The sequence below is a fragment of the Acomys minous genome (genome assembly GCF_964271855.1).
Source record: "Acomys minous genome assembly, chromosome: 9".
In the NCBI taxonomy this organism is placed as follows: domain Eukaryota; kingdom Metazoa; phylum Chordata; class Mammalia; order Rodentia; family Muridae; genus Acomys; species Acomys minous.
Genome location: NC_140490.1, coordinates 69,620,624 through 69,692,712, shown reverse-complemented (window position 1 = coordinate 69,692,712; position 72,089 = coordinate 69,620,624). Strand labels below are relative to the sequence as shown.

General features: G+C 40.2%; 3 protein-coding genes and 3 pseudogenes across 6 annotated transcripts; 2 read left to right on the top strand and 4 right to left on the bottom strand.

The window, feature by feature from the left end:
- Positions 1-4,653: 4,653 nt before the first annotated feature.
- LOC311605879 (putative vomeronasal receptor-like protein 4) lies at positions 4,654-5,565 on the bottom strand (the record flags this gene model as incomplete). Its single annotated transcript, XM_084796728.1, has 1 exon — positions 4,654-5,565. One exon carries the CDS (start codon positions 5,563-5,565, stop codon positions 4,654-4,656), a length of 912 nt encoding a protein of 303 aa, XP_084652854.1.
- Positions 5,566-13,283: 7,718 nt separating this feature from the next.
- On the top strand, positions 13,284-13,893 carry LOC311605878 (large ribosomal subunit protein eL18-like; annotated as a pseudogene). The gene has a single exon. The product of its transcript is annotated as a large ribosomal subunit protein eL18-like (transcript).
- Positions 13,894-17,848: 3,955 nt separating this feature from the next.
- Positions 17,849-18,794, bottom strand: LOC311606152 (putative vomeronasal receptor-like protein 4; the record flags this gene model as incomplete). Its single annotated transcript, XM_084797229.1, has 1 exon — positions 17,849-18,794. Exon 1 carries the CDS (start codon positions 18,785-18,787, stop codon positions 17,849-17,851), a length of 939 nt encoding a protein of 312 aa, XP_084653355.1. The 5' UTR covers positions 18,788-18,794.
- A 23,384-nt stretch (positions 18,795-42,178) lies between these two features.
- LOC311605877 (putative vomeronasal receptor-like protein 4) lies at positions 42,179-43,056 on the bottom strand (annotated as a pseudogene). The gene has a single exon. The product of its transcript is annotated as a putative vomeronasal receptor-like protein 4 (transcript).
- Positions 43,057-44,425: 1,369 nt separating this feature from the next.
- On the top strand, positions 44,426-56,405 carry LOC311605876 (ubiquitin-like FUBI-ribosomal protein eS30 fusion protein; annotated as a pseudogene). Its single transcript has 3 exons — positions 44,426-44,504; positions 53,011-53,074; positions 55,918-56,405. The product of its transcript is annotated as a ubiquitin-like FUBI-ribosomal protein eS30 fusion protein (transcript).
- Positions 56,406-67,233: 10,828 nt separating this feature from the next.
- On the bottom strand, positions 67,234-68,254 carry LOC311605875 (vomeronasal type-1 receptor 4-like; the record flags this gene model as incomplete). Its single annotated transcript, XM_084796727.1, has 1 exon — positions 67,234-68,254. Exon 1 carries the CDS (start codon positions 68,161-68,163, stop codon positions 67,234-67,236), a length of 930 nt encoding a protein of 309 aa, XP_084652853.1. The 5' UTR covers positions 68,164-68,254.
- Positions 68,255-72,089: the final 3,835 nt, after the last annotated feature.

The following is a 72,089-nucleotide window of genomic DNA, read 5'->3' as shown; positions in this document are numbered from 1 at the left end:
CATTGCAACAACCAGTTAGAAGAAGCCAGGCCAAAGTTCCTAATGCCCCCATGACTGCTTCAACCAATCTTTTCTGTGGTCAACTTGCCCCTACACCTATTACCCAACCACGAAACACGAAGGCTTGTAACTCCCTGCTTGCAGCTTTTCTTCCCAAATGCCTTCCAATAATATACTGTAAAACCCTTTTCTTTGCCAAAAACCTATTTTTAAAAAACTCCTCTCAATTGAGATTCAGGACTACACCCTTACATTTGTTGTGTCAGTGCGTTGGAGGTGTGGCCCAGGTTCAAACCTGCAATAAAGACTTCCTTGTGATTGCATTTGGACTTGTCTCTTGGGTGGTATGTGTGGGCAGTCTCTCAAAATTTGGGCGTAACAGTAACAAACCCTTTGCCTACAGTGGTGTCCTGCCTGGAAGACGTGCTAGGGCAATGGTGGCACAAAGCTCCTGGGACTAACCAACCAATAGCTGATTTAACTTAAGGCACCCATGGGATGAAAGCCATTCCCAACACTGCTTTGGTGACCAAGAACCTGAGACTAGATAGGCCAGGGACTTGGGTAAAATCAAACGATACCTATGAGAAAGGAAAAAAATGAAACTTGTTTCGGGGTTCTAGGGACTTTTTGTCTACTCTTGACCAAAGACTGGTCCTCCTTTATTCAGGGAAGTTAGTCCTCTTCCATGGAATCCAGCTTCCAGAGGGACAAACCTGAGGTTGTGAGGTAGGAAGGGGACACATTCTAGTCAGCTAGATCAGCTGAGTCAACCCCAGCTATCAGTGGGTGACAGATATCAAAAAAGGAGAAAAGCTATGTTGGTGGTGGTCCATGCCTGTATTTCCACACTAGGCATGGAGAGACAGGCAGATCTCTGTGAGTTCTAAGCCAGCCTGGCCCATAGAGGGAGTTTTGGGCCAGCCAGGACTGTTACATAAAGAAGTAAAAAACCAAAAGCAAACAAACAAAAAGCAAAATATGAAATAAAAGAAAAAAATGTAGTGATGAAAGGGCTCCTGATGATATATGGCTATGTTCTTAGATTGGTACCTCGTTCAGCAGACAAGCTTCCTCCTGCAGCTGATGGGAAGAAAGCCAGACATTACACAGTGAATGAGAGGCCTTGAAATGTTCAGCTCTTAAATAGGATGCCTCCATTGACCCCCACACCCTCAGACCTCAGGGAACCCCACAGAAGGGTTTATGAGCCAGAGTGGATGGAGGACAAGAAGAAAACAAGGCCGTCTAAATCAACATGAGCAAAGTGCACATGAACTCACAGAGACTGAGGCAGCAAGCGCAGGGACTGTGAGTGTCTGCACCAGGTCCTCTGTATGTATATTCTGGCTTCCAGTTTGTGTTTGTATAGGATGCCCGAGTGTGTGAAGGAATTGCTCTCTGATTCTTCTGCCTTAACTTGGGTTATTTTCTTTCTGTTTTGATAGTTCTTGTTTTATCTCATTATATTTTTAAGAGAATGAATGGATTAAAACCTAGCCACTATGGTAAAGGCTAACAACTGATCTGTCATTCATACTCAATTGCAAAGAGAAAATAATTTTCTTCAATAGGGTAACAGGACAGGCCTTGTTCAGGAGTAGCTCACCAACATATAATTGGATCACACAGTTTTTTATGTGCTTTTAGTTGGTTACAGCTTGGTGGCTTGTTTTTTTTTTTTCCTTTTTGGGACATTTAAAAAATTTTTGTTTTCCTGGTTTTAAATTATTATATCATCATGTTGATCATTTTTTGTAGGTAGGTAGGAATGTGAAAAGCATCTGAAACAATGTTGCAGATGAGAAAATATATACAAAATATATTTTAATAATAATAATAATAATAATAAACAACTTAAAAATAATTGTCTATGATCCAGCAAGGAGCTCAGCCCTCTGTTGTTTTTGTTATTTTGTTTAGTAAAACTGAAGTACCTTCCTTTTCTTTAAAATAGAACAAAAATAAGAGAGTTTAGAGCCTGTACTACTCTGATTAGGTTATTCTATAAAAGATAAGAAAATATCAGAGAACCATTCATGCAGCTTCCATCCAGGATGAGTTCTGTAAAAGAAAGTGGCCACTCACAAACAGATGTCATACTGGAGGTTCATTATGTCCTAAAAGCTGATCTCATATAACAAGGTGGCGCTTAGAGTAATAGACCCTGGCTGGGGTGATGGCTCAGTAGTTAAAATTCTATCCTTCTGAGTGTGGGAACCACCTCCCTTCAATGCCTGCTGGGGAGGCAGCTTGCCTGTTATTCCAGCCTCAGAAGCCAGGCACAGGCTCTCCATGAAGGGACTGGGGAGTAGGATGAGCCATTTGCTCTGCTCTGTGTCTGACTGAAAGACCCTGACTCAATAGGGTAGAAGATGGAGGATGATTCCTGACATCAGCGTCAGTCTCATGCATGCAGATGAACACAGATGTGCATGTGTGAAACCACACACACACACACACACACACACACACACACACACACACCACACACGAAGGACCCTAACTCAATAGGGTGAAAGATGAACTGTGATTCCTAACGTCAGCTTAAGTCTCATGCATGCAAACGAGCACAGATGTGCATGTGTGAAAACGCACGCACGCACACACACACACACACACACACACACACACACAGACTCAAAACCTATGCACATAGGAAACCTGGAAGTTGCTGACAGCAAAAGAATCAGTCCCAACAGCAGCAACAGAGTAAATCAACTCAGAGACAAGAGAAAAGGCCAAGCAAGCACAAGGCAGGATGGGCTTCCCTCACACACACTTTTTATTCTCAGCTGTTTCCTTTAGGGGCTACCCACAATCAGGGCGTGTCTTCCCACATCAATCAAGACAGAACACTTCTTCAGGTGAGGTTCCATATTCAGGCTATTGACATAGAATCTAAATATAATAGTGATCTTTAATCTCCATTACAAAACATTAAGAAGCTAGCTTAGCTTAGCAAACAGCAGTATTTCAGAGATCCACACCCTGGCCTATCTCTTGCTTTACTCTGCACAGTCTCGGCCCTTGGACCAGGGCAGGAGCACAGGCAGCCTTGACTCCCCTCCAGGCACAGTGCTCAGCTGCAGAGAGAGCAGTTCAACCCCACTCCCTGAGAGATCTTTTTTTGGGGGTGTCTGTTGATCCTGGGGAGGAACTAATGAACAGCTTTGGTGAACAGCCTTTCACTGTCCTGCATCCCTTCTGGAGTGGCACACACACAGCTCGGAGCAGACAGGAGCCTCCCAGAGAAAACTTCAATGTATAGTGCCTTGAGGATGCAATTTCCAGACTCTGGGTCCTCCTGCACAGGAGGCTATGGAGTTCTGGAAGCATCAACGTCCTGCTTCTTGGCAAGGCTGTGGCACCTTGGCTTCACCAAGCAGATGCCCAGTGTTCCTTCAGTGCCGTAGCTCCCTTGTCTGTGGGTCAACATGGCGTACCTGTGCAGCAACAAGGAACATGGAGTCTGGGATTCAGGGGGCAAGGAAGCTTAGCAAACACCTCAAAATTCAGTACAGGCCATAGCATGTAAATGAGAGACAAAGGCAGAAGCTCCAGTGTTAACAATCTGTCAGAGGGGAATGTACATATAAGTGTGCCAGTGAGGCCTCTCCAGGAGCATGGCCTCCAGACCTGCCATGACATCCTTTGAGAGAGCCTGTTCCCCAGTGTCCTGTCATATGACTTTAAGATCCCACCCGATATAACAGCATCGACACTAGTTTTTTTTTTTTTTTTTTTTTTTAGCAGTTTGGAACCCAGCATTGTCAAACAATAATTGACCAAATGTGCCTTGCTGTGGGGACTTCACTGGTCTCACTGTCATCCTCACTCAGCTCGGCAGGCTCAGCTCAGATAAGAGAGTCCTCCCCACCTCCACCAACCCTCTCTTGCTGGCATGCTCTGGCTTTGGGAGGGAAATTAAATACTAATTTCTGACAATGGCGTTACCTAAAGTATTTTCCCCAGTGCTAATGAGAAGCTAAAAGTCATGTGACAGGCATGGTGGAATGGGAGAATGGTAAGAATCAAGTGTCCACATACCCAAAGCACTGAAGTTCAGATTGTGTGGTGACAGACTTCTTACAAAAATGAAATGTATTTCCATAATGCTTAACATAATGTTGTGATACACTAGAACATTATGGCAATTGGCATTATAAAAATACATTTCATTTTTGTAAGAAGTCTGGTCCCTGTAGTTCCAACATTTCGGGTGCTGAGATGGTTGAAGATGAGTCTGTCCTATGTACTGACTGCTATGCTACATAGCAAATATTATGTCCCCTGTTGAAAGTTATTCTTATAAAACTGTGTTTGTTTCTCTTAGCTTATTTCTTAACCCAGCTATCACACAAAATTCGTTCTCCCCTACCTGGCAGGAAGCCCAGACCTATTCCCTCCCTGACTCAGCGATTGGCTGCATGTTACTCCATTGGCACAGGACTATTAGGGTGGCGAGTTTATACTACATTGAAACAGGAGACTCTCAGAGCAAGGCTTTCAACCCGATATAGAAGATACAGAAATCAGCATTTTAATTACACAATAACCTTATGCCAACAGCCCTCACCTCTAAAATTCATCTGAACAAAGCAGTTTACAGTGTACATACCTTTAGCACATAGATAATATAGAATACAATTTCTACACTTCTCTGTGAGCTTGCAAGATATTAGGAACACGGACATCTCTGCTGATCAGAACATAAGGGCTGAAACTAGCATAAGCAACTTCTAAAACTGTTTTAATACTTAGAAAGATTGAATCATGTGTCACTGTGAAACCTGTGTAGAAGGAGAAAATAAAATCCACCCAATAGAAGAAAAGGAAGCAGGCCATAAGCATGAGAACACTCCATGTAGCTCTGATTTCTGGAGAGGAATTGTTTGCAAACCTGGAGCTGTGAAGGTAGAGGACACGCTGGTGATGCTTATACAGATGGAGGGCCATGGACCCACTGCTCCAGCCCATCAGACTCTGAAAGATGGCATCACGAAGAGTCATGAAAGAGAGGAAAAGCCACTTGATGATATGTCTGGATGGCAGCATATAGCAATGGTTAATGTACATTCCAGTGACAGACTTGTTCAATTCAGCACCTGCTTTGATGTAGCAGAGCAAGTTGGAGCTTATGAGCAAATTAATAATCCAAAAGAGGAGGAGAAAGGGAAGAACTTGCCATGAGGTCTGTGGCTTGAGCTTTCTCCAAATGGTGGTCCTGGAACTGATGGTGAGTGCCTGGACCACACTGAGGAGACAGGTCGTGCAGATGGAGAGGCCCCGTGCCATCCTTGCCAGATAAACCACAGCTTTACAGCCGATATCTCCTAGGAAGCTGCTGGAATAAAACAGTATGGCTATGTCTCTGATCCCTGCGCTACAAATAATAATCACATTAGAAAATGCCAAGTGGATGAAAATAAGGTTGACGGGCTTTTTCTCAGCCCCCAAGGCAGACATGTACAGCTGTCTCACAAATACTAGGATATTTCCTACAATTCCAGGTCCAGCAAGAGAAAGAAAAATTATTGCCCGGGTTATGTGATTCCAGTTCATCTTCTCAAATACATGTAACACTAGGAAAAATGATCTGAGAAACACGTGTAATATTCTCTCTGCTTGTTCTGATAAAAGGATTGGTCTCAACTTTGTATTTGTTGATGTTCTTTTTGTTTTTGTTTTTTTCTGTTTGTCTTTTTTCATTACCAGTTCTAAATTAGTTTGGACATTTCACCAACAAATGTTAACATTGGTGCCTACCTTTCCCCAGGTATATGTATCCAGGGCTGATCTTTGCTCAACTACTATGCCTCATAGCACCTGCTTAGAGATTTATCACTTAAGCTAAGATATATGTCACCTGTGGACAGTGTCCTTTCCTTCACTGGGCAGTGAGCAGACCTCATCGACACTGGTTTTGGATGTAGATTGTAAGTATTAGCATAGCGCCTGCTCAAAAGTGTATAGGTTGCTCAATGAAACTGTTGGTTTTAAAAATGCACTTTAATCACGGAAATGAACTGAAAATGCAATTTGAAGAATTACTTGAATCGGGCTTTTTCGTGAAGATTGATTAAGCTCAGTATCCTGGAAAAGTCAATTCACATTGGTTGGCACGTTTGGTAAGTATTTTGCACTTCCTCCTTTGTACAATGACGTAAGCCTCTATGCTCCAACCAATTTAGTGATAGGCATGGGTTGTCCTTCAAAAACCTTACCAATAATGCTTTATTTTATCTTGAAATCCATCTGAATTTATCTGCTTATAATTTGGTACCTTTTCAGATGTATCTATGTGATCTCTGAAATGCCAACAGCAAACTCGATAACGATGAAATTCTCTTTGATTTCCAACAGTGTAATAACTTAGATGAAAAAGCTACACAAAGAGAGAGACAGACACACACAAAGAAAGAGAGAGAGACAAATGTGTCTATTCCAGGGTGATTTGGAGTATGTGTGTGTGTTATACATATATATTAAACTTTCTCAATCCTGATTCCTCCAGTATGTAAAAATAACAAAGAGAAATCTCTGTGAAACTGATCAAGTCAGGGTTTTCTTTCAGATATGGGTCAGAATGTAAGGGCCAAGTACAAGATAGTGAGAATGCAGTAAACTAGAGAAGGATAAACTGCAAAGGATGGTGCTTTGTAGCATCCAGGTGTATTATGGGGACTCAAGGAGCAGAGGCACATAGTGCTAGGACAGTGCCATGTGTCAAACATGCTCTAATAGCAACTGCTCTGTGATTTAGTGTCATGTCAGTTTCCCCCACAGTTCTCTGTAGTTGCACTGTGCTGTTATGCTTCTGTGCAGGGAAACTTTGAGAACTATAAAACCATAAGAAAGAAGGGCACAGTTCCCCATTCTATGAAGGCTAAAGGGCACCTATGTAAGATACAATTACGTAGAACCTTTCACTCCTGAGAGGATGAAACACAAACTGGTCAAACTACAGAGAAGCAAAGCTTCCCCACACTCAAGCTGAAATTTGAGCCCATGTCTCCTATACCTGCCTGGGCTGTGAGCAGCATCTCTGGTCCAGTGCAACACACACAGCTGCACTCGACTCCCTCATGGACACAGAAACAATTCTGCATGGCAGCTGGGAAAGGAGAGACAGCTTTCTCCCTGGATCTTGTCACCTTCCTCTTCCACAGCGACAGAGGAGCCCTGACCCTTCTCCTCAATCACCTCCCCTAACCTTCCTACCTCACAGCATCTCTGTCGAGGTGAAAGGCAGCTTCAGTCCACTGTGACATGAAGGAGCAGAGTCTGCAGGGCTCAGGGAGGGCGTCCTCACAGCACAGCCAGGCCCTGCTTATCATTCCTGAGCCCTGTGCTCACAGCAGCTGTCACTGGGACAGGATGACACCATCAGGAGTTTGGTTTCCCCAGGGGAAAAGGGCTCCTTCCGCAGGTCTCCATCCTGACACCAGCTCTGGGTCCCTGGTGGCCTGTCATTTGCTGAGCCACAAACTTTCTAGGCCTAACAACAGTGCCTGTGTGGTGACAAGGAAGGCTGGGAAGATGGACAACACCCTGCGTTTCCTGCATCCTGGGACTTCCCACTTCCTTTCACCCAGAAGCCAGGAACTGAATTGGGAGAAAGTTCTGAGAAACTGAAAAGTTTGCTTGCTGAACATTTCAAAGTTTAATTTTGACACTATGCCTGGAGAGCAGATCATGTGGTTAAGAATAACTGTTGCTCCTGTAGAGGATCCCCATTCGATTCCTGGCACATGATGTGGTTCAAAACATGGCGGTTCAAAAACATCTGTTAATCCAGGTGCAAAGCATCCAATGCCTTTTCATGACCACGGTGTGCTTCAAGCACACATTGCAAACATACATAAGTGCAAATAAAATGCATATAAAATAATCTAATTAAAAAAGTTTTAAACAAACAAAGAAACAAACAGAAAGCTCAGCAACACCATGAACAAAAGACAAAGACCAGAGTCTCACATTGCGGTGTCCAAGGCAGAGCAGAGGGGGACTTTTTAGAGGTTTGGTCTGTTTCTTTCTCTGAGTGCTGACTTTATGCAGTTGAGTCAGCTCCCATCCTGGCTGAGTTCTTCACTTCTCCTCTCAGCGAATAGAACAATTTTTGATGTTTGTTGTCAAACAGAGATTCAGTAGTCTCTTGAAGATCAGATTGCTCAGCGATTGCCCAGATCAACTAGGAAGGTTGTTTACCTCACTCTAAGGACCACACATCAGTTCTGAGTCTCTAACACCAGTTTGACAAAGGAAGTCTTTAGTTTTCATTTGCCGTTAGAACAGCAGTGGAGAGCCAGGGCGATCACACTGGACTCAGCATCCACACAGGCAGCCATGCAGTGCCACTTGGCTCACACTTCCTGACCTCGCCCCCCCCCCCTCCTTTCCCTGCCCAGGGCCCTATCCACTTCCGGGCATGAAGGAAGGCGTTGCAATGCTTGTATCGGAGAACTAGTATTCAGTAGACACTTTTTTCCAGCCACAAGAACACCTGTGCTTCTGTCAGCTGAGTTGGATAAGGGACAGGGGACGAAGAGAAGAGGGCTCCTAATCTTGCTCAGAGGCACTGTATGATGTCTTAACCCTTGTTTAATAGTTCATGCTCCTAAAATGAAGTGTCTTGTCCCCCTGCTGCATCAGCATGCATCTTACTGAAGACTCTCAGCCATGGCCTGCCTGGCCTGCCCTACAGATACATTTATGACTTTATTTTCTTCAACCTTAGGGGCAGCTGCGACTTAAGGGGCTCTCTCTAAAATCGTGTGTGTGTGTGTGTGTGTGTGTGTGTGTGTGTGTGTGTGTGTGTGTGTGTGTCACAATCACATTCTACAACATGTAGCTTCCCCCTATAGTCTTCAATCTTGATCAGAGAGTTTTGTTTGTTTTGTTTTGTTTGTTTTGCCCCTTGTGTTTGGTTCCATCCTAGGTGTCTTGTCTGTCCAGCCTCAGGTTCCTGACCATCCTGGCAGTGTCAGGCAGGAGCTCCCTCTCAAGTCATGGAGCCTGCATTCCTTCAAACCTGGCAGGTATTTTTAATACATCCACCTTAGAATTATTAGGAGATTTCTATTACTTTATTGCCATACCCATTACAGACAAAGGGGACGGGAAAGCTGCCAAGAGCATACCTAGTATTGTGCTACAGGCTAGGGACCACACTATGGCCAGTCCCAGGAAAGACAGCTGAGGCTGCAGATTCTGTCACACTGGTCCTTGTCACGGGTACAGGAGCTTCTCCTTGGGTGCTTCCCACAAGGAGAGCCTTCTCCCTGGAACAGAGCCATGCTCTCCACTACTCACCCTTCTTGGTTCCCTGGTCATCCTAAGACAAATCAACTCTTGTGCTTCTGAGGGAAAGTGACATATGCAAGTGAATCAAAGAACTATCAGGTTCTCTCACCACGACGGCTGTGGAGCAGACAAGCTCCTGCTGAGTTCTAGTAGGTGATGTTTGCTGTGCAGTATTTGTATCTCTGGAGTTTATAGAGTTCTAGGCTAACGCAAAAATATCAGGGAGATTTCAGTTTCCAAAGTTGTCACCATATCAAGGAGAAGCAAGCCCTCTGTGGAATCTCAATCCCTGACAAGCAACTTTCATTTCCACCCTTCCACAATTACTTCTTTTGTTATTGTTACTTTATTTACAAGTTAGCCAAGGCTTAATTATTTACTTTTACTTCATTGCTTCTATGCAAGTTTAAATATCTTGAATTATTTTCTCTGTGTTTCTATTCTATAGTGTCAGAATTGGGGGCTTCAGATGAAGAACGTCTGTGATCTGTTTTGAACTGCCTTTCACACCAGAAGAAATGGGATCCAGTTAATTATTTACATGTTGAGATTTCTAACTTTCCAAGCAGAATTTGTTGAAGAGACTCTTTTCCCCAAAGCATTTCTGGCCAGAGTTGTAGAGACCCGATGGCTGAGGGTGTGTGGGTTTGCATGTTGGTCCTCTACTTCATCTCCTTGGTATACACCTCTTGGCCCTTGTCACATTTCCATGCTGCTATTTCATCAAGTCTTTATATTATAGTTAGAAGATGCACATTGTAACTCCTCCAAAATGATTCTTTTTATTCAATATTATTTTGGACATTTGGTATCTTTTGTGTCTTCTTGCCAGTTTTAGAAATATTTTTCTCCTTCCATGAATGTCATTGGAATCTTGATGAAATTTGATTGGAATCTATATATCAGCTTTGGTAACATACCCATCCTTACAATATTAATATTTCCTGATATTTTTTGAGAGTTAACATTTGCATTTCTCCATGGTTCCTTCTGAATTCTATATTGTAGCTTTCTGATTTGGCCTGACATGACAGAAATTACGAAAAGCTTATATTGAATGTGTAGATTTTGTTAATATTGACCTGGGCATGAGGTATGTCTTAGTTAGGGTTATAGTTACCATGACCGAAAACAGGTTGTGAAGGAAAGGGTTTACTTTACTCACACTGTTAATCATTGAAAGCAGGGCAGAAACTCAAGCAGGGCAGGAAACTGCTAGCAGGAGCTGATGAGGAGGTCATGAAGGGCTGCTGCTTACTGGCCTGCTCATCATGGCTCAGTCTGCTTTCTTATAGATCCTAAGACCACCAACCCAGACATGATATTATCTATTATTAGCTGGACCCCCCATTGATTATTTTTAAAGGTCTTTTCTATGTGCTTAACAGATCCAAAGCCATATGATTGGCATTGTGGAGTGGGAACTGGGAAATATTTGCCCAGCATCCATCCAGGAAAATGTTTTTGCCAACTTGTAAATATGGATTTGAAAGATTTAGTAATCTATTTGATATTGTCATAAAATAGTTTGAAATTAAGTACTTGGTGAAAAGGTCTTTTTGAATCACAAGTCTTAGCTCAGGAAAATCCAAATATCATAGCACTGCCATCCTGATGAGGGATTCCTAGATGCTTCACAATGAAGTTAAGAAACAAAAAAAAAAAAACTACATATGGAAAGGACCATTTTTTAGTGTGGTGTTGCCTTATAACCCACTCCCAAAGAGTGATTCGTTCCTAGACACCTCCATTGAGTGCTTATGAAGAAGAGTCATCTGATGAGCTGATTCCATCCCAAATAAGCTTATACCTTCTCAATCCTGCCAAATGGGCATCTCACATCCAACACCTAGACCTCTGAGACTTAAACCATACTGCAATCGCAGAAGATGCCTAACACGCAACTGAATTCTAACATGTTTGTACTTATATATGCCTTCTTTATCTGGCCATGTAATCAACTCCTCAAATACTTTCCATCTAAAGAATTATCAGCCATTTACCCAGGATTTTAAGTTAAAAAAAATCTCTCTCATACTCAAGTCTTTGGTGAACATTATTGGGACTATCTTAAATGATTGGAAATCCAACCTAATCCTATCATATCTTTAACCACTACCACCTATATCCAAATTCCCACGTGTTCTATGCATAGAGATTGCTTGAACACATCCTGCATGAAGACATCCTGCTCTTGAATCTCTCTTGTCATGAGAGCCTGCTCTTGCATGGGGATTTTGAGTTTGAGTTGCCACAGTTTTCTGTCTGCCAAGCTACCCTTTCCCTAGGCTCATCCCAGTTGACTAGGTATAGCGAGAGCTGAAACAGTTGCCACTTGATGATGTAAGATGCTCTAAAGGCACTTTCCACTAAGGGCCTCTCACTGGCCTTGCTAATGCTGTCTCAGAAGCATGCAGTACTTCTGTTGCCTCTCCTTTCCTATTGCATTTGTAGCACAGTTTGAAGGCTCTCCTTGCCATACTCTGCTTATACTCAACTAGAATCTTGCACATTCATTCTTGTCTTGCATTAGCACAATTCTCTCACACTTTCCTCTAATATTTCTTTCTCCTGCCAATCATGGCCAGCTATAGCACCAAAGGGTGACTTTTAAAAGTTGCCATAAACTGTCATTCTTTTTTTAAAATATTATTTTATTAATTTATTCTTATTACATCTCAATGGTTATCCCATCCCTTGTGTCCTCTCATTCCTCCCTCCCTCCAATGTTCCCCTTACTCCCCTCCCCTATGACTGTGACTGAGGGGGACCACCTCTCCCTGTATATTCTCATAGGGTATCAAGTCTCTTCTTGGTAGCCTGCTATCCTTCCTCTGAGTGCCACCAGGCCTCCCCATCCAGGGGACGTGGTTAAACTGTCATTCTTGTACTGAAAGTTCTTCATAACCAAACCTACTCATGGTGTCTACTACTTGAATTTTTGTAGTATAGACCTGATCCACATCTCCTTATCTGTATGTATTCCTTCAGTCTGAAGTTAAGAGTGGGGCCAGGCATGGAGGTGCCCCCATTTAATCTCATCTCTAGGGAGGCAGAATTAGGCAGATCTCTGTAAGTTTGAGGCCAGCCTGGTCTGCAAAGTGAGTCCAGACCAACCAATCTACACAGAAAACCTCTCAAAAAAAAATCAATCAACCAACCAACCAACCAACCGAAACAAAACCTAAAACAACAACAACAACAACAACAACAACAACAACAACAACAAAACCAAAGAGAAGTTAAGAGTGTTCTCATGCAACATACCACACATTAGCTGACTGCTTTCATTAGGGTAAATGTCCCTATGTACAATGTTATAAAAAACATGAAGTATTTTCCATAGATACTACTTCAAAAGAAATCAAATGTCTGAATACACACTGACTCTTTTAATCAAAAAACCCTTGAATATATCCCAAATAAATGATAAATTAATGTGCAAAACAAAATTATATATTTTTATTCTTATTTTATTTTTAAATTAAAATATAACCATATTACTTTGCCCTTTTCTTCTCCAACTTCTCCTATGTACGAGCCCCTTGGGATCTCTGAAATCTGAGGCCTGTGGGTCCCTTTAAAAATTGTTCTGTGTATGCTTGTATAAAGCTGTGTGTTCTTATTTAAATAGATATAAGATGCTAAGATTACATAGTGTTACTGGTATGTATATTATTCCAGTGCATGGTATTGAAAATATAAAATATTAAGGTGCTCTGAGATATATACTGGGTGTACTGGTCCATGGCTTTAATTCCAGATTTTGGGATCCAGCAGAAGAGGCAGTCAAATCTCTGTGAGTTGGATCCCAGCCTGGTTTACATAGTGAGTTCCAGGATAGCCAGGATTATATAGTAAGACCTTCTCACAAAAAGTAAATCAAAATAAAATAAAACAAAATTAAATTAAGAATTAAAGAGAAAAATACTTTAGCAGAAACCTTTTCTGGACCTGGCCTAGCAGGAGGCACCATCATGGGTGTTGACCTTAGCCACAACAAGGACCAAACTGTTCAGAGCTAGGAGTCCAAGAGCCAGGACATCTGAGGCTGCTAGTCAAGCTGTACAGGTTACTGGCCAGAGGAACCAACTGCACCTTCAATCAGGTTGTGCTGAAAGAGTTATTGAGGACTTGCACTAACTTGCCACCTCTGTCCCTATCACACATGGTCCAAAGATGGAGATTCTCGGCTGAGAGAAGAAAACATCTGTGGCTGTGGGGATGGTCACAGATGATGTGAAGATTCTGGAAGTTCCCAAGTTAAAGGTGTGTGCACTACAGGTGAGCAGACAGCCAGAAGTTGCGTTCTCAAGCTAGCTGTAAGATCACCATCTTTGGTCAGTTGGCTGTGGATCTTCTAAGAGCCAAGGCATGCTGCTCCTCTCTGGTCCTTGGAAGGATGGGGAGGTGTACTCCCATTCTGGCAAGGCTACAGGAACCCCACACAGCAACATCAAACCCTATGTCCTCTCCAGGAGCTGGAAGTTCCAGTGTGCCAGAGGGAGGTGGCTACAAAACTACCTCTGGGTCTTACTATTTTTACAAAACTTTGTATATTGGGGAAATAAAAGATACTCTAGCTAATAAGCAGTGTGGGGCATGGCAGGGAGGGGGTGGTGGCTCTTAGTAGAAGTGGCCTCAGCTGTGGCAGTTTTCTGTAATGAGCAACATGGTTGAAAAAGAAAATCCTCAGCCCTTTTAACTTAGTGGCTGATTCAAGCATTGAACAGAGGCTCCCTGGATGCTGGAGACCAAGTCTTAAAAGACCAAACAAAACCTCTGGGGACTATCTTGTGGGCAGTCAGAAAAAAGAGGGAAAGAAATAACACATACACCGATTCATACAAGTGGAAGAAGCAAGGGGCTTCGACTCAGTTTATTGTTCAGCCAGTTTTTAAGCTTCTAGGACAAAAGTTCTTTATGTCAGAAAAAAGAATTACCTCACAGTCATAGATCAAACAGATAAGACCATTCCAACAAGAGGTATATACAACAGGCTCAGTGACTATCTATTTCTCATAATAAACTAAATATCTTTTGTCTACCTCTACAAACCATAAATTCATAGCACTTTTACATGTCATAGGTTGACGGGTTATAAAGAGTTTCAATGAGACAATTTATATATTCTGCCATCAAGATTTGTATAAAATTAGACATTTCTTAGTTGCCCATTATTCCTGTGTTTATTAAGAGTTTAAAACACTAGTAATTATCTTCATGGTGCATACAAGTACTTGTGGTGCCACCTTTGGGCTTAACCAAGGTTGAATTCATTATCTTAAGCCATAAGGCTATCTCAACCTGTCCATCTCTCTAATGAGATTTATGTGCTTGACATGTGGAGGTTCACAAGGGTTTTTACTGCAGCTTCCTTGTGCAGCAAAGGGGGCTTGGAATTCTCCAGTCTAATCAGAAGTCCTATAAAATCATTATCAATTCATCTAGACAATATTATTTCAAAAAGGCATATCCTTATATTGATTCTGCTAGAAGTCTGCTCTACCAGAGTAGGTTGTACCTGAGACCACATCATGCTATACACAGTGAGGGCCTTTCCACACCATCTCAGATTTTTGAGAGGTAGAGTAATAGCAGCAGAGAAAGGGGCATATCAGCAGCGGGAAGCTATTCTGGGGCATAGTTTCTGAGGGTCTTGACTTTCCTCAGAAAGTATTGTGAACCTGTGAAACAGTGGATTGCCTCCAGGAAGCCCACATGTTTACTGAAGCCTTCTTCTCCCTGCCTGGCTTCTGATAGCCCAGTTTGCCAGAGCCCTGTGTGGTGGTACTTGAAGACCTAACATGGTTATAATTGTCCAACAGCATGGACACCGGTTTTCTTTGATTTTGGAATTTGGCAATATCAAACACTTGCTGATCAAATTGGCTGGGTGCTGGAGACCTAGGTAGTCTCACTTGCCTTCACTCTGCCTTGCAAGCTTAGCTCAGAGAAAGGTCATCTTCTCACCCCTGTGTACCCTGTGTCATTCTCCTGCTGTGGCTTTGGTGGTAAACAAAATATTGATTCTTTTTTCTTTTTTCACAGAAGTCTTACCTCCAATATTTTTCCCAGGGCTAAAAGTCACGCGACAGGCATGGTGGAATGGGAAGATGATAACAATCCACTTTCTACCTGCCTGGAAGAATTGAAGATGTTTTAAGATTGCATAGTGCTAGGCTCCTTAAAAATCTTTTAAAAATAACATTTAATTTAATGCCATGTTGCTTTACAGAAATAAGTAAAATAGCAGTTTGGTGAGGATTGGCTGTACTCTAGCATTTGGGGTGCTAAGGCATCTCAAGGTCAGCCTGTTCTGACTCCCAAGTCAGCCTAGGCTACAAAGCAAACATTATGCTCTCACCTCTAAAATTCATCAAGGCAAAGTAGTTAGCTTATATGGAATACACATAGAATACGATCTCTACACTACATTAGGAGCATAGACATTTCACTGAAACTAACAAGAAACAAGTATTAATAATGTTTTAATATTTAGTAAAATTGAATCATGTGACATGGTGAAACCTGTGCAGAAGGAGGGAATGAAATCTACCCAATAAAAGAAAAGGAAGCAGGTCATAAGAATGAGAACACTCCATGTAGCTCTGATTTCTGGAAGGAAATTGTTTTCAAACCGGCAGCAGCAGAGGTAGAGACAGGTGGAGAACTCTGGATCCTATGCTCCAGCCCATCAGACTCTGAAAGATGACATCACGAGGACCCATGAGAGAGAGAGAGGAAAAGCCACTTGATGGTATGTCTGGATGGTAGCATATAGAAATGACCAATGACCCTTCCAGGTACAGTCCTGTTCAAGCAACTGCCATATTTGATGTAGTAGAGCAAGGTGGAGCTTATGAGAACATTAACAATCCAAAAGAGGAGGAGAAAACAAAGAACTTATCATAAGGGTTTTGGTTTGAGCTTTGTCCAATGGGTAGTTCTGGGGCTGATGATGATGGCCTGCACCATGCTGAGGAGATGGTGGAGACAAAAGGATCCAATGCCATCCTTGTCAGTTAAACCAAAATTTTACTACTAATATCTGAAAGGATGTTTCTGAAAGAAAACAGTGTGGCTATGTCTTTAATCCCTGTGCTACAATTAATGATCATATAAGACAACACTAAGAGGATGAAAATAATTTCTGTATGTTTTTTTATCACTCTTTAAGGTAGTGAATTAATGTCTTACAAATATTAGGCCAGCTCGTCTCCCCAAGGTTGATTTTACTCTAAGTGGACATTAAAATTTGGCAAAGAATCATCACTACTTCAAAAACTCCAAACTGGTACTGTGTCACCTGTTTTTTTGGAGAGGTTCAGCTTTCAGCAGTGAAAGGGTGTTGCCTTGGTGCCACTGCCACATGCTCTTTGGTACTTCTCAGTCACTGTTTAGGGTTTTTTTTTCTTGCAGGGAGCTGGTGGATAGCGTTGGTCAAAAACCCTTTGGCACACCATGGTGTACACAGGACACTGACAGGAGCCTTCCTGGGAAGCCTGCAGGGTGGGTAACCTGGATGATGTGGGATCAAAGCTATATCTGCTGCTGGGCTGGAAGCTATATGGTCCTCATGTCCCAATGTCCAGTTGCCATACTAGGACACATTGCATGGGCTTCAGCAAGTAGCTCCCCAGGATGCCTTCTGGACTGCTGTCCCTGTGTCCACAGCTGAACCCCATGTGCCTGAGCAACCGTCAGAGGATGGAGCTCTCAACTGTGAGTGCATGGCTGGCATGAAGGGGGAAAAGTGACCTGGCAAACGCCACGTGCTCTGTGGAAACCCTAATGAGTGAACATAGGTGAGAGCCAGTAGCTGTGCTACAATGCTCCTAGGTACACAACAGCATTTACACATCACTGGGCTCTCAGGAGTGAGCTTCTCACATGGAGCTTGTCTTTCCAAAGTATGATGATAATTGCTGAAAAATGTGTCTCCTGCACTTCCCTATGTACATTGTGACCACACAGCAATGTTTTGTATGTGTTCAGAATTGCCTTACATTGTTTATTCTTACCTGTTCTTTAATGAGTGCAAAGCATTTACTGGCTGTAGTGAATTAGCTTCTCTCCCTGGTCATCTCCACTTATAAGAGACCTGAAGATAGAGTATGCTGCATGTCACTCTTTGCTCTCCTGCTCATTGGTTTAGAACAGCCTCTGAAACACAGTAAGTGCTTTGTAAATAAGTAGAGGAGTTGGGGTTCAGGGAAGTACATTAGGAGGAGCAAAAGGCATGTGGATGAATAACACTCTAACTTTGGGTGACTGCATGCCCTCCTGCATTTCCAGATGACGGATGCAGCAAGCTAGACCTCATGGTAGCAATGGTGGAATGGTTGGATAATAAGAATCCCTGCCAACTTCTTAGAGACTCAACCAGTCTTGAATGACCAAGCACAAGCTGTCTGTAAAAGAAATAATCTATTATCTCTATCAGTTTATTGCTGTGATACATTAGAATGGCAAAGCATAGCAATTCCAATGTATCCAGCATTAGATCATACAGAACTGCAAGTGAAGAGGAACTTATTTCTCATGGGACACAGCTGGGTTTAGCAACACAGACATCTCTGATGATCAGGACAAAGGGACTGAGAACAGCATAACTAAGCACTAAAAATGCTTTAATATTTAGTATTGTGGAATCATGAGTCACTGTGGAACCTGTGTAGAAGGAGAAAATAAAATCTGCCCAATAAAAGAAAAGGAAACAGGTCATGAGAGTGAGAACACTCCGTGTAGCTCTGATTTCTGGCATGGAATTATTTCCAGAGCTGGAGCTGTGAAGGTAGAGAACCCGGATGTGATGTTTATACAGTTGGAGAGCCATGGACCCACTGCTCCAGCCCATGAGACCCTGAAAGATGACATCACGAAGAGCCATGAGAGAGAGGAAAAGCCACTTAACTGTGTTCCTGGATGGCAGCATATAGCAATATGCAGTATATATCCCAACCTCAGATCTGTTCATGCTATTGCCTGCTGTGATGTAGTGAAGCAAGTTGGAGCTTATCAGGGAATTGAAGATCCAAAAGAATAGAAAAAGGGCAAGAACATGGCATGGAGTCTGTGGTTTGAGCTTTCTCCAAAGGCTGGTCCTGGGACTGATGGTGACAGCCTGGACCACACTGAGGAGACAGGTAGTACAGATGGAGAGGCCACGGGCAACCCTTTCTACATAAATTATAATTTTACAGGCAACATTACTGAGGAAGTTTCTAAAATAAAAAATTGTGGCTAAGTCTCTGATTCCAATGCAATAAATAATAATTGTGTTTACAAAAGCCAAGTGGATTAAAATAACATCTATATTTTTTCTCTCAGGACCCACAAAAGCATACACATGTCTTACAAATATAAAATTGTTCCCTAAAATGCCAAGTCCTGTGAGTGAAATGAAAATTACTCTCTGGATGAGGATAATCCAAACTGTCTTCATGCCTAAAACTAGAAAAAACTTTTTGAGAAACATAAGGAAGTAAACATGGTATAGTTTATGCCTGCGGGTTTTCTGTCTTCTTTATGAAATGAACAGCATAGTATGTAAATGCACAGAACTCACTGTTTACAGATACATGACTTTGTTCTTGCACCTTCTGTTCTTGCTTCCCCTGACATGGAGATGGTGATGATGACTATTGGACATGAACACCATGCGGATGCATTCGCTGCCTTTTCAGAAGAGTGTTCTTCATATCCATCATCTCTAAACCTTTCTCCATGAGAACAACCAGAGGACAGCATCACTAAGGTTGTAAGCCATGACGGTGAGTACCAGTTTAGATGCCTCTCTTCTCAGGTCCACTTTGCCATCCTGTACACACTCATCTGTCCAGTAAGTACTGAGATAATAGAAAGTTGTAGCTTCTCAAAGAAGTATACTTGCCCAAATGGGGTTGATTCTCAGGGAACATCATGGGCTTTTCTTTGTCTCCAACGCTGAATTGACCTTGGCAACCAATAACATGTAGACTGGTTAGGTGGAACAGTAGTTTGTCCATCTCCTCACCCCCCCTGGTGTGAGGTGCTATAATTAACTTCTATCCCTTATCATCTCATGTATGGGATTAGATTAAAGATAACCTACTCCCACTACTTTTGTGCTTTTCCTGACCAGTCGCTAAGACAATCTCCCAAGGCAACATCAAACTTCAAACCTCAGCTCTCACGTTTGGCATTGTTCTTTTGTATTCCAAATAAAGGCACATTGTGTTTGACTTCCAAAGTTCATCAAGTCAGTTTATCAGTCAGTATCTCTATCCCCTGTAAATGACAAGTAACCTAATACCTCATACTGATTTGTGAAATTTTACACAGGGCACCCATTTTCTGTTTTCTTATTCTGCTTAAAGTTAAAATAAGGATTAAACTATATGTGAATTCATTTTTATTTCATTTCTACAAATCCTAAATTGTTTTATGGAGGCACCTTAAGCTTATTTGTCTTACACAATTTAGTTTTCTCTGCAGGTCACCAAATTTATCTCTGAATTACTTTCAGCTTCTCCTGAGCAAATGTAACACTGGCACTCATCCTGCCATATGGGGGTCATGTGATGTTGTTTTCCTGATCTGATTCCAGCCATGATCCTTCATAGCCAAGTGCTGCCCACAGTCACAGTGAGTCTCCTACAATTTTCCTGATCCTCCAGGACTGCTGTCTGTTAGTCTGCTTATGTCAACTCTCTGTGCTGAGAAGACCTGGGAGATGCTTTAGTGCATCAGTGGCCTCGTATGCACCCTGTTATGGGATGCCTTAAATGCGGCTTATGCATAAACCATCAGCTGAGTGTTATGGTTGTAATGTCCCATGCTAATCACAGAGATGAATGGAAAGAAAAGGCGTTCTGGTTGTTCTCTTTCCTTAAAGTTCTGGGAGGTCAATCCAGTTTGGAATACCCATTTAGTTATGGTTTCTTGAATGAACAGGGAAGGTAAATTTCCAAGTTCCAAGAGTTCCAACTCTTATCATGGACTATCTTCACAGACACCAATGTGGGTAATTATGTCTATAATGATCATTTATGAATGTGTATTTTTGAAGATGTATATATTGGTTCTTTGAGATACTAATAATACATATTGAAATAAGGTTGCTGTCTCTGTTTCCAGAATAGTGTCACTTCTGGAGTAGAAAAATTAATCATTTCTATTAAAATTATCTATCTCTATGTAAAGAATAATAGAGAGACATTTATATTATATTTTATTTTAGTTTTAGTCATTATTGTGTGTATGGGTATTTTATCTGCATGCATTTCTAACTACCATTGAGTGTCTGTTGCTTGCAGAGGTAAGAATAAATAATTGGATCCCAAAGCAGGAGTTGCACATGGTTGTTAGCTGCAGGCGAGTGCTGATAACTGAATGAGGGAGCTCTACAAGAACAGTAAGAGTTTTTTTTTTTCACCACTGAGCCTGTCCTTCAGGGATATATGTGCATTTTTAATAAGCTTTCACAAGCTTCTTATTTCCACCATGTTAGAATCAATTCACTTAGTCTGTGGTCATCCAGATAAACGAGGGATTTTTCAGCAAATGATTTGGTGGAGGGATATACATACTCTAGAGGCTTGACTGATAACAAACATCAGAGATATCAAGCTCAGGATGCAGAGAACACGTTTGTGGCTACCTCTTTGTGGATTAAATTTCTGTCTTTTCCAATGCATATATTTATCACCTTGAACAGCTTTTTATGGCTTCTTTAAAATGTGTTTTCTTAGTTAAATTATGTTTTCTGCACTATAGGTATACTTTAGCAAGGCAATGTACTGACATGTATAGTGCCTAGCAAAGTTCCCGTCATGCACTAAAGATCCATTTTCTAAAGTCAGTTGTTAGCGTCAGTCTGTAGCCTCATGTCTATTTTACCTACAGTTCATATTCTATGATTTACACTGGGTCTATGAAAGAGTAAATTCACAATAAATGAAATCATGATAAAAAAAATAGTGCTTCATCTACACAGACTGAAGCCACGAGAAGCTGTATAGCTTAGAGCAAAGTTCTCAGTCTTTGGAGGGAAAATCACACAAAGATTGTGCAGGAGCTGTGGGAACCAGCGCTTCCTACTCCAAGCTGCACTGCAGGGGCCTCTGTCTCTCACCCCTGCCTGCCCAGTGTAAGCAGCAGCTCTGGCCCAGTGACCACATGCACTGTCCTTGTGGACTCTCAAACTGTTCTGGACTGCAGTTAGGAACTGTCTTCTCCCTGAATCCTGCCACTTTCTTCTTCCAGAGTGACAGAGAGCCCACGTCCTTCTCTCCCACATGCCAGCCCTCCACAGATTTCTTCTGACATTAAATGCAGCCCCATCCACCATGACTTGGCAGCACTCACCTATGCAGTCTGTGCGGAGGCTCAGGGTGGGTGTCCTCACAGCACAGCCAGGCCCTGTTTATCACCTCAAAATCTTGTGCTCAATCATGATTAAGTGTCAGGATGCCACACTCAGGAATTTTGCATCCCCAGGGCAAAGGCTCCATGCCTGGCTTCTCCCTGGTGCTGTGTCATCCACTGAACCCAGAAACTTTCTGAATATAATTATAGTCTCTGTGGGTAAGGAGAAGGATGATGAGCAGTGCCCAAGGGGTCCGGGCTCTTTGGACTAAACTCCAGTCTCACCCTTTTCCCCTACATCTGCCCCTAAAGCTTTGGAAGAAAGTTCTGATAATGTACACAGATGCATTTCTGAGTGTTTTTCAAGGATATTAATTAGTAATATTAAAATACCATTAAGCACTGCAGCCAATAGCTATCTTCAGTGTCATGTTTCAGGCAGAATAACAGGAACATGAGATCTACTGTGTGCTCAGTACTGTTTTGAATGCCTGCTGCATGCTTTACAGTTGGTCTTGAGTATTTTATTTTATGATGTTATTTAGTTTTTATTACTTACAAGTATTTGTACAACATATTTGATAACATTATTTCCTTCCCCCAAACCTAACCCATCCTCTATAATCCCTATTTACCTTACTTTATGTTTGTTCTTTTGTGCTAGCCCCATTCCCCAAACCAAAACAAAAACCTAAAGAGAAGAAAATCAAAAGAATAAAAACAACAACAACAACAACAGCCCCCCCAAAACCCCAAACTAACCCAAAGCAAAAAAACCAAAACAAACAAACAAACAAAAAAACCAAACCAAAGCAAACACAGCAAAACATCAAAGGGGAAAAATTTCCCCCCAAACAGAACAAAAATCTCATAAAATAAAAACATATAGTTCATTTTTTATTAGATAACTATTTCTGAATACAGGGCCCCAGAGAGGCAAAAGCAAAAGATAAAAATGGCTCTTTAAAACAAGAAAGCTTCTTTTTAAAATTTTTTATTTTATTAATTTATTCATAATTCATCTCAATTGTTAGCCCATCCCTTGTATCCTCCCATTCCTCCATCCTTCCCACTTCCCCCTTACTCCTCTCCCCTATGTTGTGACTGAGGGAGACCTCCTCCCCCTATATCATAGGGTATCAAGTCTCCTCTTGGTAACCTGCTATCCTTCCTCTGAGTGCCACCAGGCCTCCCCATCCAGGGGATGTGGTCAGAAATGAGGCACCAGAGTTCGTGTGAAAGTCAGACCTCACTCTCCACTCAATGGTGGAGAATGTCCTGTCCATTGGCTAGATCTGGGTAGGAGTTTGAAGTTTACTGCATGCATTGTCCTTGGCTGGTATCATAGTTTGAGCAGTACCCCAGGACCCAGATCAGCCCATCATAATATTCTTCTTGTAGGTTTCCAGGACCCTCTGGATCCTTCTATTTCCCCATTCTCCCATGCTTCTCTCACCTAAAGTCCCAATAGGATGTCCTCCCCTCTGACCCACTTTCCTGGCAAGTAAAGTTTTTCATGGGATGTACCCTTTGGACTAGTGTCTTGATATAAGTGAGTATATACCATTTATCTCTTTTTGCTTCTGGGTGAACTCACTCATGATAATTTCTAGTTCAATCCATTTGTCCACAAATTTTGGGAATTTCTTGTTTTTAATAGCTGAGTAGTATTCCATAGTGTAAATGTACCACAGTTTCTTTATCCATCCTTCTACTGAGGGACACTTATGCTGTTTCCATGTTCTGGCTATTATGAATAAGGCTGCTATGAACATGGTTGAGCATATGTCCCTGTTGTGTGGTTGAGTATTTTCTGGGTATATTCCAAGGAGTGGTATAGCTGGGTCTTGAGGAAGCCCTATTCCCATTTTTCTGAGAAAGGACCAGATAGCTTTCCAAAGTGGTTGTATTAGTTTGCATTCCCACCATCAATGAAGGAGTGTTCCTCTCTCTCTCTGCATCCTTGCCAGCATGTGGTGTCATTTGAGTTTTTGATCTTAGCCATTCTGATGGGTGTAAGATGGAATTTCAGACTTTTCTAGCCAAGGCAGGAAGATAAATCCCTTTGAGAAGGGGCTGTTGCTGGCCTGACTGTTGCTGTCCAGAAGAGCAAACACTTGTGGACCAAACAACTTCCAAGAGTGGGGGAGGGATCAGGATCCAGTGAAGGAGGCAGAAAAAAGCTTCTCCCTGGAAGCAGGAGCCAGAGGGCATCCTCTAAAAGGGAAGATGGCTCTAAGAAAGTAAAGTCCTTAGGCAGAAGTTTTGAGATTAAAGATTACTTTCTATGTTGATAAAGATGGGGGACACAGTAACACAGTGTTTCTGGATTCCATTTGAGTTTGTTTCTCTTATCATAAAAATAAATTTTCAGTGACAATTTTGGTTTTGTATATCTGCTTTGGGAGAGATCAGAATAACACAGACTCGGAGAAAAAAGAGACTGAGAAAATGGATTGTAAATTAAAGGCCATAGACGAGAGGTTGGAGGAATCCTTGAATCAAAATAGGGAACTTTCAGAGAAATCCAATCTAGAACTTACAATAACACCAAAAGAGGTAATTCCAGATGAGAAAAATCCACAAAGGCTTGAAGACATTTCTGAATGGCAGCCTACTGAGAAGCTGGACAGAAAGGCTTTGGCTATAGGCCAACATAGACTGGATATCGCATGAGTGTTGTCAAGGTGAAATTACTGGATGAAGATTTCTATGCTAAAATAGAAATGCAGATTCTGTTTGGTGTTGTCTTGGAACAAATTCATACAATGGCTTGTGTGCTCCACTTTTCAGTTTTGAGAAATATATGCACCATGCCATAGTTTCATATTCAGAATTCCAATATATTTTTTTTTTGCCATAAATTCTGGAGAACATGATTCTAAGGTTATAAATTTGTTAGAGGTGGTGACTACCTTGGAGATGCCTTTGCAAATTGAGGCTGATGGTGCTTAAACATGTATATCCATTGAAATACAACAATTTCTTAAACATTTTAATGTAAAACCTGTCACAGACATAACTTATAATCCTATAGTATTTTAAATGATGCCAAGATAAAAATGAGAGAGAGAGAGAGAGAGAGAGAGAGAGAGAGAGAGGGAGAGAGGTGGGGTGGGGGGGGGAGAATGTTACTGATTGTGACTACTATTTATACTTTACTAGTCATTTTTGCATTCTATACTTCTTCAAAGGAAAAGACTTTGGAGAAAAATTTCCAAAATTTTATAGATTGGTCTGAGGAAAATGCTTATCATACAAAGAGAGGTATCAAAGACGCCCCCAGAGATAGATTACATAATGCCTTATTGGCTTTAAATTTCTTGAATGCTAATGAACAAAAACAACAACTGCTGAGAGACATTGGATTATAGAAAAATCTTCTTAATTCGATCAGCCTGTCTATTTCAAGGATATGCTAACCTCAGAATGGAGAACAGGAAATAGTTTATGCTGGCATAGAGGTTTTGAGCATGTTCATACAAGAAAAGAGAAATTATGGATTCCATCAAAACACAAAAATTAGACACGACAGAGTAAGACTCCCTTGAAGATCATGTACACACACAAGAAGAGAGAAATCAACAAGACCAAACAGAACTCTTCCCAATAGAGAATGGAAAGTTGATAGCAGATGGGTCTGAAGGCTCTCTAGACACAAGGTGTGTATCAGCTATTTCTGGAAAGGTCCACCTATACATTTTAACAACAATTAAATTAAAAAAGAAAGAGGAGGAGGAGAAGAAGAAAAAGACAGAAAAAATCAACAGGGCTTTATTTTTTACAGCCTTAATTGGCATAACTGGCCCAAAACTTAGATTTTTTTTTTGTTTCTTTGTTTGATTTTGATTTTTTGTTTGAAGGTTTTAAGTTACAATGAGAGTCAAATCTCTGAGATTTGGATCAGCCTCATTTACATAATAAAGTCTGGCCAGGAGATCCTTGCTGATAAGCCACTTGCAGAGACAGCCTAGGACTAAAAATGACAAATTTTTCCTTAAAGTTACTATGTAAGTTCTTTTTTCTTAGTAATGGATAATATGTCCTTACTGATCAAAAAGATGGATACACATTAATCTTAGGTTTATGTAAGAAGAAATGATGTCATACTGCTATAAAAAGGCCAGCCAATATCCTTAGAAAGTGGGGCTCCCACAGAAGAACTGGTGCTAAAGGGCACTTTGGCCTGAGAGATATGTTCTGTTGGTCAATGTAAGGACTGAAGTTAGGCTGGGAGACAAACAAGCAACCTGCATGCCTCCCAAGTTGATAGGATTTTTGAATGCTGACTGAGTTGAGGTGTCACACTGTGCTGGCAGCTGGCTTACTCCTTTAAACATGAGACATTTTCATGAGCGACAAGTAGTGACCATGCCTGATACAGAGAGAAACAGAGAACTATACGGGTGGCAAAGCACATGCCAGCCTAATTAGGTCCCCCAAACTCAAAGGCTACAATTCATATGCCTAAAAGGCGGAACCATCCATCACATATGGAGAAAAGGGATGGAACAAAAATAGCCACAACAAATGTAAAAACCCAGGTACAAGATGCCTAGGGTATGCTCAAACTCTACAATTAAAAAAGAGTCTATATAAGGTTTACTTAAAACATTTGCCTTTTCTGTTGCTCATAATACCAAGCTTGTCTCTTTGAATGTGAGGCCTTCTCACTGGAGACAGGTAGTTTGCTTAGCCTGAGAGCCCAGAAGAGGACATTGAGATCTATACAATCTTGCTTTGATTTCAACATGATAAGAGTAGTATATAGACCTAATTTATGGGACACAATGAAAACAGTGGAAATGAAAATGGAAAATTCATAGTATTAAGTGCTTTCATAGAGAAATTAAAGAGAATTCATATTAGCAATTTAAAAGTACACCAGAAAGCTCTAGAACAAAAAGCAAACACACCCAAGAGGATTAGACAGCCAGAAATAATAAATCTCAGGGCTGCAATCAATAAATTATAAACAAAGAGAACAATTCAAAGAATCAACAATTCCAAGATCTGATTCTTTGAGAAAATCAACAAGATAGACAAACCCTTAACAAAACTAAGTAAATATCAGAGAACCAGAATCCAATTTAACAAAATCAGAAATGAAAAGAGGGCCATCACAACAAACTCTAAAGAAACCCAAAGAATTTGGGTCTCACTTTAAAAGTCTATACTCCACAAAATTGGAAAATCTAAATGAAATGCATTCTTTTCTTGATAGATACTTCTTATGAAAGCTAAATCAAGTTCTGGTAAAAATAATTTAGGTAATTTAGACCTAAAGCAGCTAAGAAAATAGAACCAGACATTAAAAGTTTCACAAGCAAAAAAAAAAAAAAGCCCAGGCCCAAATGGTTTTAGCATAGAATTCTACCAGACTTTCAAAGAAGTGCTAATGTTAATACTCCTCAAATTATTCCACAAAATAGAAACAGAAGGAATATTGCCAAAGCCATTCTATGAAGCCATAGTCACCCTGATATGTAAACCACATCATGACCCAACAAAGAAAGATAGTTTCAGACCAAATTTCTTATGAACATGTATACAAAAATATTCAACAAAACTCACAAACCAAATCCAAAAACACACCAAAAACATCAACCATGATCAAGTAGGCTTCATCCCAGGAATGCAGAGATGGTTCAACATATGAAAATCCATCAATGTAATCCACTATATAAAAAAACTGAAAGAAAAAAAAATCCCACACAATCATCTCATTACATGATGAAACAGCCTTCAACAAAAAACAACACCTTTTCATGTTAAAAGTCTTGGAGAGCTAGGTGTCCAGCATACCTTTAATCCCAGCATTCAGGAGGCAGAGGTTGTTGGATATCTACCAGTTTGACACTAGTCTCGTATACAAAATGAATCTATGACAACTAGGGCTACACATAGAAACCCTGTCTCAAAAACCAAAACAAACAAACAAAACCAAAAAACCAACCAAACAAAAAGTCTTGAAAAGACCAGGGATACAGGTACATACACAATAAAGGCAATATACAGCAAGCCTATATCCAACACCAAATGAAATGGAGAGAAATTTAAGGAAATTTCACTAAAATCAAGCACGAGAAAAGGTTGTCCTGTCTCTACTTATCTACTCACTATAGTACTTGAACTTCTAGCTAGAACAATAAGATAACGATTGGAAATCAAGGTGATACAAATTGGAAAAGAAATCAAAGTATCACTATTCACAGATGATATAATAGTATACATAAGTGACCTCAAAATTCTACCAGAGAACTCCTACAGCTGATAAACACTTTCATCAAAGTGGATGGATAAAAGTTTACTAAAAAAATCAGTAGCCCTTCTGTATACAAATGATAAATGGGCAGAGAAAGAAATTAGGGAAACATCATCTTTCAGAATAGCCACAAGTAATATAAAGTATCTTGGGGTAATTCTAACCATGTAAGTGAAAGACCTGTAGGACAAAACTCCAAGTTTCTGAAGAAAGAAATTGAAGACATCAGGGGATGAAAAGACCTCTCATGCTTATAGATTGAGAGGGTTAATACAGGAAAAATGGCCACCTTACCAAAAGCATTCTACAGATTCAATGCAATTCTTATCATAATTCCAACACATCTCTTTACAGATCTTGAAAGAACAATTCTCAACTTCTTACGCAAAAATAAAAACCCAGGATAGCTAAAACAATCCTGTATATTAAAATAACTTATGGAGGAATCTCTATCCCTAATTTCAATCTGTACTACAGAACAATAGTAATAAAAACTGCATGGTATTGGCATAAAAACAGACAGGTTGATCAGCGAAATAAAATTAAAGACCCTTAAATAAACTCACACATCTACAGACACTTAATTTTTGGCAAAAAAGTCAAAACCATACAATGAAAAAGAAAGCATTGTCAATAAATGGTGCTTGTCCAACTGGATGTCTGCATGTAGAAGAGTGAAAATAAGTCCATATTTATCACACAAAACTCAAGTCCAAGTGGATCAAAGACCTCAACAGAGCTCAACAGGGGTACAGAGCTAAGTAGAGAATTTTCAACAGAGGAATCTTGAGTGGCCTAGAAGCACTTACAGAAATGTTCAATGTCCTTAGTCACCAGGGTAAATGCAAATCAAAATTGATTCTGATTTTTTATTTTATACCCATCAGAATGGCTAAGATAAAAAACTCAAGTGACAGTACATGCTATCCAGGATATGGAGAAAGGGAAACTCTCCACTATTGCTGGTGGGAGTACAGATTTGTACAACAATTTTGGAAATCAATCTGGAGGTTTCTCGGAAAATTTGGAATAGTTCTATCTCAAGACCCAGCTATACAAGTTCTGGGCATATACCCAAATGATGTTCCCCCATACCACAAGGACACTTGCTCAGCTATGTTCATTGCAGCTTTTTTTATAATTTCCAGATACTAGAAACAATTTAGATGAAGAATGGATAAAGAAATTGTGGTACATTTACTCAATGAAATACCACTCAGCTATTAAAAACAAAGACATCATGAATTTTTCAGGTAAATGGATGGAACTAGAAAAGATCATCCTGAATGAGGTAACCCAGATTCAGAAAGAGATATATGGAATTCATTCACTTATAAATGGATATTAGCCATAACATACAGGATAACCATGTTATAATCCACAAACCCTGAAAGCTAAGTAACAAGAAGGACCCATGGGAAGATGCTTGAGTCTTACTCAGAAGAGGAAATAAAATAGATATTTGCAATGATGGATGGAGGAAATTGAATGGGTGAGAGGGTAGGGGGAGGATTGGTCATGTGGATCAGGTGTGGGGAGAAAGAAAGGAAATTGGTGTGTGGTGTGGGGCATCTCTGGAAAAGGTGTGGTTCCTGGGAGTCTATTGGGGTGACCATATCTGAGGTTCCTAACAGCAGAAGATAGGGAGTCTGAAGTGGCCACCTGCCTCCCCATAGACAGACGGGACTTCCAGTGGAATTAAGGAGACACCAACCCACCCATAAAAATGTAGACAAAAGTTTGTCCTGCCTACAAGAGTGTAGGGATAAAGATGGAGCAGAGATGGAAGCAATGGCAAAGCAATGACTGGCTGAAATTGAGACCCAACGTATGACAGAGACAACCATGACATTTATACAGAAGCTAATGGAAACAGATGCAGAGATCCACACTTAAACAATAGGTGGACCTTAGGGAGTCTTGTGGAAGAATGGATTAAGGGAGTTGGAGTTATCAAGGACATGAGAAGACCTACAGATGAAACTAACCTGGGCCCACGCAGGCTCACAAAGAATGAATGACCAATAAAAAAAACATGCACAGGCTGGATTCAGGCCCCCTAAATATGTGTAGCAGATATGCAGCTTAGTCTTCATATGGGTCCCCTAAGAATTTGAGTGGGGGCTGTTTCTGACTCTGTTGCCTGCATTTGGATCTTTTCCCCATAGCTAGGATGACTTGTCTGGTCTCAGTGGGAAAGGAAACACTTAGTCCTCCTGAAACTTGATGTGCCAGGGGTAGATTGGTACCCTCTTCTGAGAAGAAGGGGAGGGAGAATGGGTTCTGGAGAATGCTCTATGAGGTGCTGCGAAGAAGGTATATTCTTTTGTGTTTGGGTGCAATGTCCTGTAGATATCTGTTAGGTCCATTTGAGTCATAATGTCTGTTATTTCCATCTATCTAGTTTCTGTCGTGACTTGTCCATTGGTAAGAGAGGTATGTTGAGGTCTCTTCTTTTAAGTGTGTGGTTTGATGTATAATTTAAGCTTTAGTAATGTTTCTTTCATGAGTGTGGGTGTCCTTGCATTTAGGGTATAGCTTTTCATAATTGAGACCTCATCTTGGTGGATTTTTCCTGTGATGAGTCTGAAGGGTCATTTCCCATCTACTTTAATTAATTTTGGTTGAAAGCCTTTTTATTGTGGAATTGAGTCCATTGATGTTTAGAAACATTAATGACCAATGATTATTAATTTCTGTTATTTTGTTGTTATGTATGTACTTTCCTTCTTTTGGTTTTGCTGGTGTAAAATTATTTATATCCTGTGTTTTCTTACATGTAATAACCTCCTTCATTTGAAGTTTTCTTTTCAGTGTCTTCCGTAGGCCTGGATTTGTAGGTTGATATTGTTCAAATTTGATTTTGTCATGGAATATCTTGCTTTCTCTCTCTATGGTTATTGAAAGTTTCACTGAGCATTGTAGTTTGGGCTGATATCTGTGGTCTGTTAGAGCCTGTATGACATCCGCCAAGGCCTTTATTGATTCTAGAGTTTGTGCTGAGAAGTTGAGTGTCATTCTGATTGGTCTACCTTTAAAATTACCTGACTTTTCCTATTGCAGATTTTATTATTTCTATGCTATGTGTGTTTAGAGTTTTGATTTTTTAAAAAAATATTTATTATTTATACAGTATTCTGCCTGCATGTGCACCTGTCTGCCAGAAGAGGGGCCTGGATCTCACTGTGGATTGTTGTGAACCACCATGTGGTTACTGGGAATTGAACTCAATACCTTTGGAAGAACAGACAGTGCTCTTAACCTCTGAGCCAGCTCTCCAGCCCCTAGTGCTTAGATTATTATGTTGTGAGAAGTACATTCATTTTTGATGCATTATTTGTTGTGTTGTGAAAGTTTCTTGTACATTTATAAACATGTCCTTCTTTAGGTTAAATTCTTTTTGGTATAATTTGTTTAAAATATTTTCTGGGCCTTTGATTGGGGGAATCTTCTATCCTGCTTCCTCCATCCTTCTTCTACTGCTGTTATTCTTAAGTATGGTCTTTCATGATGTCTCAAATTTCCTTGACATTTGTGTCAGGAACTTTTTAGATTTAACATTTTCTTTGATTGGTGTATCAATTTCTTCTACGGTATTTTCTGCACCTGGGATTTTCTATTTCATCTGCTGTAATCTGCTTATGATACTTGTGTCTGTAGCTCTTGTTCTTGTTCCTAGGCTTTCCATCACTAGGATTCCCTCAGTTTGGGTTTTCTTTATTACTTCTATTTCCATTTTCAGGTCTTGATCACTTTTATTCATTTCCATCACCTGTTTGTATTTTCCTGGATTTCTCTAGGGGATTTGTTCATTTTCTCTTTAAAGGCTTCTATCATCTTCATAAGATTGAATTTAAGGTCATTTTTCTTTGTGCTTTAGCTATGTTGGAGTATTCGGGGCTTGTTGTAGTAGGCTGTCTGGGCTCTGGTGGAGCCATATTGCCCTGACTCTTGTTGATTGCTTTCTCTCTCTCTCTTTTTTTTTTTTTTTTTTTTTTTTTGGTTTTTCGAGACAGGGTTTCTCTGTGTTAGCCTTGGCCGTCCTGGACTCACTTTGTAGACCAGGCTGGCCTCGAACTCACAGTTGATTGCTTTCTTATGCTGGCCTCTAGTCAACTGTGGTTCTTAGTAATGTGTGGCCTGTGGTCAAGCAGGAGTCTCCTACAGGAGTTGTGGGCCAGCCAGCATATAAAGCACAGGGGAGAGGGTGCTGCTGGCAACTGTTGGGTGGGCTGAACCCATTGATTTCACCCATGCCTTTTAACTAGCAAAGGGACTCAGCCTCTCTGAACTAAGCTTCTGATCTGTCCCAAGCTTCTGATTTGAGGTACATATAGATAATGTTTTTGCTGGCTTCTGCTACCCACCACATGTGATTACAAATCCTAGAGATTGTCCCCTTAGTCACTTTTTTCTACACTTGCTCTAAACATGTCTCCTTGGCTACCTCAGTCTAAGCTTCTCCACCTGGAAACTCTGGAACTCATGACGATAACTTGAATCACCCATAGAAGACTGCTAGTGTAAACACAGTAGCCCTAGTACACCTTGTCATATAAATAACACCCTTCAGCCTATATCATCTAGGAAGCTACTTGAACCAACAGCCATTATTATTTGGAACAATGCTTTTGAAAAATTATTATCCACATACAAGTGAGTGCATGAAATAAAAATGACACTGAGATTCCATCTTACACCCATCAGAATGGCTAAGATCAATAACTCAACTGACACCACATGCTGGCAAGGGTGTGGAGAAAGAGGAACACTCCTTCATTGCTGGTGGGAATGCAAACTAATACAACCACTTTGGAAAGCTATCTGGTGCTTTCTCAGAAAAATGGGAATAGGGCTTCCTCAAGACCCAGCTATTCCACTCCTTGGAATATACCCAGAAGATGCACTACCACACAACAGGGACATATGCTCAACCATGTTCATAGCTGCCTTATTCATAATAGCCAGAACTTGGAAACAACCTACGTGTCCCTCAGTAGAAGAATGGATAAAGAAACTGTGGTACATCTACACGATGGAATACTACTCAGCTGTTAAAAACAAGGAATTTCCAAAATTTGTGGACAAATGGATTGATCTAGAAATTGTCATAATGAGTGAGTTCACACAGAAGCAAAAAGAGCTAAATGGTATATACTCACTTAAATCGAGACACTAGTCCAAGGTGTATGTCCCCATGGAAAACTGTACCTACCAGGAAAGTGGGTAAGAAGGGAGGACATCCTATTGAGACTTTAGGTGTGAGAAGCCTGGGAGAATGAGGAAATAGAAGGATCCAGCGGGTCCTGGAAAACTACAGGCGAGTCTGGGCCCTGGGGTCCTCCGCAAACTATGACAACAGCCAAGGAAAATATAGGCAGTAAACCTCGAACCCCTACCCAGACTAGCCAATGGACAGGACATTCTCCACTGTTGAGTGGAGAAGGAGATCTGACTTTCACACAAACTCTGGTGCCCCATATTTGAACATGTCCCTTGGATGGAGATGCCTGGTGGCACTCAGAGGAAGGGTAATAGGTCACCAAGGAGAGACTTGATACCCTATGAGCATATACAGGGGGAGGAGGTCCCCCTCAGACACAGACATAGGGGAGGGGAGTAGGGAGGAAGTGGGAGGAAGGGAGGAATGGGAGGATACAAGGGATGGGCTAACAACTGAGATGTAATATGAATAAATTAATAAAAACAAAACAAAACAAAAAACAAGTGAGTGCATGCCATGGGTGTCTTTCTGGTTCTGGGTTACTTCACTTAGGGTGATGTTTTCTAGTTCCATCCATTTGCCTGCAAATTGCTGATTAGTATTCCATTACACAAATATATCACAGTTTTCTTTATCTATTCTTTAGTTGAGGGACATCTATGTCATTTCCAGTTTCTGGCTATTACAAATAAAGGTGCTATGAATATAGTTGAGCAAATGTCCTTGTAATATGGTAGAGCATCTTTCAGGTATGTGCCCAAGAGTTGTATAGCTGGGTCTTGAGATAGAAATAGTCCAAATTTTCTGAGAAACCTCAAGCTTGATTTCCACAGTGGTTTTTATAAGCTTTCACGCCCACCAGCAATAGAGGAATGTTCCCCTTGCTCTACATCCTCAACAGCATATGCTGTTACTTGGGTTTTTGATCTTAATCATTCTAATGGATGTAAGATGGAATCTCAGAGACATCTTGATTTACATTCTCCCGATGACTAATGACATTGAGCCTTTCTTAAGTAATTCTCAGCCATTAGAGATTGCTCAATATTTGAGAATTCTAAAATACTAGCCACAAAGTACAGAATAGCCGTGCTACAATTTACAGACCCAAAGAAGCTAAGTGACATGTAGGGCCCAAGGGATGACACTTGACTCTCACTCAGAAGGGGAAATAAAATATGCAATGGAAGTGAATGAAGCAAGGGAGCAGGGTAGGAAAGGAGATGGGTTGGAGAACAGAGGCAAGGATTAGGATTAGGATTGGGATTAGGGAAATCATGTGTGAGCGGATTGGGAGTTGGGTGAGAGAACAAAATTGGAGGTGAGAGGCATCTCTGGGATGTGCCAGATATCTGGGATATGGGAGGTTGCAGGAAGTCTGTGGGGGACACCCAAGCTGAGATGTCTAGCAGCAAAAGAAATAGAGCCTGAAATGGCTACATCGTGTAGCCAGGCAGGACTTCCAGTAGAGGGATAAGGACATCAACCTACCCACAAAACCTTCAACTAAAAATTTGTCCTGTCTTCAAGATGTGCAGTGAGAAAGACGAAGCAAAGATTGAGGAAATGGCCAACCAAAGACTGGCCTTACTTGAGACTCAATCAATCCCTGACACTTATTATTGTTACTCTGTTAAGCTTGTAGACAGGAGTCTGGCATAACTTCTCTGAGAGGATTCACCCAGCAGCCGAACAGATGTAGAGACACACAGCAAAACATTGGACAAAACTCGGGGTAGTCATATGTGTAGGCTCAATTTTCTTAACAATTGTATTTTATTATGAACTTATTAAACAAGCCTACCTCCCTTACAACTCCCCTAGCCTAAATAAGAGGGAAAGGATATTAAAAAACACAATAATGAAACCTTAAGGATATCAGCTCCAAGATATCAGTTCCAAGAAGAAGAAAAAGAAGAAGAAAAAGAAGAAGAAGAAAAAGAAGAAGAAGAAGAAGAAGAATAAGAAGAAGAAGAAGAAGAAGAAGAAGAAGAAGAAGAAGAAGAAGAAGAAGAGACAGAGGTATTGGCGTAGGTATGGGCATTTGAAATCTCCAAGCCCACCCCTAATGTACACACTTTCTCTGACAAGGCCACAGCTCCTAATACTGCTGTCCTATTGTTCATCTCTAATGACTAACCATTCAAACCTGAATGCATGGAACCAGTCTTATTTAACCACCTACATTACTATTACAGAACAAATATCTAAATTCCATAATGACAAATTTTGAGCACTATAGTTGGAAAATGCTATTGTTTAAATCTTTGTTTATCCTGTCCATGGTCACTCACAGCATTGCTGAATAGAATCTACTTTTTAGCTTGTCCCTTACTTTCTTATTTCATCTTTCATATTCCCATCTTTCAATTCCAAATTCCAGGCCCTAAATCAATGCATCTTTTCTATGTTGAATGCACAGACACCTGAGGAATCTGTTGCTTCATTTTTCAATATATCAAACATTAGAGGTGTTTCAATTTTTATTGTATTTCTGGTATTATACCTTTAAATTTTACTTATATTCATTCATGTGTATATGTTGTCACAAACATATTTGAGAGAGAGAGAGAGAGAGAGAGAGAGAGAGAGAGAGAGAGAGAGAGAGAGAGTGTATGCGTGTGCTGCAGTTGAAAGACAATTCTCAGGAATTGATTCTGTCTTTCTACTCTATGGTTCCAGGGTGGAAGTTAGACTGTCAGGCTAGGCTGTTTTCCTTGCTGAGCCATCTCATTTGATTCAGTTTTCCTTCTGTCTTTCCATTTGGAAAGCAAAATGGCTTCTAGGCTTCCCTTTTGCTTCCAATACACGTGTCTTTGTTCCACAGCCTTAAAATTTCCTTTGTGGTATTTGAACCCCAAACCAATTCTGTGATTTAATATTAAATGACATTTTAGGCTTTAATATTACATTAAGCTGCATAGTTTTACTATCTATGGTTCAATAATTAAAGCTGAACCACTCAAAGATGACCAAAGCATCTCTTGTTGAAACAAAGTAAAAGAATTTACTGGGTGTAGGCAGGAGAGTGCCCTGGAGGAGCTGTGGCGTGGTACTTGAGTGAGTTTTTATTCCTGGCCCCTGAAGAAAGTCTGGATTTTGTCTCTCTGTGTGGAAGAGTTCCAAGGCAGATTGCAGGAAAGAGAATAACCTGTTGCTGTGCACGGTCATGGGGCTCTGGGAAATCTATGTGAACATGAATCTGTAGTAACAGTTTCTTTCAGCAAAGGAAGTTTTAATGGACTGAAATGAAATCACTCAAATCCTGGTTGTCATGGATACTGCATCATTTCAGGAATTCTGCAGTCAGTTTTTACAGTTGCTTTGGTTTACCCAGATCTTCTTCTGCGACCTTGTTAATAACGTGGTCACTGTGATCTTTGTGAGATTAAGTTGATTTTCAGATTCAAGATGGTGCAGGAGCTTACTGTTTCACATCCCAAAACTCTAACACCACATCTCATACATGTGCGAGCACACACACACACACACACACACACACACACACACACACACACACACACACACATTTTAAGATAAGCATAGAAATTATAGACAGATATCAAATGAAACTTTAATGTGTACCTTGAGGTACTAATATTTATCAATCTCAGTGTCAGGTAAAAGATACAGAATTTTTTGGACTAACATGATTAGGTCTCCATGAAATCGCCAGACTTACCAAAGTCATCTGCATGCCTCTAGTCATAGTAGTAGTAAAGCCAGTTTTAAAAAACAGGCTTGGATACACCACACAGACATAATGCAGGCCTACTACCAATAGAACATAAATGAACACAAATATAAAACATTTAAAAAAAATCTCCTCAAGAGTGGTAAAGTGGAGAATGAGGTTTCTGTATCATTGTAATTTGCTAACATTACAGAATTAATTAATAAGTAACTCTCAGCTCAAGGCTTGGATCACCAGGAAGATTGCTTGAGAATAAATAGGTGCTTAAGGTTCTCTGTGGGTTTTGTCTTATCCACAATATTACAGAAATAAGAGTTCTGTCTCACTTACTGAACAGATAAACTGGAGAGACATTTTCTCAGTATCTCTTACTCAACGTGCCAACACTCAGCCAGAAGTTCATTGCTGTGAATCAGCGCAAGGATCTGAGCAGCACATTTTGCATAGTAGCATTTTCTGGTGTGCAGGAAGCAGTGGTGGACACATGTGATGTTGCAGACTAGGTCCTTGAAACTCCCCCTGTTTACTGTGGATTCAGAGATATGGTGTGTATTTCTGACCGGTGAATTGGTAACTGGTATTCAAATGTAAAGTTTTAAGGGAGATATGTTTTAGTTTTTCCCTAGCAAAGTTGACTTGTTCAAGTGTGTGTGTGTGTGTGTGTGTGTGTGTGTGTGTGTCTGTGTGTGTGTGTGTGTGCATGCCCACATGAGCACACATGTGGGCATGTGTGCCCGTCTTTCTGTCTATGTGTCTATATTTTCATTTGGCTTCAAAGCTTTATAAGTCCAATTTCTACATCTTAATATTTTAAAATATTAATACTGACCATTCTGTGAGTTTATTTCATAAAAGTGTTTACTGTTTATTTTTTACACATTGTCCTCAATTTCAAGTCAAATTGCTTAACCTTCCCAGATAGGGCCCTACACTTAAACTATAGCTGAATCATCAAAAGATATGCTGAAAAGTTCATGTAACAACCAGGCTGCTACATTTGTGATTATATGGAGGACGTAGCCAAAATCAGGGTTCACATTGGAAGTAGTTTCTGAGGGTTGTAGGGTGCACACCACACATTGAAGGCTATATTCTCTTGGTATTTACATTCCACCTATTAGTAGTAAAATCATGTGTATTTGTCTACATGTAGCTGACTTATTTCATTTAGCATAATGTCTTACAGGTCCACATTAGTGACATGCAGTGTGTCCAGCATAAAGAAATGGCAAAAAAGTTTGAAGTGATGTTTATACTAATCCAATTGTCAAATCTCTTGTGTGTTTCCTGAAGGGCATAACTAATGTCCCCTTTTCAGGTTTTCTTCACTATCCTTTACATATTTAGATTCATTACTATTTCCATCATGTATTAAAATTTCAATTCATGTTCTAATCAAGATTTTGTCTTATTTTATTCAATCTTCCCTGACTTTTAGGGTGAAATTTGCAATAACAACTCTATGTGCTACTCCAAGTCTACACCATCCTTATTGATACGGTGTCAAAGGCTACACATCTCCTGTCTACTCTTTTTGTACTTTTAAAAGTTAAATTTAAAGTTCATATTGGACACCCCTGTGTGTGTTCATATGTGTGTCTCTGTATATCAAGGTCAAAAGACAGCATGTGCGAGTCACTTTTTTTTTCCAGAGGCAGATCAAGCTCTCTGGGTGTCAGCAGGTTCTTTCACTCACAGAGTCTAGTCTCCAGTGCTCTGTTCGCAATGTTGAACAGCCTTTTCTTTTTTTTATACTTTTATTTTATTACACATGTGTAAAACAAACTATGTACAGCAGGGAGAACCATGTGACAATCATGAGAATACTGAGTTCTATATATGTTACATTCATAGTGACTTGGCCATCTGCATTCATCTCCTTTGAAGTAAGTGTTTTTCCTGTCTTGTTGGGTCTAGATTTTTGAATGAGATTCAATATCTGTCCTGTCTCAACTCTAATAGCTTAACTTCTTTATCTTGATCTAAAACGATCTTATCCCCTAACCAGCTAAACTTGGTTATAGAACTATATTATCTTGTCTTCAATGCCCCTCAGAGACTCGAGAAGGAATAAAACTTAAATTCCTGAGTGAACCAGCAATGTGGGTTAGCAGTTTCCAAAATGTACAAATTAACTTAAGACAGTTTACCTCCTGAGCAGTCACCCAATACACTGTATAATGTTGGAGCCTCATCTTCAGCTTTCTGGCCTAATATCTCTGCCAGACTTGATCGCAGGGCAGGAACTATTGAGGACTTGCTTACCCTGACTTGGCAGAGTGCGGCTGTCGACTCTGCCTGCATCTAAGTTGCCCATTTTTAGGCAGATTCTGTTAGTGGTGGAACGAGGACATTTTTGCCCACTGGTTATTTTGCCACCTTTGAAGCTATGTCCATAAGGAGGCTCTGCTTTTAATCCACAGAGATAAGAGGGTGTTTCTTAGATATAGTAATTGGCTTAATCATCCCACAATTTGCATGGATAAGAAAACACTTTCCCTGTTAATATACATAGATTTTATTTGGAAATTATAATTAAATAAAGTTCTGGGGGAAGGGATATTTCTTGTGAAGAATAAATGAAACTTTGTGCTTGAGAATTGCTACGCCTGCAAGCCATGTTCCAAAGAGATATAAAGAACTGTGGAAATGTAAAATAGGCTGTACAGAACTGGATTTTCTCTGGACATTTCTCGGTAATTTTCCTTTTTCTCCTATCCATTGTTTTCTTATAAATTGTGGATAGCTTTTACAAGCCTAAGTTAATAGATGTGATAATGTGACAGCAAACCAGATAGAAATTCTGAAAGTTTCCTCCTAGTTTCTGAAAGTTTACCTTCTACACTGAGCTAAAGTGGGCACGAAAGTGAGCTGGGATTGTTCACAGTAAGGGGCTGACTCTGGCTGCCTATGGGGTAATAGACTTACTTCTGCAGTGCTGAGAAAGAAAGTGATAATCGTGATAGATCACTACTTCTTCAGGGCCTGCTTCGTGTTTACTTATATATACTATAAGCTACTGAGGCCCCCCTTTTTTTGTATCTTACATGGAACCTAACACAAATGGCAGGACATTTGGGGCCCTCTAAATACTTGGTCTTGATTGATTTATATTCTTCGAGTGACTGTTCTTTAGAGGTGTAGACTATTAGGCATGAGGCTAAGATTTAATGAGGTTCTGACAGTTCATACATCATCATTCCAGTGCTATATGCATTACAGATATTTTTATACTCCTTATTGAGTGAACAGCCTTTTCATCATTCAGATTAAACAGATTAATTACATCTTTCTTCACTCCCTCTCCATGTTCTGATGCCACTTCATTTTGAGTCAAATTACACAAACTGACCTAGAAGGTGCTTGATTTGTCTGGTTCTTTATGTCAGATACTTTAAAAAAGGCTTTAACATGAGAGCTGTAGGAGTAACATGAGCAATGACGTCACCAACAAACAAGGCACATCTACATGAGAAAGACAAGGAGCTGGAGGATGGTGAAGAGACCTGCTTCTCTTGCAGAGGACACTGGCTCCTTACCCAACACCCACATCCTAGGACGCATGACAGACAGCAGCTATAGATTCCTGGGATGCATTACACTCTTCTGGCTTGTGTGGGTACCTGGAAAAATGTGGCATAAACTCATACAGACACACACACATAAGTAAAATAAATATATATTGTAAAAATAGATTAAGAAGCTGTAACACAATACAATACACATAAGTTACTTAAAAGTTTTGTGTGTACTGTGCAGCTAATCAAAGTATAAATGCTTATTCATCATTGTTAAGTAGAGCCATGATGCACCCAAATGTTTATAGGGGTTCTGGTTGGATATGACATAATTTTTTAAAAATAAAGTATCAAAATAACTGTAATGATCTCAACAATTTCAGGTTCATTGATTCTATCAGTAAGTATTTTTCAGATTGTGTCCACCAGATTCTTAGAACCACGACAGTATCTCTTTGTATGAGGCCAATTTAAGAAATTAAGTACTGAATCCGACATTTAGATACATATAGAATGCAATCCTTCCTCAGATCTTTGGTGATAAAGAGCTGGATGGTACTGTGGAGAGCACATGGGAGTTAACAAAAGGCAGCTATTCCTTGATGGGGAGGCCTGGTGGCACTCAGAGGAAGGATAACAGGTCACCAAGAAGAGACTTGATACCCTATGAGCATATACAGGGGGAGGAGGTCCCCCTCAGTCACAGACATAGGGGAGGGGAGTAGGGGGAAGTGGGAGGGAGGGAGGAATGGGAGGTTACAAGGGATGGGCTAAAAATGGAGATGTAATATGAATAAACTAATTAAAAAACAGAAACAAAACAAAACAAAACAACAACAAAATACAAAAGGCAGCTGCATACAAACCTCCATCTGCTTCAATCATACTCAGTGATCCATTTTGAAAAGAGAAAAAAACACATTTAAAAATCAACATAGAACTATAGACAGATATAAAATGAAACTCCACTGTGTTTTCTTTATCTATTGTATCCCATATCTCCAGTGTTTAGTCCTACAGAGAGACTTCAAGAGTATAAGTTGTACGGGATGTTTCAGTGGATTTAAGATCTGTGGCTCATAGGTACTGGGCTTCTATTGATTAAATTCACAGTAAATATCATTTGCTCATAATTGTATATAATATTTTCTATGGATGGATACTTATAGACACTTTGAAGTTGTCCAAAATATATGTGTGGCACTAACACTTAGAAAGTACAAGGTCAGGTAGAAGATATTGACTTTATTGTACAAACATGATTAAATCACCTTGAATTTTGATAAGATTTACAAAAATTCATCTGCATGCTTCCAGTCATGGTAGTAGCAAATCCAGTTATACAGATCTCATTTAGAGCCATTTTCTCAGTGCTGGAGAGATGGCTCAGTACTTAACAGCATCATCAAGTCTTCCAGAGAAGCCAGGCTCAATTTCTGGCAACATTAGTTGAGAACACTCTATGTAGGTCCAGTCAGTAACTGGATGCTTGATGGTCTCTTCTAACCTGTACACATACCAGGCATGCACATGCTACACAGTCATACATGCAGGCAAACTATTCATACACAATCAATTACTACAAATACAGAAAAGTTAAAGCATCTGTTCAAAAGAGAAGTAAAATGGGGAATGAGGTTCTTATATGACTGTAACTTGCTAAGGCCTTCCTTTTAAAGCTGTGAGTCACCAGGAAGGATGTCTGAGAATAAACACATGGTTTGCCCACAATATTGTAGAACTAAGAGTTCTTTCACACTTACTGAAGAAATATATGTGGGGCACATTTTCTCTGTTTCAACCACTGAGCATACCAAGACTTATTCAGAAGCCCATCCCTGTGAATCAGCACAAGGGGGCTGAACATTGCATAACCAAGTGTCAGAAGGCCTTGTGTATTTAACAACAAGGTATTGTCCCTTGGAGAGAGACTTAGAAGTAGAGAAAAGGCACAATCTGTCCAGTAGAAGAAAACAAAACAAAGCATCAGAAGGAGGACACTTTGAGCAGCTCTCAGCTCAGGGGGAGTTCTGTAGAGAAGCTTGGAGCTCTGAAGGTGGAGGACATGCTGGTGGTGCCTGTGGAGAAGAAACACCATGTAGCCACTGGCCGCTCCCATGGTGCCCTGGAACACTGCATCTCTCAGGACCATGAGAGGGAGAACAACCCATCTTATTGTCTGACTTTCTAGCATAAAATAACAATAATTCTCATCAATCATATGTTGTGATACATTCAGACCTATACTTGTGGTGGAATGGATAAGGTTCACACCTATTAAAGCATTGAGTATCCAAAAGGCTGAGAAGATTGGAAGGATGTGCCATGCAGACATTGGCCTGAACCTCCTCCACCCAGATGCTCTGGGACTGATGATGATGGCCTGGACCACAGTGAGGAGACTGCTGGTGCAGATGGAGAGGCCACGGGCCACCCTCTCCATGTAAACAATGATCTTACAGCCTATGTCATCCAGGAAGTTTCTTAAGCCAAGAGCTGCTATTGTGCTTGTCAATCCTCTTGCAAGAAGGATTATGATGTTTGTAAAAGCCAAGTGGATGAGAATCAGGTGTATGGGTTTCTTCTCAGGGCCTCCCCACCAGCTGAACATGTAATTCACAGAAACAGAAATGTTCCCCAGAATGCCAAGCACAGTCATGGAGAGGAAAGCTATTTTCTTAATAAACTTCAAAATCATTTTTACTTCCTAGGTTTAAAATTTATATCCAGGATACAAAGCCCTTTTTTCCCAAGAAGCATCAGTAATGCTAGACATGGATCAGAACAGCACATAATAACATTTTCTGGTGTGCAAGAGGCAGTGATGCATACATGCGGTGTTTCAGAGTAGGTCCCTGAAACTCCCCCTTTCCTGTGGACTCTCAGACAGGCTGTGTGCTCTGACAGGTGAGTTGGCAACTGGTATTCAAATCTAAAATTTTAAAAGAGATACGTTTTAGCTTTACACTAGCAAAATTGACTTGTTCAAGTGTGAGTACATGCACATGTACGTGTGTCTATGTGTGTTTGTCTACGTCTGGCTTTCTGTCTGTGTGGCTGTGTGTTTGGATTATCCTTGTTAACTCTCAGCATAGCTGAATTGAACTTCATGTTTCTCCAAGCAAAGTTTCTTCTTACATTTTTTTTTTTTTACTTTAGCTCATCATATTTGCCAACCAGTTACCAAAGTCTGAGGCTCTTTTCTTACTTGCATCCTGACTAGTATAACAGTTCATATCTTTTCATTTGGTTTCAAAGCTTTATGAGTCCAATTTCTACATCTTAATATTTTAAAGTATTTATACTGATTTTGTGATTTCACTCCATAAAGTGTTTTACTAGTTATTTTTTAAACGTTGTCCTCAATGTCAAGTCAAATTGTTTAACCTTTCCAGAAAGGCCCCTACAAGTAAAATACAGCTGAATCATCAAGAGATATGTTGAAAAAATTATGTAACCACCGGGTTACAGCCTACAAGGGTGTCTAGAGGAACCCAGCGATGCTGCCTAGCAGAGAGGGTCACGAGAGCTGTGACCCCAGTAAGTGACCTCAGGACATCTAAGGGACCAGGGAACAGCTTTTGCCTAGGAGATAATGCTGAGGTAAGTAGAAGAATTGGATAAATGACATCATTGGTGCTGCTGTGAAATGGGTGAAGTTTTTGAATTATGAATCCTCAGCATCAGGTGCAAAACAGTAGCTTGGGCCGTATTGGTGTGAGCAGGGATTCTAATACCTAAGAGCTCATGGTGGAATTTGCCTCATGCTGTGAGGCCTTTTTCTATGTAAACCACTGAAAAAATACTTATCTTGCCTCAGTCTCTCTAGTGCTTATGTTACTGGAGTGTTTCATTATTGTTTCAAAATTTTATAGACCCCTGAAAATCTTCTATATCTTACTGATTAATTAAACCCAACCCAAGCCAACCAAAACAAGCCAAGCCAAGCCAAACCAAACCAAACCAAAGAAACCAAAGCAAGCCAACCAATCCAAACCAAACAAATCCAGGAAGAAAACTTAAGCAAAGACCTACCCCAAGTTCTGTCATGGTATTCCAGTGTGAGGATGGTTATTGATGCCTCAGCATTTCTGCTCCATTTCTCTATCTCCAGGAAGTCATCTCCTTTGATCTTTGTGGACCCAGGTACCAGCCTTGCCATGATCAGAAGGAAAGCGGATGACCCAAGACTCACGGAGCCTCTCAGCTGTTCCCTGGCTTAGTCAGAGAGAGACTTCAGCTTTAATGAAACTCTCCATAGCTAAGTTGAGGGGATCAAAGCTCTTACCTCCATACACTCACCTGGGCCTCTGTGGTGCAGACAGGCTCTGGCACTGCTCTGGGAAGGTGACAGATGCCAGGTCATATTTGTCTGATCCATGGAGATCTTGGTGCCACCACATATTGCAGACTCCCATTTTATATTGTGACTGTGTCAGAGGGCAGGAAGTCCCTGAAGTACAGTTACAACATCTGTCTTGCTCAAGTTATTTCAAGCTTAATTAGTGTTTAATTATCTTGAGAGGAAGGATGTGAGGTAAGTGAACAACTAACCAAGGTTCTGTGTACTGAGTTTCCCGCATCCCCAAAGTGCCAGGCTGGGGCCAGGCTGGGGACCAGATTCTGACATGCAGACCTTCCTTTCTTGTTCAAATCCCTCATCATACTGGAGTAAAATGAATTATGCTCAGCACTGGGAATTCTGCTACTTGAGCAAGTCCCAGACACGAACAAGGACAAGTTTAGTGTCCCTTGTCCACCTGCGCCCACCCATAGTGAAGACCTTTGCATGACTGATAGTTTACTTCTGAACATAAAAGTCATTGAATATCCTGTAGGACTTGAGATATCAATGCGTCCCCAATTTTAACCTTATTCTAAAAACAATTCTTATGATAAAACTTCAAGGACAATTCTGAAACTTATGTATCCTTCCATATACTTCTCGTTTTTGTGACTAGTAAGCCCTTCGTATCCTGGATGAAAACTCATGTAAATAAATGTGGGTGCAGAGATGAGGTTAGAAACGATGGTCTCATCTTCCTGTTCTTTAAGAGGAAGCATCACTGGGTTGCATCGGGAGGTGAGGTCGAGGTCACTTGTCTCCCTCTGTGCTCTGCATGATGGTGTCTCCATACATGTAGGTGCGGCTGACACAAAATAGAAGCCAAAAATGCTTTGTCTGTATATGAAGTGACAGCTTTTGAGGAAACCAGGCTCTCCATGGCTCACTGGATCAAGTGGGGCTCAGAGGGGCTCAGAGACTGAAGCAGCAATCACAGAGCCTGCATGGGTCTGGCTAGGTCCTCTGCACGCACGCTGTGGTTGTTTAGCTTGGGGATGTTTGTGGAACTCCTCACAGTGGGAGTTGGTTGTCTCTGTCTCCTCTGCCTGCTTTCAGGACCCTTTTCCTTCTACTGGGTTGCTTTATGCAGCCTTGATAAGAGCTTTTGTGCCGAGTCTTATTGCGTCTTGTTATGCTGTGTTTGATTGATGTCACTGGACTGCTTGGTCTTTTCTGAAGGGAAACGGACAAGTGGATCTGGAGGACAGAGGAGATGTATGAAAGAAGAATGAAACAATCTATTTTTAAATTGAATAGATGCATGTTTCATCTACGTATATGCCTGTGCACCACTTGCATTCAGTGCCTGTGGAGGTCACCAGGTCCTCAGATTCCCTGGAGCTGGAATAACAGACAATAGTAGTTAGCTGCTATGTGGGTGCTGGGAGAAAACCAGGGTCTTCTGTAAGAGCAACAAGTTCGCTTTACTGCTGAATCATCTCTCCAGCCCTTCCAGCTATAGTTTAAAAGGTCACATGGCAATGCCATTGACTACAGGAGAAAAGATTAGCTGACTCAGTGTGGTGTTTGCTCAGTCTTTAATTCCTGATAGTTTTCTTCTGCTTAATCTGTTTTTTTTTTTGTAGTATTTCTCACAACTCTTTTATTGGATTTATTGAGTTTTTTTTCCATATCTAGTGTTTCTGTTTGCTTCATTTCTCTTCAAAAGCTCATTTTTCTTGCTGATGTTTTGGCCTACATCCTGAATTTACCTATTTTTTCATCGTGTTTTACTAATCCTCTTTGAGGTCACTGATCACTTGAAACACATTTTTTTTTTTGGTTCTGCATTTCAAAATTTTCATTATTTTCATGTATCATGTAACATGAAACATGATATAGATACAGATACAGATATCCCATCAATCCACATGGGTTGATGCAATACAAAAAAAAAAAAAAAAAAAAAAAAAAAAGCAGAAGCTGGCCCAATAGAGCCCAGAAACTCACTGAAATCAGGTTAATAGACTTCTACAAACTATAATGCTGCTGTCAGCACCATAAAGCAGGGCACAGCAGAAGCTGTAGAAAAGTGAGTTCCCCAAGGAACCTTAGTAATGTTCCTAGAAGAAGCACTGAGGTGGCCGCATGCGAAGGCCACTGTGAAGCTATGATGTGAGCACATCCTGAACCCAGGGACAGAGATGCTCAGGGTCTTTGGGCTCACCCTTCCCGGTCCCCTGGTCATCCTAAGACAGATCAACTGTTGTGCTTCCGAGGGAAAGTGACATATGCAAGTGAATCACAGAACTATCAGGTTCACTCACCACGACAGCTGTGGAGCAGACAAGCTCTGGCTGAGTTCTAGTAGGTGATGTTTGCTGGGCAATATTTATATCTCTGGGGTTTGCGCAGTTTTGGCTACCATAAAATATCATGGAGATTTCAGTTGCCAAAGTTGTTACCATGACAAGGAGAAGCCAGCCCTCCGTGAGACTTTCATTTTCACCTCTCCACAATTATTTCATTTGACTCACAAGTTAGCCTAGGGTTAATTATTTACTTTTTAATTTATTGTTTTATGCAAGTTTGACATTTCTTTACTTTTTAAAATTTAATTAATGTATTCAGATTATAACCCAATTGTCTTCCCCTTACTTGTATCCTCCCATTCCTCCCTCCCAACCACCCTCTTTCACCCTATTCCCCTCCCCTAGGTCTGTGACCAAAGGGGACCTCCTCCCCAACCATATAGTCAGAGCCTATCAAGTCTCATCTTGGTAGCCTGCTTATCCTTTCTCTGAGTGCCAATAGGCCTTTCTACCAAGGGGAAGTGGTCAAATATGGGGCACCAGAGTTCATGTCAGCATCCCCACTCTCCACACAACTGTGGAGAATGTCTTGTCCATTGGCTAGATCTGAGTAGGGCTTCAATATTTACTGAATGTATTGTCCTTGGTTGGTGCAGTAGTTTGAGCAGACCCCCCTGGGTCCAGATCCAGCTGTCATGTTGTTCTTGTAGGTTTCTATGTCCCCATTTTCCTGAACTTCTCTCACCTAGAGTCCCAATAGGAAGTCCTCGCATCTATGCCGATCTCCTGATAAGTGAAGACTTTCATAGGACATCCCTTTTGGGGGAGTGTTGAATTATAAGTGAGTATATACCATGTGAGCCTTTCTGAGTCTGGGTTAACTCATGCATTGTGATCGTTTCTAGTTCCATCCATTTGTCTGCAAATTTCAGGATTTCGTTGTTTTTAATAGCTGAGTAGTATTCCATAGTGTAAATGTACCACAGTTTCTTTATCCATTCCTCAACTGAGGGACATTTAGGTTGTTTCCAGGTTCTGGCCATTACGCATAAGGCTGCTATGAACATGGTTGAACATATATCCTTGTTGTGTGGTGGAGCACCTTCTGGGTATATTCAAAGGAATGGAATAGCTGGGTCTTGAGGTAGCCTAGTCCCAGTTTTCTGAGAAAGTGCCAGATTGATTTCCAAAGAGGCTGTACAAGTGGCATTCCCACCAGCAATGAAGGAGTGTTTTCCTTTATCCGTATCCTCACCAGCATGTGTTGTCACATGTGTTTTTGATCTTAGCCATTCTGATGGGTGTAAGACGTACTCTCAGAGTTGTTTTGATTTGCATTTCTCTGATGACTAAGGACATTGATAATTTCTTTAAGTGTTTCTCAGCCACTCGATATTCCTCTGTTGAGAATTCTCTGTTTATTTCTGAGTCCCATTTCCTAATTGGGTTATTTGATTTGGTGGTGTTTAATTTCTTGAGCTATTTATGTATGTTGGATATTAGCCCTTTGTCAGATGAAGAGTTGGTAAAGATCTTTTCCCAGTCTGTAGGCTGTTACTTTGTTCTGTTGACAGTGTTTTCTGCCTTACAAAAGCTTCTCAGCCTCATGAAGTCCCATTTATTAATTGTTGACCTTAAGGCATGGGCTGTTGAAATTTTGTTCAGGAAGTTATCTCCTGTGCCAATGTGTTCCAGGCTCTTCCCCACTTTTTCTTCTAATCAATTTAGTGTCTCTGGTTTTATGTTGAGGTCTTTAATCAGCTTGAACTTGAGTTTTGTGCATGGCGATAAATATAGGTCTACATGCATTTTTCTCCATGTAGACATCCAGTTAGACCAGCACTGTTTTTAGACGATGTTATCCTTTTTCCATTGAATAGATTTGGCTTCTTTGTCAAAAATCAAGTGTCTATATGTGTGTGGATTTATTTCTCAGTCTTCGATTCAGTTCCATTGATCAACCAGCCTATTGCTATGCCAATACCATGCTGTTTTAACTAATGTTCCTCTGTAGTACAGCTGGAGATCAGGTATGGAGATTACTCTAAAATATCTTTATTGTAGAGGATTGTTTTATGTATTCTGGGCTTTTTTTTCCAAATGAAGTTGAGAATTGATCTTTCAATGTCTTTAAAAAATTGTGTAGATATTTTGATAAGGACTGCATTGAATCTGTAAATTGCTTTTGGTAAGATGGCCATTTTTACTATGTTAATTCTCCTGATCCACAAACAAGGGAGATATTTCCATCTTCTGATTTCCTCTTCAATCTCTTTCTTTAGAGATTTGAAGTTTTTTCAAATAAGTCTTTCACTTTCTTGGTTAGAATTACTCCTAGATATTTTAGATTGACTGTGGCTATCATGAAGGGTATAGTTTCCCTAATTTCTTCCTCTGAACAATTGTCATTTGTATATAGGATAGCTACTGACTTTTGTGAGTTAATTTTGTATCCAGCCATTTTGCTGAAGGTGTTTATCATCTGTTGAAGTTCTCTGGTGGAATTTTGAGGGTCACTTACGTACACTATCATATCATCTGTAAAAAGGGATAATTTGACTTGCCCTCTTTCCTTTGGGATCCCCTTGATCTCCTTTTATTGTCTTATTGCTCTGGCTAGAATTTCATGAACTATATTGAAGAAATATGGAGAAAGTGGGTAGCCTTGCCTGGTCCCTGATTGTAGAGAAATTTCCTTGAATAATCTCTCCACTTAATTTGATGTCAGCTATAGGCTTGCTGTATATAACCTATTATGTCTAGGTGTGTGCCTTGTATCCCTAGACTCTCCAAAAATTTAAACATGAATGGGTATGGGATTTTGTCAAATGCTTTTTCTGCATCTAAGGACATGATCATGTGTTTTTTTTTCTTTCAGTTTGTTTATATGGTGGATTACATTGATGGATTTCTGTATATCAAACCATCTCTGCATGCCTGGAATGAAGCCAACCTGGTCATGGTGAATAATATCTTTGATATGTTCTTGTATTCATTTTGCAAGTATTTTATTGAGTATTTTTACATCAATATTCATATGAGAAATTGGTCTGAGATTCTCTTTCTTTGTTGGGTCTTTGTGAGGTTTAGCTATCAAACTGACTCTGGCCTTATAGAATGAATTTGGTAATGTTCCATTCATGTCTATCTTTTGGAATAGCTTGAAGAGTATTGGTATTAGCTCCTCTTGAAAGTCTGGTAGAATTCTGCACTGAAGCCATCTGGCCCTGGGCTTTTTTTTTGGTGAGACTATTAATGACTGCTTCTATTTCTGAAGAAGAAATAGGACTATTTAATTTTTTATCTGGTCTTGATTCAATTTCGGCAAGTGGAATCAATCAAGAAAATTGTCCATTTCCAATAGATTTTAAAATTTTGTGGCATATGAGTCTTTGAAGAAGGATCTTATGATTCTTTGTATTTCTTCAGTGTCTGTTGTTATGACTCCCTTTTCATTTCTGATTTTGTTAATTAAATAGTGTCTCTACCTTTTAGTTAAGTTGGCTAATGATTTATCTATCTTTTTGATTTTCTCAAAGAAGCAACTACTGGTTTTGATGATTCTTTGATTTGTTCTCTTTGTTTCTAATTTATTGACTTCAGCCCTGATTTTGATATTTCCAGATATCTACTCTTCTTGGGTGTTTCTGCTTATTTTTCCCCTAGGGCTTCCAGATGTGTCATTAAGTTACTTATATTGGATGTTTCCAATTTCTTTATAAAGGCATTTTGTGCTATGAATATTCTTCTTATCACTGCTTTCAATGTGTCCCACAAATGTGAGTATATTGTTCTTTCATTTTATTGAAATTTAAGAAGTCCTTAATTTCTTTATTTCTTCCCTGACCCAGTTGTCATTTTAGAGAGTTGTTTAGTTTCCATGTGTGTGTAGGATTTTGTTATTTCTGATGTTGTTGTAGTCCAGCATTAGACCATGGTGATCTGATAGGATACAAGGTATTATTTCAATCTTCTTGTATCTGTTTAGGCTTGCTTTGTGATCTACTATATGATCAATTTTGGAAAAGGTTATATGGGGTGCTGAGAAGAAGGTATAATCCTTTGTGTTTGGCTGAAAAGTTCTGTAGATATCTGTTAGATCCATTTAATTCATAATTTTGATTAGTGTCATCATTACTCAGTTTACTTTCTGTTTCAATGACCTATCCTTTAGTGAAAGTGGGATATTGAAGTCTCCCACTATTAATGTGTGGGGATCGATGTGTGGTTTAAGCTTTGTTAATATTTCTTTTACAAATGTGGGTGCCCTTGTTTTCAGAGTGTAGATGTTTAGAATTGTGATGTCATCTTGGTTGACTTTACCTTTGATGAGTATGAAGTGATAAATTATACAAGTTTATCAAAAGTCTATTTTATTAGATATTAAAATGGCTACACCAGCTTGCTTCTTTTGTCCCTTTGCTTGGAATACCTTTTTCCAGCCTTTTACCCTGAGGTAACATCTAACCTTGTGGATGAGATGTGTTTCTTGGATGCAGAAGAATGTTGTGTCTTGTTTATGCATCCATTCAGTTAGTCTGTGTCTTTTTATTGGAGAATTGAGACCATTGATGTTGAGAAATATTAATGACCAGTGACTATTAAGTCCCTTGATTTTGATATTGGTTGCAGTGGAGTGTTTTTATGGTTATATTTTTGTGACAGTGTAGTTATCTATTTCCCATGTAATTTTGGGTATAGCTTGTCATTTTGGGTTGGAGGTTTTCTTCTAGTAACTTCTGTAAGACCAGCTTTGTGTATTGGTACTATTTGAATTAGTTTTTGTCATGGAGAATTTTGTTTTCTCCATCAATGGTTATTGATAGTTTGGCCTGGTATATGTGGTCTCTTAGTGTATTTAGGACCTCTGTCCACACCTTTCTGGCTTTTACGGTCTCTGCTGAGAAGTAGGATATAATTGGGATAAGTTTGCCATTATATGTTACTTGGCTCTTTTCTCTTATAGCTTTTAATATTTTTCTTTGTTCTGTATATTTTGTGTTTTGATTATTATGTGGCAGGAAGATTTTCTGTTCCCCTCTATTCTATTTGGTGTTCTGTAGACCTCCTGTGTGTTTATATGCATCTCCTTCTTTAACTTGGAGACATTTTTTTCTATGATTTTGTTGAAGATATTTTCTGCACCTTGGAGTTGGGTGTCTTTTCTTTCCTCAATGCCTATTATTCTCAGGTTCCATTTTTTCATGGTGTTCTTGATTTCTTGGATGTTTTGTGTCAGGACTTTTTCGGATTTAGCATTTTCTTTAATGGTTGCTTCAAGATCTAAGATTGTATCTTCTAGTCCCAGGACTTGATTCTCCACCTCTTGGATTCTGTTAGAGAAACTCACCTCTGTGTTACTTGCTTTCTTCTCTAAGTTCTCTTGTTCCCTTTTTCTTCTGTCTTGTCCTTTATCATTGTTTACATTTCTATCTTTAGATCTTGAATTGTTTTATTAATCAATTTATTAATCTGATTGTTTGTATACTTCTGATTTTCTTCCAGTGCTTCTTAATAGGCCTTCAGATCTTGAACTGTTTTATTGATTTCCTTCACCTAATTATTTGTATTTTCCTGAATTTCTTCCAGTGCCTCTCTACAGGCCTCTTTTATGTCTTCCACCTGTTTGGCTGCATCTTCCTGCATTTGTTTATGGATTTTATTCGTTTCTTCCATTATCATCTTCATTACTAAGAATTTGAGGTCATTTTCTTGTATTTTGTTTGTGTTTGAGTTCTCATGATTGCTTTCTTTGGGATAGTTGGTATCTGGAGATGCCATATTGTTTTGGTTTTTATTGTTTGCATTCTTACACTGGCCTTTAGTCATCTTGCTGTTTCTGGTGTTGAGACATAGTTTCTGGTGTTCTTCACTGTTCATTTACAGCAGATTGCTGGTGAGTGATTATAGGTCGAGGGCCCTTAGTTGTGGGGATCCAAAAATTCTTCCCTGGAACAGGCCAGGTGACCTGATTTCAGCTTCAAATTGCACAACTGTGGGGGTTCAGTCCCACTGCATTAAGGTTGCTGGTTAGTTTTATGTCTTGTCCCCTCAGGCCTGCCCAGCTGCTCCAAAGACTGTGGGAGGCCCTGCCTGGCTGTGGAGACCTGCCAGTCCAGGTTAGATCTGTCAAATTATGTAGAAATGATCTGCTGTGGCTAGTAGTTAGGTTCCTGGCTGGACCTGTTCAGACCTTGCTTCTGTGGCTGGTTAACATGTTCATAGCTGCCTCGGCATCTATATGGTACCTGCGGCTTTTTTTTTGTAAAGGTGGAGGGTAAGTGGGGGGCTCTGAGGGAAGATTCACCCATTTCCCCGAGATTTCCCCAGGCCAGGAGCTCTGGTGCTTCACACCCAAGACTTCAGTCCCATATATTGAGTTCGTCTTAAAGAGTCTTGCTGCAGTTTGACCCAGGGCCAGGCCCGCCTGTGGTCTGCACTGTGCAGGACCTCACTCACCTAGTGTTTTTCAGGTCTTACGTTCTCTGGCTCCCAGTCTGATCCCTGGTCTCATTGTGGTAGATCAGATACAGTGCTTGATAAGTGATTCCATCTTGGAATCTGATATTTCTTTACTATTACATTTCATTTTAGCTCTATCTTGGGAAAGAGACAGATTTGAACTACATCCCATATGGCTTGGTAGGGGAATGTTCTGTGCAGAACACATTTGTCCATGTTTACATCCTAAAGTGTTTCCTACGTGTTTCTGTGCTGTAGCCTCAGAATTTGGGGCTTTACATGTAGGTCTGTGATCTGTTTTGAACCGACTTTTACACAAGACAAGAAATGGGATCCAAATAATTCTTTACATGTTGGTTTTCTAATTTTCCCAGCAGTATTTGTTGAAGGGGCTCTTTTCCTCAAAATATTTTTGGCCTCACTTGTAGAGAACCAGATGGCTGAGGGTGTGTGTGTTTCCAAAATATCATAGACTATTACTGGTGTGTTTGGTTGCCTTCCATACTTTGAAGGTAAGTTCCTACCCTAAAGACACTATACATTTGAGGCAAAAGACTTGGAAGATTTGAGTTGGAGGTGACCTCAAATTTTTCCCCTAAGGGCTAATTTTAATAGAAAACAAAACCACCCATCCACTCACCTACCCACCCACCCAACCAACCAACCAAAAGAAGCAAAACCCAAACCCAAAACAACACAAAGCAACCCCCCAATACCTAATAAACAAAACAAAAAAGTACCTAAGCAAACAAAAAAGAAACAAATGTAAAGATTTAACTTGATTTTATGAGTATTATGTCTAATTATTAAAAAAATATCTAATGAGTGTTTTTCCTGAATATATGGATATGCATCATGTGGATGACTGATAAACATGGAGGTCAGAAAAGGCATAGGAGCCTCTGACACTGGAGTTGAGGAGGATCAGAACCACCGTGTGTGCTGATGGACAATCCTCTGCAAGACCAACATGTGCTCGCCCTACTAAACTGTTTCTCCAGACCTACTAGCAAGGATTGTTATCACCAGCATGGCTGAATGGAACCCCAATTATCACAAGCAGAATGTGTTCTGTGAATTTATTTTGTTTTATAACATTTCCTTCATCTTGTGCTTTTATTTAACCTGCTCATGTTCTTCACACCCATCTGAATATGAGAGTAAAATTTTGTTGTGCTAGCCTCTTTAATACCTCTCAGAAGTAGATTAGATGCACGATTTCATTGACTATCAAATCATACACATAAAGTTAATTATTATAGAGAGTTTTTATTTTAATAATGGGAGAAAAACACAGACAATAAATAGCTCTGGATAGGAATGCCAGGTGATGCACTGACCTCTTGTTCATGTCCACCACCCACTTGTGAGAGAGACTGGATACCCTGTGTGAACACTCACGGGTCTCTGGAGAGACAGCCCTTCTGTCCAACATGCTCTTTAACCTAGGTTGGACATTATTCAAATTGAGCAAAGAGATATTTTTATTTGAGAAACCCACAACCAGGGCTGTTGAATGTATTCCTTTGGAGAGTTTCAACTCTTGACCCAGGAGAGGACCAGGGATGAAGTGTGGCCTTGGTGCCCCTGCCAAGCTCTGTTTGGTACTCCTTTAGTGACTGTTGAGAAGTTTCCACTTTTCAGGTAGGAGTTGCACTGATCTGATAAACAGCTTTGGTGGATAGCACCATGACCTCCAGGCAAGGCACATAGGGCATGGCCAAGAGCCTCTCTGGGAAGCCTACAGCATGGGGAGCCTGAAAGACACAGCTCAGGGTATGTTCTGGACCCTTCATGTCTTTGGGGTTGGAGGCTTTGAACTTCTTGGACCCTCAAGGTCTTGTTGCCCAACAAGGCCACATTGCATGGGCTTTAGCAAGCAGCTCCTTTCTGTGTCCTCAGCATTGCAGTCCTTACATAAGCAGCTGAACTCCAAGTGCCTTGGCAGCAGTTGGGAGGATGAAACAATAATTTTTTCCTGTATTCAGCGGGTAAGCACACTTAGCAAATATCACATATTCTGTGTACGCACTGATGACTGAACGGAAGTGGGAGCCAGCTCCTGCTGTACACTGTTTCTGAGCTATTTACACAGCACTGTGAACAGAGAGACTCTCAACTGGAGTTTGTTTTCCTGGCTGCAGTGTTATTCTCTGAAAGACGACATTTCCTCTGTGCTTTCCTATATATTTAGTGACCACACATAAATGTCTTGAATGTGTTTAGAGTCGACTTAATGTTTATTCTTATCTGTTCTTTAGTGAGCAGTACCCTTCTGTGCCAAGCATTTACTAGCTGCAGGGAATTAGCTTCTCTCCCTGGTTGTCTCCACTTTGCAAGAGATCTTCAGATAAAGGACACTCCCATCATGACATCCTTAGTCTTCACTTGCTTTCCTGCTCATTGGTTTAGAGTAGCCTCTGGGAGTGCTGTAACATACAGCAGGCAGTGAGGACGTGGATACCCCCCTTCCTCTTTCTTGACTCCATCTTCGTGGTAGCAGCAGCAGAAGCAGTGGGTTAGTTGCCAACAGGCAGCTCTTTGTCTGTGCCCAGGAATTACATACCCTCGAGATGACCAGCCAGGAGACAATCGCCCAGATCAAAGCGCATGTGGCTTCATTGGAAGGCACTGCCCCCAAAGATCAAGTCATGCTTCTAGCAGGCTCGCCACTGGAGGATGAAGCCACCCTAGGCCAGTGTGGTGTAGAGGCCCTGATCACTCTGGAAGTAGCTGACCATATGCTTGGAGGTAAAGTTCATGGTTTCCTGCCTCGTGCTGGAAAAGTGAGAGGTCAAACTCCCAAGGTGGCCAAACAGGAAAAGAAGAAAACAGGCCAGGCCAAGGGGCAAATTTCAGTACAACCATCGCCTTGTCAATGTCGTGCCTATCTTTGGCAAGAAGAAGGGCCCCAGTGCTAATTCCCAAGACCTACTGTGGTCCTGGCACTCTAATAAAGCCATTTTGCCCAGAAAAAAAGTAGAATAGCCTCTGGGGCATAGTAGGTGCTTTGTAAATAAATAGAGGAGTCAATGTTTGTGGAAATACCTTAGAAGGAGCAAGAAGACACAAGAAACATTTGAGGGTTCTTATATGAGTTAAACATGAGCATGTGGAAAAATAAAAGTTAATTTTGGGTGACTGCATGCCCTCCTGCATTTCCTGATGATGGATGCAGCAAGCTAAACCTCATGCTAGGAATGATGGAATGGTGGGATATTAAGAATTCCTGCCAAGTTCCTAGAGCCTGAAATCAGGGATGGAGATACCTCCAGAAGTTCTTTTATTGTACAAGATTATTTTAGCTAATCTGTTTTTTTTTTTAATTTTTCCACTTGAAGTTGAGAATGGTTCTTTCAAAGTCTGAAAAGAATTGTGTTGGTATTTTGATTGGAATTTCATTGAATCTGTAGATTGTTTTTGGTAAGAGGGCCATTTTACTATGTTAATCCAACTTATCCATGAGCATGGGATTTCTTTCTATCTTCTGATATCTTCTTCAATTTCTTTCTTCAGAGACTTGAAATTCTTGTCATATATGTCTTTTACTTGCTTGGTTAGAGTTACAAAATATACTTTATATTATTTGTGGCTATTGTGAAGGATGTAGCTTCCCTATTTTTTCTCAGTCTGTTTGTAATTTGTATACAGGAGAGCTACTGATTTTTTTTGTGTTAATTTTGTATCCAGCCAGTTTGCTAAAGGTGTACATTTTATCTAGCTTTCACAGGCCTCTTACATGCACTATGCTAGAATCAGTCAGTTCAGTCTCTGTTCATCTAGTTAAATGAGGAATTTTGTCACAAATGATGTGGTGGCTTGTGAATACTCCAGAAACTGGAGTGATTCCAAAACTCTAGAAACAGAAAGTTCAGGATTCACAAGAAGATGCTTCATGACCACCTACTGTGGATGTAAATCTCTGATTCATATATTCGTCACTTTGAGTGTATTATTTGGTTTTTACAAAACTTATTTTCATATGTAAATTATGTCTTATGCAATATAGATGTATTTTAGGGAGTCAATGAGCTGACACGCATAATACGTAGGGAAGTGCACAGCACGCTTTAAAGATCAATTTTCTAAAATCCATCATTAGGGTCGGTGTGTAGCCTCATGTCCACTTTATCCATACATCTCCTGTTCTGTAGTTTACATGGTGTCTGGTAAAGGGGAAATTCACAATAAATGAAATCAGAATCAATCAATAAATCGCACTCCTTCCAAAAAGTACTGAAGTCACCAGAAGTCATACAGCTCAGACCAAAGTTCTCAGTTTTGGAGGGAAAAATTATACAAAGATTGTGAAGCAAGATCTGCACAAAACATTGTGGGATCAAGATGTTCCTACTCCAGGCTATGCTGCAGGGGCCTCTGTCTCCTTCTTCTGCCTGCCCTGTGTAAGGAGAAGCTTTGTCCTAGTGACCACACGCATCACACTCATGGACAGTGAAACAATTTTGTGTGGTAGTTTAGAAATGAGAGGTGACCCTTTCCCTGAATCCTGCCTCTTTCCTCTTTCAGATTGTCAGGAAGACCACATGCTTCTCTCCCATAGTTCAGCCCTACACAGATTTTTTTTCTCTATATCAAAGGGATCCCCATCTACCTTGACATGGCAGCACTCACCTGTGCAGTCTGTGTAGAGGCTCAGGGTGGGTGTCCTCACAGCACCAGCCAGGCCCTGTTTATCACCTCAAGACTTGCAAGATGTCAGAATGTCAACACCAGGAGTTTGTCTCCATCTGTGATCTCAGTCCTACCTTCTCCCTGGTGCTCTGTCATTTTCTGAACCTAGAAATTTTATGATTATAATTTATAATCTCTGTGAGTAAGTAGGAGGATGATGAACAGTGCCAAGGGGTCCTGGCTCTTTGGACTTAACTCAAGTTTTGCCTTTTTCTCCTCCATCTGGTCCCTAAAGCAAGAACTGTTTGGGAAGATATTTATGATAATCCAAAGTAACCAGTTTTTAAAATAATTTTCAAGCATATTACTTAGTCATAATAAAATATCACTGATTACTACAGCCTAGAGATTTCTTCAGTGTCATGTTTAGCATGCAGTAACAAGGAGACTATGGATCTGTTGTGTTCTCAATACTATCAAACCTTCTGCAGGCTTTATAGCCAGCCTTGGGGTTTGTTTTTTCTGATGCATTTTCTTTTTATTATTTAAATTCTTTTCATACAATATATCTTGATCATGTTATTCCCATCTTCCAAACACCTTCTGCATCCCATTTGCCACCCTACCCACTTACCTTTACGTTTGCTGTCTTCTGCTCTTGTCGACAAAAATAATAAAACAAAACAAATACCGGAAAGAAAAAATAATGAAAAGAATCAACCAATCAACCAGTCAAACAAACAAACAAACAAACAAATAAGCAAACAAAAAGCCAAAAGAAAAATTTCCCATGAAACAAAAACAAAACAGAACAAAAGCAAAAGCATGGAGGAATTCAGTTTGTGTTAGGTAACTATACCTGAGCATGAATGTGGTTGGGTATCAGTGACATTTTATTGGAGAATATTGATTGTCCCCATTCCATCAGGGATTAATTACAAGTATGTTCTTGAATAGCAGCGGGACCCCATGTCTACCTCTGTCTTTCAGTGCTGGGATCCTCATCTAGTTTGAAACTATGTAAGTCTTGTGTGTGCTGCCTCAACCTCCTTGAATTCTTCCAATATTTCTGCTTCCTCTTTTGAATAGAGATCTCTGGGCCTCGAGGAGAGGGAGTTGATGAAAACATCCTATTTAAGACCAAGTACTTCAAAGTCTCTGTACATTTTCCAATTATGAATTTCTGTTTTAATCTCATAAAAAGAAAGAGGGAGCAACGTCACTAGGATGTATTTTATTGCTATATTCCTTTGGCAGAAGAGTTATAATATATTTTTCCTTAGACCTGGGACCTATATAGTCTCAATGTCTTGTCCACTTAGTCATACCAGGTATGGGCTATTTCTCATGGAATGGGCCTTAAGTACAAACAAAAAGTGGCTGGTTACTCCCATAGCAGTTGTGTCACTATTGTAGAAATACAAATTGCAAGCAGGTCATTGTAGGGAGCAGGGTTTGTAGCTCCATGGTATTCAGGATTCCCTTTCTTCTCCAGTGGTATGCAGATTACCTTCAAGCACCATGAATGCTGGTCAGTAGGGGCAAAGTTTCTAGTTGGGAACCAGCTAGACTTCTCTTGTTTGATGACATGTGTTACCTGCAGCAATAAAGCCTTACCACAAAGCTGTGGAGAGCAAACAACAGCCGTGAAAGTATCCTGGACTACAAAGTGAGTCCAGGACAGTCAAGACTACAGAGAAACCCTGTCTAGAAAAACAACAACAACAACAACAACAACCACAACAACAACAACAACAACAAGAAAGTATCCTGAGATGTGTTGAGAGGGATCACAGGGCCCCCTACAAGAAATTGTAACCCATTCCTGGTACAGCTGGTTTTACTTGGCAGCATAAAATGTCTAGTTGGGGCATGTTTTCCTCACTATATGGTAACTCAACTTAAATTCCTTTTTATACATGTATATATTTTAGAGAGCTTCTATAGTAGTAGGTTTCTGTTTGTCTTTTCAAAAGGCCTTTAGTGTTAATTGTTCCTCTCTCTATATTTTTTCCTTTACCTGCAGTTATGCATCAGACTAATTGTTCTTGTTAACTGAAGGATGTCTACCCAAAATATGGTTTTTGTGCTTAAAAGCTCACCCTGAAAGGCTCAGTGCTACACTGGGATACTGAACACCCAGTGTAGTCTCTAGACTTTCTATTTGCTTAAACCCATGTGTAGGCAGTCTTCTCTGGTCAATAGCCCACAACAGGTCTTTGTATAGATTTGACATCACTACAATAAAGGCTTCATCAAAAGAATTAGGAAATGTTTATTTCCGTTTCTATTTCGTAGAATATTTTGAGGTGTATGGGCTTTGGTTCTTCTGTGATAATGTGGGAAAATTCTACTCTGAATTCATGTGACTCTGGGTTTCATTTTGGTTAGGAATATTTTAATGACTACTTCTATTTGACTAGGATTTATAGATCTGTTTCAATTGTTTATTTGATGATAATTTAATTTTGCTAAAATTTAAGTATCAAAAAATTCATACACTTACTTAATGTTTCTAAATTTTGTGGAGTGCAGACTTTTATAACATATCCTTATGATTCTCTGGGTTTTGTTGGTGTTTATTGTAATGCCTCTCTTTTCACTTATAGTTTTATTAATTTGTATTTTTCCTTTTTAATTTTTGGTTAACCTAGCTAAGAGTTTTTCATTCTTGTTGATGTTTTGAAAATCAACTCCTTGTTTAAATGATTTTTTTGTAGTTTTGTTTTTGGTGGTGTTTTGTTTTGTTTTTTATTTCATTGATTTCATCCTTGAATTTGATTATTTCTTGATGTCTACTCTTTGGGCTGTTAATTCTTCTTGTTGTTCTATAGCTTTTAGTTATATTAGGTAGAAACTAATATGTGATCTCTCTAGGTTTTATGTAGTGCCTTAGTGCTAAGGGGGATATTAAAGTCATTAACTACCATTGTGTGAAGAACAATGTATGATTTTTAAAAAATATTAATTATTTATTCACTTTACATCCCAATTGTAGAGTTATCCCTCCTCTCTTCCTGGTCCCATCTCCCTCCTTCTTCCCTGTATCCTGCCTCCCCTACCCCTCAGAAGAGGAGAGCCTCCCCACACTCATTCCAGCACATCAAATTACATTAGGACTGAGTACGTCCTCTACCAAGGTGACTTGGCAATGCAGCCCCACAAGGGGGAAGTGATAGAGAAGCATGCAATAAAGTTCTTGTCAGAAAGAGCCTCCTCTGCCCTTACTAGGAGACACACATGAGCCAAGCTGCACAGTGTGTTCATATGTGTAGAAGGCCTAGATCCAGTTTATATGTGGTCCTTAGTTAGTGTTTCAGTCTCCCAGAAAGTCCCCCTAGGCTCAGGTTAGTTGGCTCTGCTGATCTTCTTGTGGAGTTCCTGTTGCCTCTGTGTCCTTATACATTTCTTCCAACCCTTCCACAAGGCTTTCTGTGCTCCTCCCAAAGTTTGGCTGTGATTCTCAGTATCTGTTTTGATTCACAGCTGCGTGGAACCTCTCAATGGACAACTATGCGAGGCTCCCATCTGCAAGCATAGCACAGTGTCCCTTAATAGTTTCAGGCGTTGCCTCTCTCCCATGGGGTGGACAAGCATTGGTTAGACATTTCCTCAATCTCTGGTCTACTTTTATGCCTGCACATCTTGTAGTCAGGCTAATTTTTGGGTGGAAGGCTTTGTGGTTGGTGTTCCCCTACCTTTACTAAGAGTCCTTTCTGGAAAGAAGGCTGACCTTACTAGTCTCTATGTCCCCTACCACTATGGGTCTCAGCTAGAGTCACCCCATATCCTCCCAGGAGCCTACTCTGTCTTAGGTCTCCAGGTTACCTCAGAGATCCCGAGCCCATGGTTTCTCTTATTTCTGTAAGCCTTCTGTCTTCTCCACCCCAGCACCCACATCTTATCCTCCTCATTTCCCTCAACACTCACTCTTCTATCCTATTCCCTCTCTTCCAGCACTTCCTCTGTCTATTCTATTGTTTCTTCTCAGTGAGATACAGGAATCCTATCTTGACCCCTCCTTTGGGTCTGTGCATTGTAGTATGGTTATCCTGTACCATATGGCTAAAATCTGCTTATAAGTGAGTATATACCATGCGTTTTTTTCTGCACCTCATTTTAAAACTAGATTATTTGGTTTGTTGATGTTTATTTTCTTGAATTCTTTATATATTTAGGAAATTAGTGCCTTGTCAGATGAAGGGTTGGAGAAGACCCTTTCCCAATCTGTAGGTTGCCATTTTGTTCTGTTGACAGTGTCTTTTGCTTTAAGGAAGCCTTTCAGTTTTATGAGGTCCCATTTAGTAATTGTTGATTTTAGAGCCTGAGTTGTTGATGTTCTGTTTAGAAAATTTTCTTCTGTGCCAATGAGTTCAAGGCTCTTCTCTACTTTCTCTTCTAATAGATTTAGTGTATCTGATTTTATGTTGAGATCTTTGATCTATTTGGCCTTGAGTTTTGTGCAGGGTGATAAATATGGATCTATTTGCATTTTCCACATGTAGACATCCAATTAGAACAGCAGCATTTGTCATTTCTGACAAATAATCCAAAACCATGCATGGAAATGAAGTGTCTGTAGGCATATGGATTATTTCTGAGTCTTCATTTCAATTCCATTGATCAACCAGTGTGTTTGTATACCAGTAACATGCCACTTTTATTAATACTGCTCTGCAGTACAGCTTGAAATCAGGGGTGGAGATATCTTTAGAAGTTCAGAAGTTCTTAGACCAGGATTGTTTTAGTTACTCTGGATCTTTTTCCCATATGAAGTTGAGAATTGTTCTTTCAAGGTCTGTCAAGAATTGTGTAGGTATTTTCATGTGAATTGCATTGAATCTGTAGACTGCTTTTGCTAAGATGGCACTTTTAACTATGTCAAACCTACTGATCCATGAGCATGAGAGATCTCTCCATCTTTTCTTTTAATTTTAAATTTTAATTTATTCACTTACATTCTGACTGTAGCCGATTCCCTCTTGCCCTTCTGGTCCCTCCCTCCCCTTCCCCTCCTAGTCCTCAGAAAGGGGGAACCCTCCTCCCCTACCTTCTGATGCTAGTCTCTCAAGTTTCATCTAGACTGCCTACATTATTTTCCTCTGTGGCCTGGCAAGGCTGCCATGGCAGGGGAAGTAGATCTTTCCATCTTTTGATATCTTCTTTAATTCTTTTCTTCCGAGACTTAAAGTTCTTGTTGTACAGGTCTTTGCCATGCTTGGTTAGTTACACAAAGTTAGTTTATATTATTCATGGTTATTGTGAAAGATATTATTACCCTAATTTCTTTCTCAGCTTGTTTGTTGCTTATATACAGGAGGGCTACTGATATTTTAAGTTAATTTTGTACCCATCTACTTTTTTTTTGAGACAAGGTTTCTCTGTGTAGCCTTGGCTGTCCTGGACTTGCTTTGTAAACCAGGCTGGCCTCAACTCATAGCGATCCATCTACCTCTGCCTCCCAAGTGCTGGGATTAAAGGCGTGCACCAACACAGCCCAGCCTTCTACTTTGAGGAAGGTGCTTTTTGGTTGTAGGAGTTCTCTGGTAGAATTTTTGGGGTTATTTATATATACTATCATATCATCTGTGAATAATGATACTTTGATGTCTTACTTTTCAATCCCTTGATCTATTTTAGTTTTCTTACTGCTCCAGCTAAGACTTCATGTACTACATTGAAGAGATATGATGAGAGTGGGCAGACCTGTCCCTGATTTCAGTGAATTGCTTTAAATTTCTCTCCATTTAACTTGATGTTGGCTATGAGCTTGATCAATATTGTAGTGGATGTAAACCAGTTTTTGTTTGATCCCAAATCTGGGATGTGAAACAGACTTGTGTGAGGATTTTCTGTGTTTGTCCGCTAGAAACAGACTTGTGAGGGGACATGGTTTTTGTCCACCAGAAGAGCAACTGCCTCTTGTGGGAGCATGGTGTTTGCCAACCGATAAACATTGTAGTACAGACTCTAAAAGAATATATATGTGTATATCCTCTCAAAGCCCAAAATCAAAGGCTTGCCTTCTTGGTTTTTGCATCACTTGGCTGTTCATTGCTTCATTTTGTGATGCCCCTACAGAGAAATGCTACAGAGAATGCTTAAAGGTTCTGGGTTCTGGCTGCTGCTCCAAAGTCTAGCTGCTACCATTGCAGTCACATTTTCTGAATTGCTGGTTTGCTGTTTAACAGGTCTGCAGTGCTGACAATGAAGAGTGAAATCACTCCGAGGAACTGAGTCTGAAAAGGTCTAATTCTCCAGCCCCTATTAACCTCTTTTCTCTCCTATCTAGGGTAGGTGCATTAGAAAGGAGTCATGGGCATTAAAGAACCCCAAATAAAGTAGATTTGAAAAAGTTCAAAGCCTACAGGAAAATGTTTCCATCTTCTGTTGTTTTCTTTAGTTTCTTTTTCCCATGTCTTAAAGTTTTATTATACATGCTTTTTACTTACTTAGAGTTATCCCAAGATAGTTTTTTAGGCTACTGTGAAAGATACTGTTTCCCTGTTTTATTTTTTGTATATTTGCCTTTTAATATAAGAAGGCTACTGATTTTGTGTGTTAGTTTTGTATCCTGTTAAAATGCAATGTGTTTAACAACTGTACCAAGAGATTCAAGTAAAGTGGTTCAGTCAGCTCAAATTGAATGGAACAGATTCTATGAAGAGTTTTTACACTATTCGGGGTGAGCAGATTTTTAAAATATCTTCTTAGGAAAAGTCATATGACAAGGAGAATTTCAGTGTAAAGACTGGAAAACTCTGAGTACTCACTGCCTCAGCCAAAAGCAGCGTTCACGTTGGAGGTAGTGCCTGAGGGCTGTAGGCTGCACACCACACACTGAAGGCTCTATTCTCTTTGTATGTACATTCCACCTATTAGTAAAGTCATGTTGGTATTTGTCTACATGTAGTGATTTATTTCACTTAGCGTAATGCCCTACAGGTCCATGTTGGTGACACACAATGTGTCCAATATAAAGAAATGATAAAGTGTGAGGTGATGTTTATACTAATGCAATTGTCAAATCACTTTGCATTTCCTGAGGACATAATTGTGCCCCCTTTCCATGTTGACTCCTCTGTCCTTTATGTATTTACATTCATGACTATTTCCATTATGTTCTATAATTTTACTTTGTGTTCTAATCAATATTTTGTTTTATTTTATCCTATCTTCTCTGACTTTTAGGGAGAGATTTAAAATAGCAACTCTATGTGGCCCTCTGGGCCTAGATCATCCTTATTTATGCTCTGTCAAAAATTATATATCTCCTGTCCACCAGTGTCTTAATTTTTAAAATTAAATTTATTTTGTGTGTCCCTGTGTGTGTTCATATGTGTGCCTCAACATGTGTGTGAGGTCAGAGGACATCATGTGGGATCAGTTTTCTTTTTAAAGACAGATCAGGTTGTCTGGGTGTCGGCAGGTGCTTTTACTCACTAAGTCCAGTCTCTGTCTATTCTTAATGTTGAGCAGATTCTTCATCATTCAGATCAACACATCTTTCTTTGTCTCTTTTCCACATTCTTACATCACTTCCTTTTGAGTCAAATTACACACACTGACTTAGAGGGTGCTTGATTTGTCTGGTTCTTTATGTCAGGCACTTAGAAAAAGGCTTTAACATGAGAGCTGTAGGAGTAACATGAGCAGTGATGTCACCAAGAAACAAGTCACATCTACATGAGAAAGACAAGGAGCTGGAGGGGTGGTGAAGAGACCTGCTCATCGTGCAGAGGACACTGGCTCCTTACCCAGCACTCACATCATAGGACGCATGACAGCCTGGCCTATGTGGGCACCTGTAAAAATGTGGCATACATACACTTACACAGATGGGTACACAAAAATAAAACAAATATTTATATGATAAAAACAGACTATTTAATTAACTATAGCACAATACAATGCACACCACTTACTTAAAAGTTTTGTGTATACTATACAGGCTTTCAAGAATAAATACCTATTCATATTGTAAAGTTAATATATGATGCACCTAACATGTTTACAGAGTTCTAGGCAGATATGACAGGTAATAAAAAAAATAGTAAAGCATAAACCTACCTCTAGCCATTTGACAAATTCATGTTCACTGATTCTATCAATAAGTACTTTTCAGAAAGTGTCCACCAGATTCTTAGAACCACGTCAGTATCTTACTGTATAGACTCAATCTAATAACTTAAGCAGCAAACCCTCCATTTAAGTGAATGTAGAATCAGGTATTGTGCAGCTCTTTGGTGATAAAGAGCTGATGGTGCTGTGGAGAGCACCGTGGCATTAGCAAAGGGCACCAGCACACAAGCCTCGGTCGGCTTCAGTCACACTCACTGGTTCATCTTGGAAAACAAAAGCCCGCCGTTTTCAATCATCATAGAACTTTAGACAGATATGAAATAAAACCCTATTGCATGTTCTTTATCTGGTTTGTCCCACAGTTATAGTCTTCATTACTGTGCAGAACTGTAATGAATATGACAGCAATGAAATGTTTCGGTGCATTTACATTCTGCGACAGGCGCATTGGGCTCTTATTGACTGAATGCACAGTACATGTCATACCTTTATAATTCTATAAAATCTTTTCCATGGATAGATACTAATAGACACTTTGAAGTAGCCTAAAAGAGCCCCATGGTATGAGCATTACAAAGAGTGTCAGGTAAAAGATAAGGAAAAATTTGGATGAATATGATTACACCAGTGTGTAATTTAAGAAATTCATCTGCATACTTCATGTCATGGTAGCAGCAAAACAAGTTTAAGAAATCCTACTGAAAGTGATTTTGCCAGATCTGGAGAGATGGATCAGATATTAAGAGGACTGGCCGGACTTCCAGAGGACCCAGGTTCAATACGTAGTACCTACATATTGATTCAAAACCATCTGTCAGATCCAGTTAGCTCAAGGGCATTTGATGATCCTTCCAGGCTCTATCAACATCAAATGGGTATATAATACAGTCATAAATGCAGGCAAACTATTCATAAACAGTAAATTAACACACAGGAAAACAAAGTACTTAACATATAGCCACTACTAGAATGAGGTTTCTACATCACTGTAACATTACTCTCAGTGCAAGGCTTGAGTCACCAAGATTGTAACTGCTGTGTGGGATTTTGTTTTACCCACAATACTGCAGACCTGAGAGTTTTTTCTCACTCAATGAATATATCAATTAGAGAGACATTTTCTTAAATTTTCCCACTGAAAATGCTGACACTTAGCCAGAAGTCCATCCCTGTGAATCAGCACAAGGGGGCTAAATGTTGCATAACCAAGGGCCAGAAGTTCTCGGAGAGTATTTACCATCAAGGAATTGTCCCCTGAGGAGAGACTTAGAACTATTGAAAAGGCACAATCTGACCAGTAGAAGAAAACAAAGCAGAGCATCAGAAGGAGGACACTTTGAGCAGCTCTCAGCTCAGGGGGAATTCTGTAGAGAAGCTTGGAGCTCTGAAGGTAGAGGACATGCTGGTGGTGCTTGTGGAGAAGAAACACCATGTAGCCACTGGCCCCTCCCATGGTGCCCTGGAACACTGCATCTCTCAGGACCATGAGAGGGAGAACAATCCATTTTATTTTCCAAGTTGGTAGCATAAAATAACAATAGTTGTCATCACTCCGAAGCTGTGATACATTCAATCTTATATTTGTTGTGGAATGGATTAGGTTCAAACTTATTAAAGCATTGAGTATCCAAAAGACTGAGAAGAGTGGAAGGATGTGCCATGAAGATTTTGGCCTGAGCCTCCTCCACCCAGATGCTCTGGGACTGATGATGATGGCCTGGACCACAGTGAGGAGACTGCTGGTGCAGATGGAGAGGCCACGGGCCACCCTTTCCAGGTAAACAATGATCTTACACCCTATGTCATTTAGGAAGATTCTCAAACCCAAAGCTGCTATTGTCTTTGGCAATCCTTTTGCACAGAGGATTATGATGTTTGTTAAAGCCAAGTGAATGAGAATAAGGTGTGTGGATTTCTTCTCAGGGCCTCTCCACCAACGGTACACATAATCCACAGAAAGAGTTAAGTTCCCCAGAATGCCAAGCATAGTCATGAAGAGAAAGATTATTTTCTTAGTAAACTCCAAAGCCATTTCTTCTTTCCTTGTATGCAAGATACAAATATTTATTTATTTTTTTAAAAGCATCAGTAATGCTGCACATGCACCTGAAATGCCCATTTTGCATAATAGCATTTTCTGGTGTTCAAGAAACAGTGGTGGACACATGTAATGTTGCAGATTAGGTTACTGAAATTCCCCCTTATTCGTATAGACTTTGGGTTACTGGGTGCGCTTTGGTAGGTGTTTGGCAAATGGGATTCAAATCTAAACTTTTAAAGGCTTTTATTTTTATTTTTTAACTCTACAGTGTGTGGGTGTGGGTATCTGTCTGCATTTCTGTATTATCTTTGTTACCTTTCTGCATAGTTGAATTTAACTCCAAGATCCTCAACCAAAATTTCAACCTCCGTTTCTCATTCTATTTCATACTATTTCTCTACCAAGTTCCAAAAGCCTGAGGCTCATGCTGACCCTGTCTGCCTTCCCCACATCACATAAAAGACACTGGAAAGCTTGCTGGTCAACACCTGTGACATCTCTCAGATCTAGCAATTTTACCTTCCACATCCTTCCTCCTGTGTTTGATATTCTTTTCTTATTTAACTCTTGATTAGCAAAACAATGTCTAGATTTGCATTTAGCCTCAAAGTTTTGTATTTTCATTTTCTACATCTTTTATTTATTTATTTTTCAAGACAGGTTTCTCTGTGTAGCCTTGGCTGTCTTGAACTTGGCTTTCAGGCCAGTCTGTCCTCAAACTCCCAGAGATCCACCAGCCTCTGCCTCCTGGAGTTGTTGTGATTACAAGTGATTTTTTTCCATCTTAATATTTAAAAGCTTTTATATTGACACTTTTGCAATTTTACTCCATATAAATATTCACTAGATCATTATTTTTTTATGTAGTCCTCACTGTCATGTCAAACTGAATAGCTTTTCTGGATAGGGCCCAGTAGTTGAATTCATCAAAAAGTATGCTAAAAATTTCATGTGACCACCAGGTTGCAGCCAGGGAGAGTGTCTAGGGGGACACTGGGTGCTAGAGAGAAAGAGAGAGAGCATCAGAGAGCTGTGACTTTAGGCCATCTGACCCACTGAGTGACCTCAGTGTACTTTAGGGAGCATGGAGTGGCTTTGGGCAAGGGGATGATTAAGAGAATGGAGGAAGAGAATTGATGAGATGTTAGGTGTTGCTATGAGATGAGGGCAGTTTGTGAGCTATGAGCCCTCACTGTGGGCTGCATGCAGCACAGTAGGTTGGGGCATGCCACTGTGAGCAGGGATTCCCTCATCTAAGAGGTCGTGGTGGCATTTGCCTCTGCAGGGCCTTGTGAGCAGCAGCTATGTCAGTTTGTGTGGGCCCTTGTCTGCAGGTGTGTGTGTTCTGAGTTCTTGGAATGTTCTGTTAACTGCTCCCCTTCATGCCAAACTCATGGGATTATGTAATTTTTTTTGACCTGATAACCTCACAGGTGACATACACAAACCTGAGGTTTTTTTCCTGGTGTGTGTCCAGGTGGCTTCATGACTCTAAAAGTCAATCGTTGCCTTTCATCTGCTGCTCTACTGCAGGGTAGAGATCACAATACCATTCTAAGTATCTGAACACAATGAATAATGCTCCAGACATCAACATCAAGTGCATCATTAACATTTACAACAAAAAGTGTTTAGTCAGTGATTGGAATCTTAAAAAAATCCCTGCTATCATTTTATCCTAAGTCATCATGAAAAAAAAATTTTTTTTTTGTCTAATGCTTGTTTACCTGGGTATCTGCTCTTTTTAGTTATCTCTTCCTTTTTCCAAACTTTAAATCATATTTGAGATCAGCTTCTAATGTTTTAATAATAGATTCCTTCCACTGAAGTGGACTATTAGCAGAGGGAGAGGTGACTCATCTTCCAGATTATCTTCAGACATGCTAGCAAATTTATTTAAAAGATGTGTTGTTCTTGCCTTTAGATAGATGGGTGATACCACGTCTGGATCTAGCCCCCAAGCCTTAGGAAGTTTACACACATCCATCCTGGTTTTATGAAAACAAACAAACAAAAACAGATCATTGTTCTTTGCTGCTTCATGCTGGGATGAAGCTAAAATGAGCTGTTTCAGGATGTGCTAGTTCACAGCCTGCATCCTTCACAGCAGGGATTCTCAAGATGGCGACAGTAACTGTTACACTTAGTGGTTCACAGTTCTCTACATGCACCAGGTATACAGATGCACAATGGCTGGTTTTGAGATAAGTATATATAATAGCATGTGATATAATCTAGAGACTGTCAGGATGGCTACAGAAGGAAAACCTTTAAATTAAGAATTTAAAGCAGTTGTTAAAGAAAACATAGGTCAACATTTGAAACATGGAAATGCATCAAAAGTAAAGCAATCAAAATTTACAAACACTAGCGACACACTTGTAGTCACAATGCTGGCAAGCATGGTATCTAAAAAATAAGATTCTTTTGTTTGTTTTTCTTTTGTCTTATTATTTTTGAGACTCAGTCTCCAGTGTAAACAGGGCTAGCCTGAAACATTATCTTGCCTCAGTCTGTCTTGTGCAGATGTTTCGGGAGTATATCATTATGTTTGTCTCAAACTTTTATAAACATCTAAAAATCTTTTATATATTACTCATTTCTATAAAAAGGCAAGGAGGTAACCTCAGGGAAAGACCTGCCCAGAGCTCTGTCATGGTACTCCAGCCTGAGGATAGACAGTGATGCCTCAGCATTTCTCTCCCATTTTCCTATCTATGAGTCCTCCAGAGCCAGGTAATAGCCTTGTCAGGGTCAGAAGGAAGTGGAGGACTCAAAGTTTGCAGAGCCTCTCAACTACTCCCTGGGTTAGTGTGTGTGTGTGTGTGTGTGTGTGTGTGTGTGTGTGTGTGTGTGTGTGTGAGAGAGAGAGAGAGAGAGAGAGAGAGAGAGAGAGAGCCCTTTAGTGAAGTGGACTCACCTGGACCTCTGTGGTGGGGACAGGCTCTGAGGCATCTCTGGGAAGGTGACACCTGCCAGGTCACATTTGTACTGTCTGGATCATCTGTGGGGATATTGGTGTCATCAGGTATTGAAAATTTCAAGTTTCACATTGTCACAGTGTCAGGAGGAAGGAAGGGTTATTCAGGGACCCAGTCTCTGAAGCACAGCTTCCCTCTCTCCCCACAGTTACTACATCTGTTTTGCTCAAAAGTTATTTTAAGCTTAATTTGGGTTTAATTATGTTGAATGGAAGTTTGTGAGGTGAGAAGATGAACAACTAATCAAGTTTCTGTGTACTGAGCATCCTGCATCTCCAGAGGACCTCCTGTTTATTCAATTAGGCCCCATGGTTGCTGGTTGAGTCTCTGTGAGCTCATACGGACCTTGCTTAGTTCATTCTGAGCGCCTTGTTTTCCTGATGTCCCTTATTCCCTCTGGCTATTATTCCAAAAAATAACCTATCCTTGTTATAAAACTTCAAGAGCATTTCTCCATCTATTTGTGTCCAGGAGTGGTCCTTCCACAAACTTCATATTGTAGTTTCTCTGAGGGCTTTCCTACCTGGATACAACATAATGTAAACAAATGTGTGTTGTAAGACTCCAGTCAGGAGAGTCTATTCGTGGAAGCATCCAAATGAGAGATGGAGACCAGACTGATGCAAAAGCAAGAGGTTTATTGTTCCAGTGCACTGGATCATCTGGAACATCAGAGTGAGGCAACCCTGAACAGCAAATTCATAGGGTTTTTTAAAAAAATAGGTTTTAAACAAAGAAATGAGTTTTATATTATGTGATTGGTTGGCACTTGGGGAGTTATTAGCTTTGGAATTTTGTGGTTGGGTAATGGGTGGAGGGGCAAGTTGACCTATGGAAAAGCTTGGTTGAAGCAGTCACAGGGGGTATTAGGAACTTTGGCATAGTTTTTAAAATTTTATTGTTGTTATGTGCTAGATCATTTGCTGGTCAGCTTGA